The sequence below is a fragment of the Lagopus leucura genome, unplaced genomic scaffold (genome assembly GCF_019238085.1).
Source record: "Lagopus leucura isolate 7727_CA_CO unplaced genomic scaffold, USGS_WTPT01 Super-Scaffold_100002, whole genome shotgun sequence".
In the NCBI taxonomy this organism is placed as follows: domain Eukaryota; kingdom Metazoa; phylum Chordata; class Aves; order Galliformes; family Phasianidae; genus Lagopus; species Lagopus leucura.
Genome location: NW_024962263.1, coordinates 33047766 through 33118756, shown reverse-complemented (window position 1 = coordinate 33118756; position 70991 = coordinate 33047766). Strand labels below are relative to the sequence as shown.

Genomic DNA, 70991 nt, shown 5'->3' with positions numbered 1-70991 from the left:
CTGAGCACTGGTGAGGCTGCACCTCAGTACTGCATTCAGTGTTGGGCCCCTCACTGCAAGAAAGACATTGAGGCACTGAAGCGTGATCAGAGCAGGGCAACAAAGCTGTAAGGGGTCTGGAGCATGTCTTATGGGGAGTGGCTGAAAGAACTGGGACTGTATAGTTTGAAGGAGAGGAGGTTTAGGGGTCAACTTATCGCTCTCTACGACTACAGGAAGGGTGGTTGTGGTGAGGTGGGGGTCTAGAGGCTAGATGGCTAGCCTCTTCTCCCATGTAGCTAGTGACAGGACAAGAGGGAATGGCCTCAAATTGTGCCAGAGGAGATTCAGGTTGGACATTAGGAAATAATCCTTCTCTGAGAGAGTGGTCAGCCACTGAAACAGGCTGCTCAGGGAGGTAGTGGAGTCACCAACCCTGGAGGTGTTCAAGGAGCATTTAGATGTTGTACTGAGGGACAAGGTTTAGTGGGAAATATTGATGATATATGGATGGTTGGGCTGGATGATCTTAAGTCTTTTTCAACCTTGAAGATTTTATGACTCTGTGATAGAATCATAGAATATCCTGAGTTGGAAGGGAACTGTCAGGATCATTGAATCCAACTCCAGCTTTCTGGATGAATGAAACACTGAAAGCCAAAAGGAGGCTGAGAACATCACACAGTGCCTGGGTTTGGCTTCTCCTCTCCGTCTTTGTGGAGAATGTGGAACGGGCTGCCCAGAGAGGCTGTGGATGCCCTGTCCCTAGAGTGTTCAAGGCCAGATTGGATGGGGTCATGGGCAGCCTGGTCTAGCATTAAATGGGGAGGTTGGTGGTCCTGCATGTGGCAGGGGGGTTGGAGCTTCATGAACCTTCAGGTCCCTTCCAATTCTGGACATTCTGTGATTCTGTGATGTGACAGTGGGTGTCTGACAGAGCCCAAAGAGTGGCCTGGAAGCTGAGAAACGTCCCCTCTTCCAGCTTAACATATGGGGAACATAAAACCACAAAACTCTTACAGGGTTCCTCTTATGAGCTGTTTACCTTTACCTACCACATTCTCTAAATCTTAAGTTCCCTTTTGCTTAAAAATTACCACCTTAGGATTACAGCCCCATTCCCTGCCACAGGCAGGGCTGCCCTCCAGCAGCTCAGCTTCTCAAGGCCCCTCCAGCCTGGCCTTGAGCCACCTCCAGGGATAAGGCACCACAGCTGCTCTGGGCAGCTGTGCCAGTGCCTCACTGTTCTCTCAGTAAAGAATTTCTTCTTAACATCTCACATAAATCCCCCTTATTTTTTACAGACTTTGGCCCTTCTCACACGAATGGGACAGGCTGCCTTCTCCGGATGGTGCAGTTTTGCCCTCTGGAAGAATTTGCTCCAAATCCGGGCAGAGAGTGATGCTTGCGGGCTGTTAGCCAGGCAGGCGTGCGGCAGGGGGCGGCGTTGCTCCTTGATTCGCAGCTCTCTGCTCCTGGATGCGTGCTGAGGAGCGCAGGCAGCAACAGAGCACCTTTCTGGGGCTGGGCTGCGGGGTGATGTGATTTATGCGGCACAAGCATTCCCTCTAAGCATAATTTTTAATATTCTAAAGCCCATGGCTCCATTACTGAGTATATTAAAAATACCTCATCGAATGGAATAAAGATGGGCTTTTTTTTTTTTTTTTTTTTTTTTTTTTTTTTTTTTTTTTTTTTTTTTAAATTGCATGACTTTGACTGAAAATGTAATTTGGAAGGGATTTAACTGAGCCTGTACAACTTTTAATATAGAGTGGGGTAAAGGCTTCTATTCTGTGCTGCCTTTTCTCAGTGGTCCCAGAATTTACACCTGATGTTCCTCAAACGAAGCAGCTCTGGGGCTGCTGTTTTAACCATACCTGCACCCAAAGTCACTAAATGCTCACTCAGGAAAACCAAATAGTAACCAGCAATACTACCAGTGCAGGTTTCTGTAGTGTAGTGGTTATCACATTCGCCTAACACGCGAAAGGTCCCTGGTTCAAAACCAGGCAGAAACAGCTGCTCTTTTGGAGCTTAGACTACCTCCGCTCCAATTCACCTTTACAGCCCCTGCCATTCTCTGCAATGAAAACACATGAAAATCTGACCTTCACTCAACTCCATCGCTTGCTGCACTTCTCAAGCTACCATCTCACCACGTACGTACCCTGCTGGGCATAAGGATGGGAGGAATGGGAGAAGGGAGAGGAAGAGCCCCATGCCTACAGCTCCAAGAAGCTGGTTGCAGGGCCTCGGCAATGTGTGCTTGGGATCTGTCATGTCTGTGCTGTCCTACCTGGCTGCACCATGCGGCATGGAGATGGTTTCCTGGCTCTTTCTGATTCCATTTTTCTCCACTCCCCAGCACATACTTTGGCTTTGGGCAAAGCTTAGATATGGTTAGATATAGCCAAGAAGGGGTTCATGCCTGTGGCTAATCACTGCATAGGGCAATCCGTCACATATATTTCTTCTGTATGGAATTATAGAATATCCCAAAAAAGAAGGAACCTATCAGGATTATCGAGTCCAACTCCTAGTTCTACACAGTACCACACAAAAATCTGATCCTATGTCAGAGAGCAGTATCCAAACGCTCCTTGAACTCTGGCACTTGGAGCTAGACACCAGGCAGGACAGCCTGCTGCTTTCTCCAGAGGTCCAGCTCACACAAGGAGTAGGAACTGAGGGCTGACTATCTTTCTGCCTATCCTAAATAAGTTAGTTCATCAAATTCTCACTTTTTCTTGAGTGGCACACATAATCTCCCACAAGATCTGCTCTGAAGGCTGCTTATCTAATGAAGTCTATTCTCCTTCTGACTCCATTTTTCTCCACTCCCCAGCACATACTTTGGCTTTGGGCAAAGTAGAGAGGGAAAAAATGCCCTGCACGAGTGAGCTGGCTGTGGTGGGATAAGGCCAAGAAGGGGTTCATGCCTATGGCAAGTCACTGCATAGGGCAATCTGTCACAAATATTTCCCCTGTATAGAATCATAGATTATCCCTAGTTGGAAGGGACTCCCTGGGATCATCAAGTCCAGCTTGTGGCTCCATGCAGGAACACCCAAATTCAAACCCTGTTTCTGAGAGCAGTATCCAAACTCTCCTTGAACTGCAGCATTCGGGGCCATGCCCACCGCCCTGTGGTGCAGCCCCTTTCCCTGACTCCCAGCTGCCCTCCCCTAACACAGCTCCATGCCATCCCTGTCGCTGTCACACAGAGCAGAGCTCAGTGCTGCCCCTCCGCTCTCTATGAGGAGCTGCAGCTGCCATCAGCCTCCCCTCAGCTCCTCTGCTCTGCACTGAGCCAACACAGGGACCTCAGCTGCTCCTCATATATCTTTCCCTCTAGCTCCTTCACCATCTTTGTAGCCCTATAAAAAAAAAAAAATTCACAGTACCTTGCATTCTTTGTGTCCTGTTGTGTACTTGCTGATTCTCGAAAGTGTCAGCAGAAAAGGCACGCAAGTGCAAGAAGCATAGAGAGGATTTTCCCTTTCTTCCATCCTAAGTGCATTACCAAGTGCCTCACTCTGGTCAGTTACAGTGTGAACATGTATTTTTGCCAAACAGTGTCCATGTCAGCAGTACCTACTCTAGAAAGTACAGGCAAAGCTTTTCATGTAATGTTTAACCAACAAGAAAGCTATTTCTCTTCTATATTTGATAATTAGTGCCATATCACATCCCTTTGGCTGCTTGCCCACATCCCTTGGAAAGTGCAGAGCTTACATATAAAGCTCAAAGAGTTTTATTCAATTATTTTGGTTTGTCCTCCATCTCCCTTTCTTGGTTGCAAATTGCCAGTGAACAAAGTGCCTTCAGGCTGTAATTTCCTGTTGCATATTTTCTGAAACAGTGTGAGGGGTTGTTCTTGATGAGCTTTCCAGGAGCCTGCTGCAAGTGAATTTGTCTCATTATCAGCCAGATATCCCCTTCAGCTTCTTGCTACCTTTTTTTCTTTCACTGTCCAGGATTATTTTATTTCCCCTTCTTGGGATTCAAATATTAGGGTGGACCTGGACCAACTCTGTGTGGCTGAAGGGCTGTTTCCAGGAACTTTTGTCTTAGTGAATCTGCTATTCATCCTCTTGCCATCCCAGTGTGGTGCTTCAGACACCTGTGACCTGTTTTTACACAGTGTAAACAGTCTAAAGTGGACTACAGAGTGTTAAATCCTTTCCTCTGACAGCTGAGGGATTCTCCCCCCAAAACTGGAGTAGACACTGTAGTCCTAGCAGGGTCTGAGTCATTCTAGGTATGAAGAAGAACTGTCGTGAATTATCACAAGCACTGGGGTGTCTCAGATGTTCTCAGGGAGACTTTGGTGATTACAGTTGTGGCAGACCAGAGGTGGCCTGAAAACTCATAATTCTTTCCTTCAGCCCTTGGACTGCATGCCTTGTTCTCCTGCAAAACACAGCTTAATATGAAATTTATGAAATTGTGCCTTTATGGAATAAAATACATTCTAGGACGTAATCTCTGTTCCTCTCCTCTTTAAAATAATAGGATTAATGAACAGAAGTATTTGTGTTTACATATAAAATCTCCCATGCATTTGTCAGGGATGTGTCCAGATGCTTTGCAAAAGGTACACCAAAGCAAATCAAGCCAAACAAAACCCTTGCTTTTCTCTGTCTTGTAAACTTCCATATAGTTGAATGCAAGAACAAACCAGTGATTGTTTCTCTCTAACCATGACTTGCATTGCGGTATGCTCTTGTACTCAGTGAAACACATTATAAATGTTAGCAATTGTTTCTCTGTGCCCATCACAATAGCTGAAGAGTTAAAATTGCTAACGATCTGTCCAACAGCCCAGCCATTTTTCAGCTGCTCACTGGGACCATTAATCAATGTAACCAAGATGCTTGAGCAACATTTACTAGCAATTAACCTACGGTTATGGGAATATTTTTCCCTATTAAATTTCTATTCTAGCCTGCACATCAAATGAAAGATATGTCCTAGCACTGCTTTTGCTAATTGAAAAGGCTATGAAACAAAAGTTCTTGGACCTACATGGACCACTTTGAAAGGAGAAAAGGAGGCATCCAACACACTGAAAACATTACACTGAGTCCTTTCTGAGACTGCTGAGTATTAACTGAGCTCTTCCTTTCCACTTGCTCTTCCCGAAGTAATTTGGAACACAGAAAAGACATTGGAGGTGTGTTGCAGTTGATTAATGTTCATTTTAAAGGACGTATTAAAAGGTTCCCTTGTAAAGAACTGTAAACACGCATGTGCTCCCTAATCTTCACATTACCCTACTTTTTCTCTATTCTGACTCTTCAAACACTGAATAATTTTATGACCTCAATTTTCTCTACCAAGATGCAGAACTGAAGTATTTCTGATGTCAGCAATGTTACACCAGGAGTAATCTCTACCTCTGATGTTTTCTCCTGCCTGCAAAGTTGATTTGACTGGTCAGTATTGCTGTGCCCTCTGTGAGAGTTCTCCACGTGTCACGAAGGAAAAGAAACAGGAAAGTTTGTGTTTTTTTGGTATTGGAGATAGGAAGATGTTAACAAACATATTGCTGAAGTATCAACAGTGATATTCTTTCTTTTCTTGTGTCCCCAAAGTTTCATGTTTGTCGTCCACTTTCCTTCATCTCAGAAGGAATGTCGTGAGTGCTTTCGTACTCTCAGATTGGACTGAAATTCAGCACTGCTAATTTTTGAAGCATTCATCATTCAAGTGTATAATTCTAATACACAGGAATGTAAGAGAAGCCTATATATAGCTGTAATCTTGGCCATCACTTTTGTAAGAGACAATGCCAGTTTCCAGCCCACATGCTTGAGGGGGAAGGAGACTTCAGCGTGTGACACAAAAGCAAACAAGAAAGATGTCTCCAAACACACTGAAAAAAACTCTCTTGCTTTCTTCTGGAGTATGACTCACGATTTCTAAGCATTTAGCAGAGCCATAGCATCATTGCTACTCCAGTTCGAATAGTCCTTTTAGCTCTGATGAGAGAGGAGAATCAGGATTACAGAACCAGAAGCTGGCACTGGGCCTGAATGTATTGCAGCCTAATTAAAATTAGGAATGGTTGAAAATGTGCTTGGTTAGATTCTATAGACAATGAAAGGCTGTTTTCCTACAAATGCTATCTTGATGATTTCCTCCACTTATATTCTTGCCTTTTCATTTATTAGTTACCTAAACCTTATAAAACAGAGCTTTCTCCATCCTCATGAGGCAGGTGTGTATACAAATGGCAGGTACTGATGAAATGTTTACTGAAAAGATTAGCTTGTCAATGAGGCAAAGAATGGATATTGATCCCCCTTCTATGTTTGTCAACCCGTAACCTGTTTAAGAAATGGCCTACAGCAATGAAATCCAATCAAGCACTCTCTGCAGCTCCAGTTTTCTTGTAATATAGGGAGGGGATTCAATCACAATAAAGGAAATGAACCACTTATCATATAAATGAGGATAAGGCAATTAGCAGGTTACAGGTTCCAACTCCAGGGGAGTTCAGACTGCAATACAGGATTACAGGATGGATATTCTGGGCAGCTGAACCTTTCTGCAGTCCTTGTTACACAGCACGATACATTGCAGTGCCAGGTTAACAGAGTTAATAGCAGCACGTCTGTAGGTGTGTATCCTAGCCACCCCCAGCCTGATGACTTTGTAACGGAAAGATTCTCAGAGAAGCGGCCAAAACAACTTTCTAAGTGATTAACACCACTGATGTCTGTCCTAGGGCTACCTGAAAAACAATTTTTCAGTTTTATGAGAGAATGCATTATTTTGATTTGAATCACCATTAGAAGAAATTTTAGCCCTTTCTACTGTTAATTCCCCCCACAACAGTAACATGAGGCTCAGGTCTGGTCCTTACATGTTTGAGATGAGTGCTGTAGCTGCCAGGCTGCAGATACAGCCTTTAGTAGTCTGTTCTGAAGCTGGTTGTGCTTGCATGCGTGAGGAAGAGAGACTTGTAGACCAGCTGATGCTCACCCTCTCTTCTCAGAGTGGGCTTGCAGGTTCAGATCCCTGCCCTAGAACAGATGAAACAGCATGGGACACTGAATTATTTGCCATCTGAGGGGAGTGACCTACCCCTTTGTTTTTTTAAGGTACAGGTTTTCTTCTCCAGAAATACAATTCTGGACCCTGATGGAAAAATAAGAAATCAAATATTTTTTCCATTAAAAGTGATATGTCTTGGTATACCAGTACTTTCTGTCTAATTAAAAAAAAAAAGAAAAAAAGAAAAAAAAGAAAAAAAAAGAAAAAAAAAAAGGTAGCATCTGAGCAATGTTTAAGCATCACCAGATTTGCATCTCTGTGCTTTTTTTTCCACCCTTTTCTGAACATTATTCTGCCTAATGGGTGCCTGTATTGCTTCAAATGTGCACTGAAATAGACTTCATTAGATAAGCAGCCTTCAGAGCAGATCTTGTGGGAGATTATGTGTGCCACTCAAGAAAAAGTGAGAATTTGATGAACTAACTTATTTAGGATAGGCAGAAAGATAGTCAGCCCTCAGTTCCTACTCCTTGTGTGAGCTGGACCTCTGGAGAAAGCAGCAGGCTGTCCTGCCTGGTGTCTAGCTCCAAGTGCCAGAGTTCAAGGAGCGTTTGGATACTGCTCTCTGACATAGGATCAGATTTTTGTGTGGTACTGTGTAGAACTAGGAGTTGGACTCGATAATCCTGATAGGTTCCTTCTTTTTTGGGATATTCTATAATTCCATACAGAAGAAATATATGTGACGGATTGCCCTATGCAGTGATTAGCCACAGGCATGAACCCCTTCTTGGCTATATCTAACCATATCTAAGCTTTGCCCAAAGCCAAAGTATGTGCTGGGGAGTGGAGAAAAATGGAATCAGAAGGAGCCAGGAAACCATCTCCATGCCGCATGGTGCAGCCAGGTAGGACAGCACAGACATGACAGATCCCAAGCACACATTGCCGAGGCCCTGCAACCAGCTTCTTGGAGCTGTAGGCACGGGGCTCTTCCTCTCCCTTCTCCCATTCCTCCCATCCTTATGCCCAGCAGGGTACGTACGTGGTGAGATGGTAGCTTGAGAAGTGCAGCAAGCGATGGAGTTGAGTGAAGGTCAGATTTTCATGTGTTTTCATTGCAGAGAATGGCAGGGGCTGTAAAGGTGAATTGGAGCGGAGGTAGTCTAAGCTCCAAAAGAGCAGCTGTTTCTGCCTGGTTTTGAACCAGGGACCTTTCGCGTGTTAGGCGAATGTGATAACCACTACACTACAGAAACCTGCACTGGTAGTATTGCTGGTTACTATTTGGTTTTCCTGAGTGACAAAGAGTCTGATTTTTGGGTGGTGTGGTGTGGAGCTGGGAGTTGGACTCAATGGTCTTTGTGAGATCTTTCCAAGTAGAGATGTTCTATGATCCTTCAAAAGCCATAAGTACAATCATTGTTCACACAAATTATTATAAACATTGCAATACTTGTGATGGAACTGAGCCCTTGGTGCGTGTTTTGTTGATGTATTGCTGTGTAGATACTGGTACCAGTAGCATCTGGTCCAGTGCTCCCAGCTGGGTGTGCCTGCTTCTCATTTATGGAAGAGAAGACAATCCTAAAACCAGTTCCTTCTCTTTTTCTGATACCGTGTCCCCCAGAGGCTTCCTGTCTGCTTAGTTAATGATTAAGAACTAACTACAGAAGGGCACGTATCAAGTATGGACATATTATATTGTGTCAGAATTGAGGAGGAAGCCTCAAGCTTGTGTCCCCTGTGCCTCTCTCCAGTATTAATCTTCTCAGTACATGAAACATTTTTCACCAATACATAACCTCACTTATTACTTCCTGCCATTAAGTGCAGCAAATACTCAGACACTCTTCTGGAACATTTCCAAATGAAATCTCAGAGTCATTACATTAACCTTTTCCATTACAGAGCAGAAGGAAATTAGCTACTGGCATACAGAGAAACACATGGAAAATGGTACAATATTTCACATAATTGTATTTTTGTGCTTTTCATCAATGCAAAGAGTTAAACATAAGTGTTAAAAGTCCTGCATGCTTCATTAAAAACTCTCAATTTCTCAATTTTCAGCAAAATAAGCCATCAGCGTTAGATTCTATAATTGACACCATTGCTTAGGGAACAAACCTATGAATCTTATTAGAGACAAATTCATTACTTTAAGTCCACCCTTAGGATGCAGAGCTCATAAAAGAAACCTCTGGAGGGTTCAGCTTAGGGGATGAGATGATTTCAGGCTGCAAATCTACAGATTTGCTGTAATTAACCTGAACTAATTATTGCCAGGCGATGGGTCAGACATTCTCGATAAAAGCCCCTGACTGGTTTTATTGTCTGCTGGGTTTGCAGCAAGAGAGCTTCTTGTTAAACAAAGAAAAAGTACTGAAAGAACAGTCCTATATATTCTTAAAGTAAAATAAATCTTTCCACTGGGAGAGCACAGCAGAGTCTATTTAAAATGCAGAGTCAATAGGCACAGCTGAACTACATGAATGTTTAATACTTTTTCTAGCTAGCTCACTGCAGGTAACGATCAGCAGCAATGTTCAAAAACAACTCCTGGGTGGGCTAAACATGTCTCCATAGGAAGTGAACGAACTGCTTGCCTGCTTTTGCAAGTATCATAAGAAGGGATCCATTTAAACACATTCATGCTCTGCAGATATGCTATTACAGTCAAAGCACGATGGGCATGCAGTGGATGCTCTCCTATTACCATTCTTCCATTGCTTACAAGGGACAGAACAGGTGCATGCGTGCACCTACAGAAGCTTCCACTGCTCACACCAGAAGAAGGAATATTCTAGCCTGTATGAGATAAGCTTGTACCTCTGTAATAATAATAATAATCTAATTTTAATTTTCATGGACTTGAGAAGCATTGACTTCAGTGAAGGTTTTTGTATGTGTTTAAACTGCCAAATTCCCCTCCTCTTTATCTAGTGAGGATGCATCAAGCTGTAGCCCAATATGTAGTATGAATTGAAATCAATGGCAATGACAAACATTTAAAGATACCCTTTGAGTCTTGAAGATTCACCTGAACAAAGCTGATATCCTTTAGTGGAGGCAATAGTCCCACTTTGAGTGACAGATGCTCTCCAGATGAGGTTCTGGCCAGCAATTTGACCATTTCTGGTTGTTAAGAATTGGTTGCACTGTGGAGGGACCGTGCGTTCTCCTTACTCCCTCAGCTAAAGATGTTTATGGCTGCTCCTTCTTTTCCTTTGATCCAGAGAGTCACCGCTACTGCTTTTCTCTCATAAACTTGAATCCTACCTTCCCTTTCAACTCTTCTCTGCATCATACTGTTGGTGTTTGGTTTTGGCAGGTTAGCACAGGGGAGGTAAGCAAAGTGGGGATGGTCACTGAATTTTGTCATGTGAGTGACTTAAAAGCCATATTTTGAGCTTCTGCAGATCCCAAGGGAGAAACAAGCAAACAAAAAGCCCAACCAGTCTGTACCAGGGCTACCTAGGGACTTCTGGGTTCCTTATCAGCTGTATGATCCTGGGCAGCATCCTTGGTATCCTTCTGAGCTCATTTCCCCCCAGATAATCATTCCTGCCTCACAGGGTTACTGTGAATGTAACCTGTACTCACATATGCTAATCTAAGAGGTCTCACTGCACTAGAAAGGTCTTGAAACTAAGACATTTTTGGCTAGTCCCCAGTCATTATTTTTTATCCTTTATCAGTAGGTTTGCTATAGGTTTTCTCTCTTTGGGTCATTACCTTTTTTCCTCTACTAACCATTTTCCTACTAGCATAAAGACATCCCCTTCCAATACAGAAATAAATAAACAATCAAAATTACTGTGTAAAAATGGCACAAAATTTGTACAGTGCTTGACCCCTCTGGCCACTCTTGCCCGCAACAGTTTCCATAAGGAGTCTGCAACACAGCCAGCCCTATGGTACAGCAAATGTGGGTCTGCAATTCTTCTGTGTGGGTGAAAATCAAACAGAGCTCAGTACGGTGTCCTTGTCTCTCCCTAATGAGCTCAGGGGCAGAGCACTGCAAGCACGCCCCAAGCCAGTTTACGACATGCCACAAATAAAAACTAGTAACCTGCGCGAGGGAAACCCACACTGCGGTGGGAAAGAGCTGCAGTTTTCATGTGTCACCACTGTATGCCACTGCAGCCTAATCACTGCACTGCGTCGCAGCAACGAGGCACTGCTACATACCACCCTCAGGAACCAGTTAGTAGTACACTGTAATCCCATTAGGTTTGGATGTTTTCAGAGCTATTAATCTCCAAGCAAGCCGTTCCAAAGTGAATTATCTGAAAATCATAGCATTAACCTCTTAGTGCATACACCATTTATAAATACTGGAGGCAACAGGAGTCCAGTTCATAATATATGTATAATATACATATATGTAATTCATTCCTTAAGAATGTTCCGTGTGTGGTTTAAAATCCATCAGAAAAGAACCAGTCATCAAACAGTATTTTTGTAACCCACTTACGCTACGGATGAAATAAACATGAATAATCAGAAATGAATGATCTCACCCACTGTCATTTCTAAGTTTTCCACTGGACTGGTGCAAAATTAATGCTAGATTTATCCTTGCAAGATGGGTGGGAGAGTGAGAATGGCCAGGACAGGGATTCATAATGTAATTTCACAATCACTGAAGTTATTACTTTGTCAAAATAATTTATTCATTGAAAATTTTTGGCAATTCTTGAAATTGCAGGGAAAGTATCCTCTAACTCAATGGCAAATGCCAAGTAACCAGGAGTTTTAGTCTCAGAACACTATTGTGATATCTACAGGACAGGTTCAGGTTGAATATTGGGAAACATTTCTTCTCCGAAAGAGCAGTGAGGCGGAGGCACAGGCTGCCTGGGGGGGTGGTGGGATCACCATCTCTGGAGGTGTTCAGAGCTGTTTGGATGTGGTACTGACAGACATGGTTAGTGGGCATGGTGGGGATGGGCTGGGGTTGAACTAGATGATCTTAGAGGACTTTGAAACCTTAATGATTCTGTGGTTCTATGATTCCATGTAAATTTAAACACTGATAGCCATCATTCTCGTACAGGTGCACTATCACCCAGCCCAGAGAAATTACAGACCCCCATGTGTCCCATCCTGTCCATTTCCTGATAAGTGAGGAAGAAGAGGTTACGCAGCATGTGGGGCATGCTTCCTTTCACTGTTTTAGTGCCTCCCCACCTTTGAGAAACGGTAATGATAAGGTAAAAAGAGAGAAAATGAGAGCTATCTTTCCTTCTCTGCAAAAAAAAGCCATATGCCTAGTAATAACCTATTCTCCAAAGGGATAAATAAATAAAGACATACCAAAAAGCTGAAACGACTGAAAATAAATAAAGGGATTCCTAAGATGCTCTCCTTGCCCTTTGGGTTTTCTCTGGGCATCGTGGCCTATGCTTGTTACCAGCACACAGGCTTCAGACATGGCGTTCCAGACATGACTTCATTCATCTGCTGAGTTATGTTTGTCTAATAACTACTAACTACTTGCAAGTTTTACATTGTACTTCACACCTTTGCTTGCTTCTGACTGCAGTGCCTATGGGTTGGTTCGAACTCTGTAAAAGTTCTGTAAAAGTTCAAACTCATCCCAGGCTGGATGGGGCTTTGAGCAAGCTGGTCTGGAGGGAGGTGTCCTGGCCTATAGCAGGGAGGTTGGAGCGAGGTGATCTTAATCGTCCCTTCCAACCCAAACCATTCTGTGATTCTGTGTTTCTATGAAAATAAGGCGTTACTCCTGTCCCACAAACCCTTTCCATAGAAGTTACCTTTTTAAAGCAACTATTGCGAAAAATGGAAATATAATCGTAAATCCAATAATGCCTCTAGTGGAAGGAAACCGAAGAAACTCTGGATCACTGAAATCTTGTATTTGGCAAATGTGGCAATCTTCTTTTCTCTAAAATCCAAAGTCTACAGTAGAACTAAATCAGCACAGGGGTGGGTGTAAACGGGAAATAACTATCAGATGTGAAATGTCTTTGGATTGTTTAGCAACATTACCATTCACAGCCACGGAATACATTACTTTTTATTGTAAACTCTGTTCCTTAGTGTAGTATAAATCTTAAAAATGTGTCAATACATGGCAAAGTAAATAGTCTCTGGAGAGAAAAAATGTTTTAAACCATCTATCAAGTCTAAGAAGTTGATAGCAATTAAAATCAAGGCTGTTTATGTACAAACATAAATTGCAGAGCTAGCCTCAAACTAGCCAGTAAAAATCTTGGCTGGGTGGAAATTCCAATTGCAAAAGACTGCAAAAAGCAACACCTGAATGTTAAGAAATGCTTTTGTAGATGATGCTTTTTGTTTCCATAGGGAAATTATTTTCTATGAAATTTTATGACATCAAGGGAAATCCACTTATTTATTTATTTTTACATTCAAAGACGAGTATTTAGGAAAATTAAAAAAAAAAAAAAAAAAAAAAAAATCCCAGGTAAAAATAAGATACCTGAGAAGAAATATTGCCCATAGTAGATGAGCAATAAAGTATATTATATTTCGATGCTCATTTTTCCCCAGAAGTGTTATGGAGAGAGATGGGGAACTGTTTTAATTTTTGTAATCATTAATCGTGAATATTTTCATAAGGGAATGTAATTACTTTTGAATTTCTGTGTGCTTAAATTGAATTATTAATTGTGACTCTTGAATATGTGAGACCCTAAGGAAATGGTTCACTTGGTGGTGAAGAGGAGTTATGCTCGTGGATTCTGCCTCTTCTTTAGCAGGGTCTGTTGTGGCAGAACAAGGGGAGGTGGTTTCAAATAAAAGAGGGGAGATTTAGACTGGATATAAGAAGGAAGATTTTTATAATTAAGGTGATGAGGCACTGGAACAGGATGCCCAGAGAGGTGGTGGATGCCTCATCCTTGGAGACATTCAAGGTCAGTCTGGACAGGGCTCCAAACAATCTGATCTATCTGTAGGTGTCCCTGTACATGGCAGGGGAGTTGGACTAGCTGACCTTTAAGGGTCCCTTCCAACTCAAAAGATTCTATGGTCCTATGAAGGAAATCTCAACTTGGGATCCAATTGAGGAGCTGGTACTGAGATTTTGATGTTCCTGACATTAAAATCCACCTTGAGTTAATTGTGATTGCACCAGCAAAATGTAAATTATGGGTAATTTGCCACAAGCAGTGGGTAAATTAAACAGGAGAAAAATGACCATGTAGGAGTTTCTTCTCATCTTCCGTACCTCTGGAGGCAGATAAATCCAGCAGGAGTTTCTCCATCTCCTTCAGAACAACAAAAGGCTTTATGAAGTGCTCCCAGCTCTCAGAAGGATATGAGACTTGGGGCTTCCTTCAAGTCTCCATGCTCCTGCTGTGTGCTGTTCCCTGTCTGATCCGTGGGAACATGGATTATATTTATTTTCTTCTAAGAGATGAAGTCATAACACAAGTGAGGTGGTGAGATACCATTTTGCTGAAGGTAGCTGATGTGCCTTGGGTCCCTCCCCACCTGTTTTTGAGGAGTCCTCAGGCAGGGGAACATCATCCCTCAGCTTGCCAAGGACAGGGCTGCTGAAGGGTACCCTGGTAACACAGGAGGTGAAGCGAAGCTGCAGGAAATAACAGAATTAGTCTGGTATTTTTAAACTTAGACTTTGTCATGTGGTCTCTCTGCTAAAGATTTGTGAGAATTTTGCAAAATAAGACATGAACAAATCAATAGAGGAACAGGATCTGAACCACAATGCAGGCATTTGTTGTCTCCTTGTGCATTAAATTACCCAATTAATGTTTCCTGTTGCCTTAGCCCGTTCTAATAAGGCTTGATGTCGCTTATCAGCCCTAATCTTCTAAATGATGAGCAAGAACTGCAGCTGGATTTACAAGAGCCTTTGGGGCACAATACCAAACTCCCAGAGAGCTGAAGATCCATCCCTGGAATGATGCTTATTAGGGGTTCTTATTCATTACCATTTACTTCACACAGATATTCGCTAATAAGATCAGATCAGCTTTATTTTTTAAAGTGCTATTAAAACAGATATGCTGGACAACCAATCTCTGTGTATAAAGCATTGCTCAAAAATTAAGCTTTTTCTTGCTTAAAACCATCATTTCAGATATATTCAGAAATATTCCTTTGAGTCAATTGACTCTGCCTAGTTTGTGGGCTTATTTTTCCCGACAAGGTGACCTGCAGTTTAGGAATTATTTGAGCAAGAAAAATGTTTCCAGAATTAACTGAGAGTGATTTTTATGGACTGCGTGCATAAGTTAACTAATTAGAATAGCAATGTTGGAAAGGAGTTGCTGGTAATGAGTAACTAACAGGTATAAATGATTTTTAATAGACAGTGGTAGTGACTTCAGCATGATAAATGCTTTCCTGTTATATGATAAAAAATAAATAGATCTATTTTACTTAGAGATCCTGTTCCGGCACTACGAGGCCAGTGGGGTGGAGGAATAGATTCATTTAGATAAAATGCTATTAAATTGCCTGCATACTGTCCTGTCAGACAACTATCGACCCTATCCCATGGGAGAAATTGATTTCTGTGCAGAGAGCTATGTTCTTTCTGCAGCATATTGTTTTGCTGCTACTGCTCTGGTAATCACATCCTGCTGCCTCTTTTCCTTTCTCTCCCTTTCTGTCTATTTGTTGTGAAAGATTGATTGAGAGACACAAGGAATTTACATTGCCATATTTTTTCCTATTGGACCATTTCAATTATTTTTTGTTAAAAACATGAATATTTCCTTTCTAATAATGTACATGTGAACTTCCTTAAGTGGTCTGTGAGTGACATGTTCAGGACACGCTGACATGCTCTCCTGTAAGGAACATAGGGAACTGTAGGGCTATCCAAACCCATAATGCCCGAATCATGCAGGTGTGGGAAGGGAGCTGATAGGGGATTAAGGATTGTTGCATAGCTGTGGATCATCTTTCCATCTTTTATGCTTAAACACTGTTTATTCAACTTCACTGATGATAGACATTTTTAACTGGACAAAGCACTTGAGATCAACGCCAAGGCTGAAGTTGAACTTCATTTGAAGTCTTATGTCTGTGCAGGAAAACAAGAATAAAAATAACTGTCGTCAAAAAGGTATGCATTCAGATAATACGGCATTAGTTTTAAAAATGAGTTTTAAAAAGTTAGCTTACAATAGTTTTAGGACAAGAAGGAATTGCCTCAAGGTGTGCCAAGGGAGGTTCGGGTTAGATATTAAGAAAACTTTTCAGAAAGAACGGTGAGGCAGTGGCACAGGCTGCACAGGGAGGTGGGGGAGTCACTGTCCGTGAGGGTGTTCAGGAGCCATTTGGATGTGGCACTGAGGGGTGTAGCTGGTGGGCATGGTGGGGATGGGTTGGAAGTTGGACTAGATGGTCTTAGTGGCCTTTTCAAACCTTGATGATTGTATGATTCTGTGAAAATTGTTTGTCTGATGAGTTATGTGCCTGATCTTTTCTAATTGTCTTTCGTTCTTACATTAGTTTCATCATTGCATCTCACTTCAGTATTATCAGAGTTGAAGCAGGTGCTTGAAGGCTTGTTTGTGAGGATCTAGATCTTTGCTGCTCACTGACAGCATTTGCACATGAGGGAATCTCTGACTGGGAATCAGCTGCAATCAGGTTCCTTGCTCTACTTCAAGCAGAAGGGAATGAGAGCCTGCTGTTTACACACAACTGTAATTTGGTATTCAGAGGTTGCTCTACCAGACCTTTGGATGGAAGCGTGGAGCGGCTTGAACAGAGCCATGTACCAGACCAGGCTTGAAGATGATGTATCACATCAAACTAATGATTCCATCTTTGCACATAAACACTGAGGCTATGCCAAATATCCAGAATTTCAATGCTTTTATGTTTGTTATGCTGAATGGTCAAGGCTGTAAAAGCAGAATTACTGGTGACCTTTAAAAAACAAACAAACAAACAGGATGGAGCTTCTTATTTGCCTTTTCCTTGCCTGCCTTCTTTAGTCTGTAGTAAATAGGAGTTGGACTTGATGATCCTCATGGATTGCTTCCAACACAGGATATTCTATTAATCTATGAAATAGGCATAAAATATTGTTTGACCACATTCACATTGGCCATGCGGCATTGCACAGAAGCCTTGCCAGAGTAAGGTCGGAGCCTCCCTGTCCCTTTCCTCTCCAGGGGCTGGTGGCATCCACTCCAGATGTTTGAGTATGGCCACAGTATGAGTATGGCACACTTACAAGCAAGCACAGAGCTAATCGTGACTGGGACACGAGTGGAAATTCTTGATGCAGAGACATGGCTGGGACATGGAGATTTCCTGGAGGAGAACAGAGAAAGAAGGGCGAATCACAAGAATTCAAGTATCACATCTGGATTATCATATAGGAGAGTCCATCCCACATTTCTCAGTCAGACTCACAGGTGCCTGAGGCTAGTAGGTATCTGTGAGTCCTGAATACGTAATTTTTGTACTCATATTGGCTTATATTTATTTTCGTTTAATCTGGACATAGTGGTCTTCATATTTTCTCTTTGTTTTCTGAATAATACAACATCAATATTACAGTAAAATATCTGCTGCAACGATAGTAATTTAGCAGTAAACAGCCAGCATGCAGACATGGAGCTTCATTCTCCTCACACCAAGTTTTCTTTGATAGTAACTTTTCTATGGTTTTATAACTACCACTCACATCACATCCTACTAGTCCTTTACAGCTCACAGTTACATTTCATTATTTTCCCGAGATAGCTCAGTATCTCGTAAGGTACTCTTTGTTTTGAGGTGTGGAAATGGAATGGGAGGCTGCACTGTCTGGTGTTATTAGAAATACAAAAGGAGGGAAGAGACAGAGGAGAGAGGATGAGGAGCTGGAAAGATGGAAGGTGGAAGAAGCAAGGGGGGGGGGACATGTATTTATGAGCATGACTAGGAAATGGACAGTGTTGTGTGGTCTGGGGAAATGGCATAGTCAGAGCACAGCTGAATGAAAGGAGTCAGGTGGGAACAGCAGAAGGCCCAAATAGTGAGACCTACACCTGAGAAGGTGGGCTCCCTTCCTCACTCTAATCAGATATCAACCACAGATTACAGGGGTAGTTTTTGTCTGTTGGTGACCAAGATGATGATAAACTAACAGGGTCTTGAAATATTAGAGTGAAAAGAATCTTACAAATAGATGGATATAAACATCAGTTGGATTTATGAGGTATGAAATTTCTTGAGACACGTTGTCATCTCATTATGTGTATTTTTAATTAAGTAAAATTTAATTTGATAAGCCATTAGAAGTACCTCCACAAGGAACTGCTAGATTCACTTCATAAAGAGTTTCTAGGCTTCTTTCTCACAACAGGGTGAATTTTGCTCTGTGATCACTTTTTGTAGAGTAAGCAAAGCAAACCAGCTACTAGGAGAGTCTAATGCTGATAAAAGATGTGCTTTTGTAAACTGTATTCTGGAGTACCGTATCTTACATTTATTGTCTTGTGTTTACATTTGTTTGTGCTTCAGAACACACTTAACCAAGGAAGAACCTGGCCCTCGTTCCCATCCCCATCCTTGTTCCAACTGATTTCATGCAAACATCCATGATTTTAACAGTACTTTTATTTTAGAGAGTGAAAAATGCTTTGTCTTTCATGCCAAGTACAGGGAGAGTGAAGAAGGGAAGAAGATGTCAGATGAATCTGTCTGTAAAAGATGAACAGTTTGCAGGACATGCTCCTGGACCATGCTTCTTTCTGTTTAGTGCTTTCCTCCTTTGCCACCCATTGCTGAAGACAAACACAAAGAAACACAAAAGCAATTTAAAGCAATGTTGCAGTACAGGGTAACATATAGAATATCTAAGCATGGCTTACTACAGTTCTCCAGACAGAGGAAGCCAAAGATTTGTGTTACACTTTGAAATACACTTTTCGAACTGAGGAGCTTCAAATCATTTTCCAGTTCTATACCAAGCCTCCTCTGTATTAGGAGAACTCTGACTTACAGATAGACTGGATAGTGGAAGTTGTGCCACCCTTGGGAACTCCGCCGCCATGAGAGGTGGCCTCACTGGACATCATCTGGGAGGCCCTGGAACCACCAGAGATCCCACTGCTGGTAAAGCCTGAGGAGTGTGTTGAGCTTTTGGCACCTGGAGAAGTTACAAGAGAGATGTTGCTGTGCTTTCCTAAGGAGAAGACTTCGCAGGACAATTGTAAACTACCATTCTTTTCTAAAAACAAACAAACAAAAAAACCCCACAAAGCTAGAAAATATGTCAGAAGACAATGACTGCTAATTACTTGACCTCTTCCATCAGTGCACTGCCTTTTAGATGGCATCCTGGTGAGAGAACGTCTACAATATTTTGTTGATGTTGCTGAATATAAAGAATACGTACAACTCAGTCACAAAGACAGTTTTGATTAATTTGGTTGTCCAAAACAGTATGGGGCAAGTTTGTCTCTGCTGGAATTGCAATTTTCTGAGGAGCTGCTGAAGGGACATGGTTAGTGGGAAAATATCGCTGATGGGTGGTCAGTTGGGCTAGATGTCAGGGAGAAGTTCTTCACAGAGAAGTGGTAAGGTGCTGAAACAGGCAGCCCAGAGAGGTTGTGGATGCCCCATCCGTGGAGGTGTTCAAGGTCAGGTTGTATGGGGCCCTGGGCAAAGTATCCCTTCTTCTTCTGGGAGAAGCGTAAAGCATTACCAATGACAAATGATAGTGACAACCCTTAAAACATTCCCTGAGGATGCTCAAATATTTTGGTGATGAGCTTGTTATAATGTCATCTGTAAAGTGATATTGAACAATACTCATGCCCTGCTGCATGTGGGGGAGGGTTTACAGCCTGAATGGAAAGGTTAAGAAGATGCGTTTGAAGAGTGAGAGATTTCAGGAGCACCTGCGGAAATGAAATCAGGCCCTTTTAGCTCTCAATCAGGCAAAGAACGTGTGGCAAGCTCTCCTGCTGCAGGGAGCCAAAGCTCACACCTGTCTTGGCAATGTTACAGAGCAAGTATTTTTCACAGGGATAAAAGCTCTTCTGGAGTGTGTCCTGTAGGCACAGCTAAAGTTTCCTCTAGTCTTGTAGATTTATCTTCACCAAAACTAGTGTTTTTCCTAAAAGCATACAGTTAGTACAGATATTGCAAGAACAAACTAAGGCACTGTTAAAAGTCTTTGTCTCTCTTCTAAATATTCCCAGCACTTGAATTCAACTGCAACTTCGTACTTTCTGTAGGATGCCACTGTTTATGGGCATGCACACTACTGCTGTACCACCATTATGTGTAACAGTAGGCAGGGTTCTGCAGCTGTCTGCTTTATTATGGTATTAGTGATGCTTCTTGTGTAATGGGTTCTGTGCTGATAATGCAGTGGAGTGTGCCTTAGAATAGCTCTTCCTGCTTTTTAATCCCTTGGTCCTCCTGTCAGTCTCTCATGTTCTGTCCTGCTGCTACCATCCCCTAAGCTCTTTGCTGCTTTATTCTGTAACTTAAACTCACTGATCGAATTATTCAAACTAAAATTTAAACAATACCTGTTGAGAGTCCCGCACAGTATCTCTCTAAACTACCCTTATGATACTCTCTCAGAGCCTCACACTATGAAAAGCATTGTCAGCAATGTAAACCACATCTAAAAAAATAACTTACCTCCTTTCAGCGAGGTTTATCACCATTTTACTTATTAAAAAATTGTGCAAATCTAGACCCTGGACAGCTTATCTGGCCATCCACTCATTCTGTGGCTGGATGAGTCAAGCTCAGCTTCATCACTGAGTAGATCTGTAGCTGCTTAACACAAAAGCAGTTGGCCAGCAGTTGACCAGCTGTTGACCAGTTGACTAGGAATTTTCCAGCAGTTGATCAGCAGTTGGCAAGTTGACTGGGAACTGCCAATATAGCAGAAATCCCCACTTGTTGCCACACCACAGACTATTGTTAAATGTGTTCCTGATACATGAGAGTGATGAGTCCAAGATCCCCAAAGCAGGAAGGTGTTTGAAGCCTTCACCCAAGGTCAGCCTGTGAACCACTGTGCAGCTGGGTAAATCAGAATCACATGGGGCTCTCTTCTCTGTGGGGTTATGCATACTCAGAGGGTGTCTGCTGAACCAGGTCCCACGGATAGGATTAGCAGACAGGAAGCCTTGTGTGTGCATCCCATGGGACATGGGGTTAAACAAGAGCCAAGATGCTTCCACTGCCAGATCAGGATTGCTCTGTGTATGCAACAGAAAAGCAAGCACCTACAGGGTTAGCTTGCATAAAGGCCAGTTAGCCTATTTTTAGTACTTGTATACACACTGCAAGGATATGGATGTTCCTTTATATGTTTAACTCTCAAACTGCAGCTAATTCCCCTCTGTTATGGAGTCTGCATAAGATTTCATGCTTTCTCTCTGTATGCGTGATACACACGGGTGTGTAAGAGCAAAGAGCAAGGGGAATCTGAAATTTATATGAAATGTTAGTACACAGATCATGTTCTTGCATGCACGCATGGATGCTTACTGTCAGCGTGACTTTCTGTATTATTGATGATAGGAAAAACAGCACAGACTTTGAATAAACACTGTCCCAAATCTCATGAATACTATATATATATATATATATACTCATGCTATGTACATTCACAGAAAACCTTCTCAACAGCATCCCACTCATAACATGCAGTTTCATATGTGAATCTTCTGTCTTCAGTGCAATACAGGAATGTAGGAAATAAGTGATTATGTGACAAGCTTATGTTCAAGTATATAATTCTGTTTGGCTCTATTCACTAAACAAAACAAAACAAGACCTGCAAAGGAAAAAAAAAGTTTCTCATACCCATTTCTTGTAGAGTAGCAGTAGTCCCTCCAGAAGGAACGCCTCCCCCAAAGGATTTTGCCTCATCAGACATGATTGATGAAGCAAGAGAACCTCTTGCAATTCCAGAGGAAGTGAAACCGGCTTTGTGGACGTTCTTGTCAGACATTTTGCCTGCTGAAGGTGCAGAAAGAAGTTCATAGCCACCCCTTTTATATCCAATCCAGCTAGCAGCAAAGAAACGAAACTGAAGCTGGAAAGTATCTGAAACCTGCAGTCACTCAGGAAAACGAAACTGACCTTTATGAACATGCTAGATAAAAAACAAACACACCTTATCAGAAACATCTAAAAAAAGGGTATTTCCTCATTTTAAGTGTTAATGTGACCCTGATAACAGATAATAGACAAAAAAAGGCAGCAAAGAAGTGCTGATACAGAAACTGCAAGCTGGGTTTGTTACAGTGCCCAGAGCTGAGATGCAGCTATACCCCCCCCCCAGAAAAATTGTTTACAGGGCGTAGTAAATCAGAATACAATTAACATAGGATGATTGAAATTAATTTCATTATGGAAGGATCTGTTAAAGGACTCTGTGTCATGAGAGCAGATTGACACAGCTGTTTAGTTCTTCCTTGTGCAAATCGTGTTAAAGCTCCATCTTTAACGAACAGGACATGGCATATGCTCCTTCTATTGCAGCATTTCTTAGCCTGTAGTTTAGATTAGACAGTTTAAAAATCCATAGGTCTCCTTCCTTAGGTAAAGAGGACTACCTGGTTAGCTCAAAGTACCACAGGAAAGGCTCTCACAGTGTAAATAATACAGAAAGAAGATCAAGAATTTTCACTATTGTGTAATGCCCTTATCTTGTACATGTTGGGTTATGGGACAGATGACAGAAAGTCCATTTCTGTACTACTGCATATGGTATGTATCTGAGCAGGGGGATACTTGCCCCATGCCTGCCTGAGCAATACTGCTCTCTGTATCTTCGAACGCTTTTCTTTTGTTCATTTTTATTCTTCAATTCAAATGTGTTTGTCTCATTTAACTGCAATACAGTTGTTTTTATTAACCAGTCTGCTTGGATTAGGCTTTCTGTCATGATGCATCTTCATCCTCCAAAATCTCTTTTTGTCTCATCTCTCATTTATCATTTTGAATTATTTAATATAATGAAATATCTAAAGTTACAGCTTAAATGCAAGTAAAATTTCATGTAAGAACAGGACAATTAAGTTGTAGGCCCACTTGAGTCACAATATAACAAAAAATGACTGTAAGTATTGCAGCATGTACTTCCTTCAGAACTGCAAAAATCTTTTGATGCTTGGTTAATATCACTTATTTAGTATTCCAAACACTCCAACAAGAAATGATGATAAAATCTAGCAGAGCAATAGGGAATTAAAACTTCATGATGTTGCAGAGATACTGCATATGATAAGTTTTTACCAAATTCTGAAGTACAACAATTCATATGAATACACTTCTGAACTTCACTTTGCAAATAGTTCAGCTTAGCATAATGTGGCAAATCTCTCATGAGTGCGTCAGGGCTAAGCCTCCCATTAGGTCTTAAAGACCCCGAGCAGCCTCCCTGGGGCCCTCCACCCTTGCCTCTGCCTGTGGACTCTGTCCCTGTCTTAGCAATGCTGCAGGTGCACCTGTCTGCAGCTCCATCACAACCATTGCTACCTGACCCAAGCTCTCACCTGCAGCCTGTATTCCTTGGGCCTGCCTGGTTATGATGGGTAGGCTTGCTCAGTGGTCTCTGAGCTGTGACTGATCCTGGTTGTTTTCACCACATCTGAACCTGATCCATTGACTCATGCTTCTGGCTTGACACTGAATCTGCCTCCTCACCATAATCTCATCTGATGATTTGGGCCTTTGCTTCATCTGATTGTCATCTTTGAGTCTGCTCCACTCACCTTCCTTGGGCTGGTGGGGCAGGGCTGCAGATGGTGATGCTCCTGGCTGTTCTATCATATTTAATTCCCTGTCCCTTTGGGAACAGCCAGCCCTTGATGTGCCCTAACAGCGTGTGACATGGCTGACATCACAGCCTCCACTTTAAAGATCCAGTGCTGAAATGGGACTGGGAACAAGAACTCAGCCCCCGAGATTAAGCTTCCAGAGTTCTCCTCCGTCAATGTTCCAGAAGGACACACTTCTTTCACCTGATTACTTTTTTGTGTGTAATGATCTCCTACCTGTTTTACTTCCTTTAGCCAGTATCTGGGTGTGTAATTTTCAAGCTGTTTGTTCAGTATACTTGATGTCCAGCTGAGTTTGCAAGGAGCACAAAAAACCCAGAAGCACAAAGGTCAATGGGCTGTCAGCCAAAAATTCACTGATAATTTAAAACCGAAAATGATACAAGGAAAACGAAAACAGCTCTTATCACTGAATCTGACAAGCAGCCTCACTGGGGTCTGGGAGAGTATATGAGTAACTTCCCTTCTTCAGGAGATGGAAATTGAAGGAGAGAAGGTAGGTGGTGTGAGCTGACCTGAGAAGTGTTTGGCAGCACTTCTGAGCCTCAGAGAACAGAGTCAAAGCCATCAATACCAAGAGTAGGATTACTTCCATTTTCAGCCTCACCATAATTTCAGCAGCTTTATGTGCTGAAACATTTACAGTTTTCAGCTAACACAATTGAATATTTAACTCCCAGAATTTCAGGTTCAAATGAAATCTTTAAGAGCCAGAAATCATGTGCTGTCTGGGACCAGGTGTTCATTAAAAGTAACTGGGAGACCAGAAGCTGGCTCATAAGTAGTCTGACAACTTCAGTCAGGAGGATCCTTCCCTTCTTCAGGGAAAGAAGTGTGCGAAGATGAAAATACCAGACAAACCAATACAGACAAACAGAAGTGCACTCAAATTTTCTATATTTCACCCCAGAGTGAAATGACTCTCTCATGTCTCTGGATACAACTTGCTGTACCACTGCAGTCCCTTTTCCTTGAGGTTCTCACTAGTGTACCACTTAGACACGTTTCCTTCATAGCGAGGCTGGGCAGCTGATAGCAGACATTAATCTCTGCGTAACTTGCTTTTGGTAGTCACCTTTTTCATTCTAATAACATGTTCATTGAAGTCACTTTTTCATAAACATTTTCCCATAAACCTCTGTTTCAAAAGAGATTATTCAAACAGCTTTTAAACAATTACTCTTTTGAAGGGTCTAATTGAAGGAAATAAACCTGTAGAGAATCTGACTGAACCAAAGATCTTCAGCATCCAAGATTATTTATCTGTCACCCTGTGACCTATTTCCTTCACACTACTTTTTAATTTTTGTAGCAATTATAGTGTATATGGATAATACCTATTAGCATATTTATGGTCATTGCTTCATATTTATTGTCTGCACAACTCATTAATCTTCATCTAGTGTGTGAGGCTGACAGCTCAATCTATTTTGCAATCTCTGGGCAGCAGCCATATCCAAAAAGCCTTTGTTTCCCTGTAAATAAACTGTGTTCAGGACCAGAGGACAATGGTACATCACGCGGTGATTGACACAAGCCATGGCTGCTAATCAAAAGTAGATTTTATTACCAGCTGAGTCAAGTGCATTCTGAGGCCATTGTTCTTGTGCTGTCAGGGCAAGAGCATACATAGTCAGTCACCTTCTCAAGATGGGTTGATTGTTCTCCAAGATTAGACAGAGTTGCCTTATTATCTATCCCAGACAACAAGGCATCTCACCCAAACAGACGCCTTTACAGAAACTGCCTGTACATCGAATTGATTTGAATTGCTAATGTATAATCTGTCCAGCACAGATGTGCAATGAATATTTGGATGTTGTTTTGCATGTCAGTTGAGAAGGCTGAATGATGAGGTGATGATCATTCAGTGATGGGTACTGGACATTTGCCAACAATTGAGTTTGAGCACTTTCCCTGACAGTAATCAGATCAGCTTCCAAAACGTCTTTTCTTCAATTCACTGACAATTTATGTTAGAAGATAATGCAACTCTCTCACAGTTAACACAGTTGGCAGCAATTTGCATTTTTTTCATATAATTAAATTTTTCATTTCACCCGAGAAGAAATGCATACAAGTCATATATAACTGATACACATATTCCAAGATACTTCCGAAGTAGTTCCACTTGAATAAGAGACCATCTAGGTAAGTAAAAAAATTGAAATGCTCAACAATGCAGGTGACTGTAATTTTATTAGTTATAAAGCCACTTTTGACACACACAAAAAAAATAGGAACACTACTATAGGATCTGCAATAGGATCATGTGATCATGGTCATGTTGACAGAAGGCCAACCAACATAATGTTCTGATTTTAAAAACTGTGGTTTGTGTCAGGACTGACTTAGTATAAAACAGAAACAAAAAGAAAATTACACAAGGCTGGCATTATGACATCGGGGGATTGATGCAAGTTCACACAGTGACACTGTATGACTCCGGTAAGAGTGCGAGAGGTTTTGATACAGTTGCAATCATAGAACTGCAATAATTTAGGTTGGAAGGAACCTCTGGACATCAACTGTTCCAGCCAGGGACTTACCCTTTTACTCAGAAACTGTTGAGTTCTGAGCATCTCCAAAGGTGAAGATTTCAAATGCAGTCTGGGCAATTTGCTCCAGTATTTGACCACCACCACACTTAGTGTGAGATACTTTTTCTGTATATCAAATTCGAATTTTCCACGTTGTGACTTATGTTTGTTGTTTGTTGCCCTATCTCTGCGCAACCTGGGAGAGATTTGGGGTCCATCTTCTTCAGACCTACATTATTCCAGATCTAAAAAGCATGGCAAAAAAACTCTGATTGTTATACATGTCAGCCTTGTTCAGAGTTTGGCTAAGTCACTCTCATTTCAATTTCTATTACTAGAATCCAGAAACAAAGCATTTGAGTAAATGACCTGAACACACTTTAATCTTAGACCTCAAATACAATTGGATGGCAAAATCTTAATGGATGTTCACTTCTCACATCTGAATTTCACACTATACTCCTCAGAGCTCCCCTGTCTGGACCCTACACCACAGTCTTAACTTCCAGTCTTAACCTTAGTAATATGTTTGTGAGCACAGTCAGCTTCTATGTTGTAGGCTAGCTTATTCCAGGGCTTTGTGCCATAATCCAAATACGTCAGATAAAGCCCTGCTCAAAACAGACTCTGCAAAAGAGGAGGCAGTCTTGCCTTAAAATGCGGTAGTCCAAGTTCAGAGGATTCACCCAGATCAGAATTCAGCTGTTTGAGAGCACACCAGGTCTCAGTCACTATAGGAAATGGGAATAAAGGTACCACTCAGCCATGGAGACATACTCTCTCATTTGTTCTCTCTGTCCAAGGAGTTTTTCATTATTTCCTTATTTTGGCTGGTCCTGTCATGTCTCATGTTGAGCTGTCCCATGCTTTTGAGGCCCTGAAATCAAGGTTCTCAGGGCTGCTGGTTTCTACTGCAAGGAGTGGTGCTTGAAAGCTGGTATGGGATAGCCAGTGCTCAGTCTCTTAGCAAAGCCATTTTCTATCCCCATAACACTTTAACACCAGTCCTACACTGAAGTATCCTGTCCTGAAGGTTAATAGCCTTGTTTTCCAAAGCATGGAAACTTACTTTGGCTGATAAATAAATGTCAGCACCATATCTATTTGTTTATTATTTATCTTTGAGACTGAAAATGAGTGTAAAAGTAAAGAAGAATTCTCACAAGCCAAAAACATATAGAATATCTAAACAGAAAGTCCCCTTGTATATTATTTTGTTAAAGAAATATATAGATATGTGGTAAAACTGTCATCTGCTGAGTAAATGTTCCACTCAGTCTTGAGGTTTCAGTCTTTCTATGAGTGGTTGTATTAAACACGAACACTTATATTAATAAAGATTCAGGAATATGGGAATACAGACAAATCTATGTTGAAAGGAAAAAAGAAAGTCCATACAATTTTCAAGAACAGATGCATAGGCATGGAGGAAACTTGTAATTCTTTCTGAAACCTAGGGGGAAACTAGTGAAGGTGACAGACATGGTGTATAAACCACTAATCAGTTGTATCCCTTCTCTAAGGCAATATAAGGCTTGTTTTGTTTTGCTTGTTTTTTCTTGGAAGAAATGTGGTGAAAACAGAAATAAAAGGCAAACAAATTGAATGAATGGTCAAAGTGTTATTTTAACAGAACTGAACTCTCATTGCTACTCAAATGCAATCACAGTAACTGATATCAAAATACACTGTCTACAAGAATTAAGTAAGTATGTATAAATACAGGAAACTTCTTAATTCACATGTGTCACGTGGATGAGCCCATGGCACAGTGTGTGCCCCAGGGTAGGTGCTGAGCAACGGAATGGCTCAGCAGGGCAGGTCAGCTGCTCCCTCAGCCAGTGGACCCAGCCCAGCCAATGCTCCTGGAGCAGTCCCAGTGGGTCCAGTACCACATGGAGAAGAAAAGGAGGCTGTGATGCCTTCTGTCTACAGCTTAAGGCAAAGAACACGGGTGGGTGGGCTCTGCTTTTTTATCAGCTTTCTTCCTCGTGTCCCTTATGCATGTGTCCAAGGAGTGTTCTCTGATCACGTGTCTGTGATCAGTGCTGCAAGGTCCAAGGCAAAGTCAGTTTTCAGAAACAAAGCGCAAGTCTTTTCTGAAGATGAAAGCTAAGCACGGACAGTTTAAAACATATGGATCTCTTCCTATTTTTCCTCCCTGAGGCAGGTTTCTGAGGCTGCATATATCATGCTACTCAGGCATGTTGATAATAAGCACAGTATAAACATTTAATGTACATAAAGAGGTCTCAAATGCTAATACAAGTGAGTATTTATGAAAGCATAAGTGCTGGAAGTGTTTTTTATGGCCAATTTGAAAAGCTGTTAATAACAAAGTGGCCAATCTGTTCAATGGGTAAAGGATCTGAAGACCAGATGGCCTGATTTACTTTTCAGCTCCAGCTGCAAGACGTGTAGGTAAGCTTCAGGCCAAACTTACAAAGGACTGAGAGTTCTCCTTAGAACCAGAGTAAGAACGGTTGGCTTGTTTTGCCTCTCCTAGGTCATTACAGCCTATTCCAATGAGGAGAAACCTCTTGTTTTATGTTTCTTTGTACAGTTTTGCATCTGAAAGATATTGATGTTTGACATTCATCTTTTCTGATTAGAGAATCCAGGCAATGTGTTTATATGACTTACACTGGAGATTGAGTACAGCGTGATTGAACCTGGTGAGTTGGCTTAGTGTTGTTATTATAAATAACTGCAATCTGGCATCTAGAATATTAGAAAAGGCAAACAGTTATAGCAGCATGAGTTAGGATGCAATACAGTTGTGCCTAGGAAAGAAGTGAGAAACGCCTGCAGTGAAAGCCCTGCCTGGGAAGGTCACAGAGCATGTCCTCTTGGAATCCACTTCTGAGCATGAGAGGGACAAGGAAGCAACCAGGACTCATTGAATCATAGAATCAGAGAGTCACAGAATGGTTTGGGTTGGAAGGGACCCCAGAACCCACCCAGCCCCACCTCGTGCCGTGGGCAGGGCTGCCCCCCACCGGCTCAGCTGCCCAGGGCCCCATCCAGCCTGGCCTTGAGCGCCTCCAGGGATGGGGCACCACAGCTTCTCTGGGCAGCTGTGCCAGCGCCTCACCGCTCCCTGGGTAAAAAATGTTTTTCCTAACATCTTGCCTAAATTTCCCCTCTTAGCTTAAACTGTGCTTGATGTGAATTCGCCAAGGGCACACTATGCCTGGCCTGTGTCTGATTGCACTGTGACAAAACACCCAGTGTTCCAAGCAGAAGTTTTTGTAACGCAGAGAAAATGTTATTTTACTCAAGAAAAGTTCTTGGTAAAGATCTTTGAAATCGTATGCTAAAGAATCTACTTCCTCATCTCTTCAGTACTTTTTGGAAACACACCTGCTTGTAAGGCCTGAACATGAGAGTTGCCCTGAAGCAATAGTTTCTTTGTTGGTTAGATAACTTTCTTCACAACAGAAGTCTCTGTACACTTCTGAATATCGCTTATACACGGCAACATAATGCAAGCCTCAGAAAAATGTTCATCAAAGCAGATCTGAATCCTTGTGGCTAGCTCTTAAATGGGAATTAAAGTAGCTTCCCTATTTATAATGCTGAGGCTGCTGGGCAAGACACAGTAGACGACTTAAATTAAATGTCAAATCATGAGGTACTAACAATAAATAATGGAGAGATTTCTCTTGCCTTCAGTGTCTATGGATAAGCCACTGGAGAAACTATTTAGTGCAAGGAGGTTGTGCAGTCCTAGGTGGATCATTCTGACCACATCTATGCGTTTTTTCACTTGGATGAAGAGAGGGGGCCTGTGTGAGCCTGTGATGCTCCCATCTCAGAGCCTTTGTGGTCCCAGGAACCATAAAGTAGTTGGGAAAGAATCCCTCATCAATCATACCAGCATCATTTTCTCCTCAGGATGGTATTTGCTGTGTGCTTCCCTTGCCGGGAAGCCTTCCTTTGCACTGTCCCTGCTCAGTGCATATTATGTATCTGTCTGCATTGGATCTTGGCCTGACTGCTCAGGGGACTGCTTGCTCTGTTGCACAGCTGGTGGGTGGGAAGGAGTTACCAGGAAAAGCAGAACAAACAATGGAGGTAGAAGGGAACAGTCACTTCTCTTTTGCTGTGTAGGATATGCATTGCTAATGGCCCCTTGGGTGTGGATTTTGAGACCAGCAGTGGAGTGTTCACTCTGTTGAGCAGATGATTCTACCAAGTGTGGGTTTTCTCCCCTTTCCCTTACCCTGGATGTAGCAGCAGAGGCTGCTGATAGTGCTACAGATGCAACTTGCCCATACAGACAGTTCTAAGAAGTCAGGTAACTGGAAGGATGTGAGTGCAGGTTCCCTCCAGTTTATCTTTACTATGTGACTGTCAGGAGGAAGAATCTGATGGGAATTTCCCCATTTGTAACTGAGCACCATGTCCTAGTGACATCTAAATATATCCATTTCTTACCAATATCTTTCCACTGTACCCCTGTCTGCTCCCATTGGTCTCTTCCATTAAAACACTGCTCTACCATGAGAACATTGGAAAAAGGGAACAAGAGCTAATCTGTCCCATTAAAAAAAATCATTCCTTGGTTTGCACAAACACAAAGTAGGTTTTTTGTGTTTGAGCATCTAGTCCTAACAGCAGAAGATCCATTAACTTCATTCCCCACAGCTGAGGGATATTTAGAAAGCTGTCCCACACCTATTGGAAGTTTGGCTTAAATAGTAGCAGCTATTCTAAATGAAGGTGTGATTTAGGAATGCTTTGTGGGGTGCTAGTGAAGCTGCTGAAGGGAGTTAGCTTTATAGGAAAAAGTAAGATGGATGTGCAATGGGATAGGACCTTAGCTTTTATTTCCTCAACAAGATTTTGGTATTAGTTACCTCTGGCTATTGTTATGTCACAGCTCATCTGAAGGTGAGTTTTATGAGCTTAAATAACATATCATCTGAAAAGTCTATTGATAACTTCTGGCTGTGAGCTCACCTCTATTTCTCCCACCCTTCTCTTCTGTAGATGCTGCAGTAATCTTTGCAATTGGCAAAGGAAGCCTGGTATGGGGAGAGTATAAACAGCCTTGTTAAGGGGGAAAGCATTTTTAAATCCTTCCTGTCTTACTCACCAAACTGCGCATAGTGTAATGGTAACCTGAACTGTTGGGGGAGGTGACAGTTTAGTATCTGAACTTAATTACTTTGCTCAGCTTGCAACACCCTGGAGTATGTGTAGTATAGCCTGCCATTCTGCAATCCCCTCAGGTATTAATTATTTTTCCTTTTGTGTCTTAATCATCAACTGTGCAGTTCTGTGGTAGACTTTGAGCCAAGAACTGTGATGGTGGAGGAAACACACAGAGTCACTTATGAAAAGGAAATTCCTGTGCTGAAATCCACTGTGGGAGACTATTGACAAAAAGTAGATGCTGCCTGAGTTTCAGTCATCTGTTCAATGGTCCTAAAGTTTTTTAACTCTCTGAATCTACAGCCTTTATCGTTTGTTCTAATCAACTTTCTATTGCTATTGGAAATAGCCTTGGTCTTTGCCAGAGTAAGAGAATCTGTTATAAGAGGGTTGTAAACAAGGAAGGTGAAACCGAGAAGAGGTCCTGCAGGCAAAAGAAAGGAGGTTTGAATTAAGTTGTGAGAGAAGTCAATCTTCTTCCTTTATTGTTTAATCTAGAGGTGTTTCCATCCAAGCAATAGCAATACTGCATTGACTGCACTGGTACCTGGCAACATAATAGAGCTTATCCTTAAAGCATTTTTTCCTTGTTTCTGGACCACTCCTCAACAGGCATAAAGCACTTATTATGATATTGCCTGCATGTAGAAATTATTTCATGGTTAGCAGCTCGGTGATGTTCTATCAGGTTCTTGGTTAATACATAAACTCATCTGGATACAGTAATATTCTTCATAACATCTTTCAGAAATTATCTTCTTAAATCAAAATGTATTTATCCAGTTGGAATCAAGGTGAAGAGACCATGCCCTCTTTCAATTTGTTTAAAATACTAAGAAGAAAATGGCATGTGAATCATTCTACTCCCTGCTGTAACTTTGAGTTTTTTCTTGAAGAAACAAATGTATTTGGGGGTGTATTTTATATCTGGTTGAGAAAAATGAGGTGCTGTTTCAGGAAGGGAGTTGCCTACTGTCATGTTCTTTAAACACTGCATATATAAGGCATCAGCTCAACTCCAGCAGGGCCACCCAGAGCAGGGTGCCCAGGCCCATGGCCAGGTAGAATCTGGAGATTTCTTAGGAGGAGACTCCACAGCCTCTGGGCAGCCTGTGCTGGTACTTGGTTATCCACACAGTACAGAAGTGCTGCCTGATACCCAGAACCTTTTGGATCTTTCTGTTAAGTTCTCAGCTTTGTCTGAGTATAATAGAAGATGGTTTCTGGGATTTTTTTTTTTTTAATCTCTAGCAAATCTTGCTGTTGTCACGGGATTATCTCTAGATAAGTCTGCGACAGAGGGGCACAGGCCCTGGAAAAAAAGAGCCACCCCATATTCCTTATACAAACAATATGCATTATGTATACACATATCTATATACATGGAATCACTGACTGCACTCCCCCAGTATCAAATTCCCTTGTGGTACACACTGAACATTCCCATTTTTCTCCATTGCTCACCAAGTGCACCCAGGTCTCTGTGCAAAAACAGTTCCACCAAGAGGTTTGCCCTTCCAGAAGCTGCAAGGACCCAAACAGCTTTTCCCAACATGCTCTTTACATGTACTACAGGGACCTTATCTCCCTCTACAGCATGTAGGCAGCTGGATTTTGTAGGACCATCTCGATTGACCAATCCTCTGGTGTTGACCAACCACGTGGCTTCTGCCAAATGCTTCTCCCAGTGCTTAAATGTGCTAAGTCCTCCAGGGATGCTGCCCCTTCCATCAGAATACTCAAAATGCTCATAATAGGCAGTAAATGGAACCAGAACATTAACTCTTTAACTCCCACTGTTTCACATGATGTTTTGATGTGGAATACTGACCCAAAAAAAAAAAAAAACAAAACAAAACCAAAAAACTGCTATTGCAGAAATGTGGTAGGACTAATTGCACGACTGGAACACTAATATAAAGGGGCTATGGGCTTTTAAAAAGAGAGAGGCAGGGCAGGAGGAGAAAGGTAGTTGCCCTCTCTTTTAAGAAGTGGGTATAGAATCATAAGGTTGGAAGGGACCCACAAGATCATCTAGTCCAGCTGTCCTCCCATTACCATTGCTACCCCAATCTTCTAAACTCTATCTTGTAGCTTCTCATTCAGATGCCTCTTGGATGCTGCTGGGAACAGCGACTCCCCACCTCCCTGGGAACTCTGTTAATCTTGTGCTTAAAGTAACTGGCAATGAAGAAATGCACATCCATAAATCAATGGATACTAACCTCTGATTTATTTATTTAATGGGTCACATGTTCTCCATTCACCATAAACACGGACAAAGGCAACTTATTTCCTCCTCTACTCTTTGTATTGGCATTCATGCTGTTGAATACACTCCTTTCATAATACTATATTTTGTCAGTATTCTACAGTTATTATTTCCTTAAAAACACTCCTGTGATATCAACTGTATAATAAACCATAATTCAAAGTAAAATATCAGCCATTTCATCCATGAGAGAGAATAATAAAGCCATAATAAAAAGGAATAAAGTTTAACAATATGATAATGTAGCATGAAGTTTTATAGACTCCATGCAAATGTTAAAATCTATAAATTTTTTTATAGTGTAATATAGTAAAAAAAAAAAAAAAAAGTAAAAAATAGTTAAAAAAGGACAAAAGGGAGTGGAGAAAGGCAACAGTAGCAGGCTAGTTTACTGCTGAAATTCTGATTTCTTTTTATAATATGGAATGTGGAAAAAATTATGCGTATGAAATAATTTGCTTGTGGCTTATTTTAATTATTATAAGTATTACAAGTAAACTGAATAAGGAAATCAAAAGTTCCTACTTCCCAGCCCAGTCTACTTGTAAATTCAGAAACTTTAAAGGCTGATCATCTCTCTCTTTGTCTCTCTTTGCTCACACCTAGTATCCATGAACGCACTTTGCATTTTTCTCATCATACTCCTTCTGTTTGTTGTCTATCTATTTTGGTTCTAACTGAAGGTGAAAGGATGCACAAATATGGAAAAGTGGACAGAAGATCAAATTCTCCTTATAACCATTTCCTCTATGTTGTATCATCCATTCTATAACTTGTGAGATATGAATACCAAACCTTCATTTTCTAGCAGTCTAATGATTATTTCATTGTACTCATCCATTACTTTATCTTCTGGCACTACATCATGCTAGGCATTTGCATTTAAATACAACTTCTAAAAGCCAAAGTAAATACATTTTGTTAAAAAATTCTGCCTTTGGAGACAGCTGAGATTGGCTGTACAGGGCTCTGAACACACGATGCAGCTGCAGGTGTTCCTGTTTGTTGCAGGGGAGTTGTAGATGATCTTTAAGGGTTCTTTCCAACTCAAATGTTTCTATGACTCTATGAAAGGAAGCTGTAGTGAGGTGGTTGTCACTCATTTCTCATGTGACAAGTGATAAAACACAAAGGAATAGAATCAAGCTGTGCCTTGGGTTAGATTTGATGTTAGGAAGTACTTCCTCATGGAAACTCTGGTCAGGGATTGAACAGGGTGCCTGGGCAATTGGTGCAGCGCAGCCCCCATCCCTGGCAGCATTCAAGATGTGGATACAACACTCAGGGATGTGGTTTAGTGGTGGACTTAGTAGTATTAATTAATGGTTGGACTTCATGATTTTAAAGATCTTTTCCAAGCTAAATTATTCCATGATGTAGATGCTTCTGTTGACAGATGGTTCATCACTGACAACAGCAGAGTGCATTTTGCTCACATAATCAAGATTATTGTAGGATTTCCAAAAAGGAAGAAGAGTAAGCATAAAATAAAGATCTGGCTGAGCACTTCTAGAATCATTCACTTCAGAATTGCAAGTTGAGGAACAGGAGTTTTTTCAAGACTCCTTAAGGGCTGTTCCACATCTCCACATGCTCACCTGCAGGATTTTAAGGGTAACCTGCACCTAAGAGGGAGAGGGGCCAGCTTCTGTTCACCATATTCGTCCTGAAAAATTGCACAAAGTTTCAGGAAAACTTCCATATGTTTCAAGAGGATTAAGGGGAAGGAAGGAGCACAAATGCGGTAATAGGCAGTGAAGGTAACACCGAGAAATGTTTGGACTAACACCTGCCATGCCATCTACTAACCAGCCATGATGTATAACTATTACAACAATTCCAGTTTCATATTAAAGACAAGAAAATAATTTCTTCACTGATAGTGAGACCTTAGTTGCAGTCCTAAGCAACAGAAGGCGTGGTCTCTCTACAGTAGAGATTTTCACTAAACGTGGAAATCCTTTAGTTTTTATCATACAGGCAAAACACAGGCTGCAGAAAATGATACTTTAGATAAAATTGGACTTCAATAACCAAGGGAATTATACTTACTCAGTCTACTTTGAGATCCAAAACTCAATTGTATGAATTACATAAAAGTGTGTTATGTGAATCTAACAACCATCCAATAAAGATGTCCTTGAATTGATGTAGATACAAAGATGTTCCTTGCCTAAAATCCGGTACTGCACTTAAAAAAAATAACAACAAACAAAACCAACCATTAAAATTACTGTCATGTGATGGCACTGCCTTGAGAGAAAAGCGTGTGAGAACTGTTCCCCAGGCTAAACTATTCAGAATAACTATATTAAGCAACTAAAGTAGGTAAAGTAAAACCTACTGCTTGTTCCACAGGTGTTTTCTATAACTTAGAATTTAATGAAACATTTAATTAAGAACATTTCTACAACCCACAAACTCTTAAAATTACAACATTAGGCATAGCAGGTATCTACGAAGATGTAGAATTTCAGTACTAACAATTCTAACTGATCACACGCTTGTTTGCTCGTTTATGATGCCCAGCACACCTGGATTATGCAATTCTAGAAGAAAAGCACAGTAAAAGGTCATTTAAAAAAACAAAAACCCATACAATTCATATCCCTAAGGAAGATATTTTCTTTAAACACTTAGTTTGAACCATGTGTTCTCTCTCATACCATAGCTAAATCTTTTGCTTGTTAGTTTTTTTGATTTGAAATTCTCAGGAGAGTAAAGCTATGCTTATCTGCACATATCTGTACCTTGTAAATTGAGTTAATCATAAAGTCGTAAAGCAAAATGTGCAGTAAAGTCTAGTAAGTCACTGCCATTTGAACCATGCATTTATCCAAGGCACTGCATAAAAAACAATCAGTTTAATACATGAAAATCTGAACCTTCTAACAAGGTTGACTTTTTTCCTTTTTTTCACATCAAGTGACCAAAGGCAGCATACAAAGTATTACAAGGAAGTTCACAAGTTCTGGGTCCTTCATCATAGTCATACTGAACATTGGCCCCTTATATAAGTCACAGACACAAAGCTGTAAAACGTAATTAAAAAAATACAATTTTATTGTGTTAGTCTGCATATGTATTGATACAGTTGTTCTGAGAATGCTTCTGAGGAAAATTTTTCCATAAATCTGACTCTCCCAGCTGCTCCCATTGAGTCCTTCAAGAGAGGATCTCTCACGATTTTTTCCATGGCCTCAGAGAATTGTGTTGGCAGAGGATCACACAAAAATCCTGTAACGTTATTCAAAATTGATTCTAAAGGACCACCCGAATTAACTGCTATAACTGGACGTCTCATGTACATTGCCTCCAGAGGAACAATGCCAAAGTGTTCGTTACTTGGTGTGTACAGCACACACACACAGTTACTAAGAAGAGAGATTTTTTGTTCATCTGTGAACGATCTCACAAAAGTGACATGGTCACTAACGTTAAGCTTAGTTGCAATTTTCCTTAGTTCTTCATAATGCTCCACATTTTCCAGAACTCGTTTATCATAGCCACCTGCCATAACCAAGTGAACTTCACTCCACTGATGAGACTCAAGTCTTCCTCGAAGCTCATGCAAAGCTTCAAGAGCCAACGCGAGGTTCTTTTTTCTTTCATACCTATTAATAGATAGAAACAAGAACTTGCTCTTTTTGGGAATCAAGTCAACAATGTCCACAGGAACCATTGTCTCAAAGCTACTGGTGTTGAGTGATGGATAAAGGACATCTGGGTTTATGTGAGACAAGGATTTAAATGTCTCCTTGAACACACTGGCAGTGAATTTGCTGTTCACAACGATGCAGTCTGCCATGCCAGTGGTGTACTCTTCCAGCCAATCCAGTGGCATTCTGTAGAGGCGCTTTAGAAAAGATTCTCTCTTGGTAAGGAGCTGATCAGGAAAGTGACAGTAAAACAAAACCTTCTTCCGTGTTCTGGCCAGCCTGAGTATCGGAATGCAAGCGGACACCTAGCGCAAACCAGAAGAGAGGACAAGGCATTTATTATTTGTGGTAGCACTACTGCTGCAAAGGGTATGACTGAATCATCAAGGTAGGAAAAGATCTCTAAGGCCATCTAATCCAACCGTCAGCCCACTCCCACCATGCCCACTAACCACATCCCTCACTACCACATCTATATGGATCTGAACACTTCCATGGATGGTGACCCCACCGCATCCCTGGGCAGCTCTTCCAGAGAAGAAATTCTCTCTAACATCCAAACTGAACCTCGGAGCTCCCCCTCTCAACCCAAGCACCCACTCCCTACGACCCCCAGCCCGCGTTCTTTCTCAGCGCCCACCACCAAGAGAAAGCTTCAAGAATACGACGGCGCGGCTCACCCTGTCCCCACCAGTCACCCTCAGGACGTTCCCCCCCGCCCCGGCCCTGCCCCTCAAGATGGAGGCCGCCCGCACCTGATCGCAGATAAAGGCATCGGCGTGCTGCCCGCTGAGCAGCAGGACGTAGAGCGCCACGAAGACCATGCGCAGCGCGGCGCACACCGCGTGCCCGCGGCCCCAGAAGCTGCGCGGCAGCCAGGCCCCGGCGCGGTGCACCGCCAGCTGCCGCGTCTCGGCAAAGCAGCGCCCGGGATCGTAGTGCGCCGTCCACACCTGCACCTGGCAGCCCCGTGCCTTCAGCGCCAGCGCCGCGTCCACCACCAGCCGCTCCGCGCCGCCCAGTCCCAGGTCCGGATGCAGGAATAGCACAGACGGGCCGCTCGCCTCCTCTCCCTCCCCCTGCTCCGCCATGGCGCCGAGCGGCAGCACGCATGCGCCGCCAGCGGGCTCTAGGGCCACGTCAGCCCATCCTGCCGGCCGCTCTTCCACCTCCCCTGCCGGGCCGCTCGCACGCTGCCGGGCCGCTCGTCCCTCTCCTTCTTGGAGCTGACACCTCAGCATGGCCGCCTGAGGGGACGAAGACGACGGGTGAAGGCGTCTCGTTAGGAAAGAGGCCCGGCAGCGGGCGGAGAGGAGGGAAAGGAGGTAGGCGCTGCGTCAGGCATCGCTGCGGGCAGCCCCGGGGACCTGAGGGCGGGGCCTCGAGTGGGCGGGGCGGCACTGCGGGTAGGGACGTGGCTGTGGGAAGGGAGCTGCGTCTGCCTGCTGACTGATCGACTGCAGCCAGCGCCGCCGCCATGGTGAGGTTCCACGCTCCTGCGCTGCTGCTTCCAACTCGAGGAGCTTCCCGTCCTGATGTTCTTCCCCTCCTTCTGTTCGTTTCTCCCTAACCCCACTTCTTTCCTCCTCCCGCAGCCCGGGCCGAGCCCTAGCGCCACCAACGTCGGCACGTCCGGCCGCTCCCCCAGCAAGGCCGTGGCTCCCCGCGCCGCCGGTTCCACCGTCCGGCAGAGGTAGGTGCCGCGGCAGTCCCGGGCTCGGCGCTGCGTTGTCCTTCACGGCGTTCCGAGTGAGTGCCGGAGCGGCGCTGAGGGAGGGCTGGGCCGTGCGCTGCATCCCGCTGCGGACGTGTCAGTGAGGTGTGCTTGAGGGGGAGAGCTGCCGTCGGTCCGGCTGGCGTCTGTCCGGCTTCTCGGCCCTCGTGTTACGTGGGCGTCGTGCCCGCAGCGTATTGTACTGCCCAGTTTTAAGTGCTTGTCTCGTTTCTTCGGTTTGTTGGGCACTCCGTTGATGGAGAGATAACGGATTGTGGCCTTTGCTTTGTTCTGTTACTCCCTAAAGGAAGAATGCCAGCTGTGGGACGAGGAGTGCAGGCCGTGCCACGTCCACAGGCACCGGTGGGATGTGGCGGTTCTACACTGAGGACTCCCCAGGGCTCAAAGTGTAAGTTGAGTGTATGAGCGTGGGGTGATGGATTTCAGCTGTTTGGTTGTTTGGTTTTTGAGTTGAGAGATCAGTGCTGTGGTGTGCAGGGAGAGGTGAGGTGAGCTGATGACTGGTTAGGTGTATTCAGTAGGAAATCTGGTATTTAATCTTTAGAGCTGGAGGGAGGTACTGACTTTTACAACTGTGAAATTGGAAAGGTTGCTTGTCACAGTGAATTTAGGCATTAGAAATAGTTGTGTCATTTCTCATAGTTAAACTTTTGTCTTTCCTTACTGTTAGTGTGTTGTGACATTTTACACTTTCTTGAAAACGTAACACTACAGATTGGCTATGTTTACACAGTGTCAGGTGTTCTTATTTAAAAAACAAAACAAAACAACAAAGCTTATTTCAGGAAAGCTTTCCAACTAACTAACTTTCCTGTACCTTGTTTCTCTCTGTTACTGTGAGAGGAACATTCCCAGGTTACGATCAGACATCTGATGGTAGCTTCTGTTGACAGCAAGAGGGGCACTGTGTTTTTTAGTCCTGGGCTAGTCTAAGTCAGATCAGTTTCTCAGACTCACCTAGCAACCTAATGTGTGAGTAGCTGAGGCAGGAGTGTTTCATCTAACAGGTGCAAATGCAAAGTTATACCCTCAGGTATGAGCTAATGATTTTTGTAGAGTTCACAGCCTCTAGTGTTTTGTTACTGGGCTGAAAAGAGCCAGTATACTTAGTGGTGCCTTTGGTTATGCTTATTGTTTATTCTTTTTCCTAGGATCAGTTAATACTTCAGGGTTCCTTAAGTGTGCAACTGTCTGTGTGAACGATTGGAGAAGGGCTCATGATACTCTGGCTTACATTTTGTGTTCTCCTTTTCACATGCACTTAGCAGTTTTTAACAAAGTTCCTGCAGACAGTCAAAGTAGTGGTGTTCTGCTACTGCAGAATCACTGAAGGAAGCAAGGTAGAGAAAATGGAAAGAATATGAGCAACAGTGGTGTTTTAGAGCATGTTTGTGTGTTGATAGCTAAGGCAAGTGTTTTCTGTATTATGTGGCCTAGTGAAAATCAATTAAGAATGGAGAAGAAAATACCTATTCTTCCGTTAGGTACAACTTTTAAAATGTAACAATGATGTAGCTGTCAAAGTAGATTTACCAGCTTCAGCATGATTCACAAGGGAACCTTTAGTTGTTGAGTGGTCAGTTCTAGAAGATGCATTGTTCTAGTCTTCAATGCAGGCAGGTCTGTCGGCAGATTTTCCCATTTACATGTAAACCAGTGGCTCTGAATCTTAAGGTTTTAGAACGATGAAAGTATCTTTTACAAGCTAGCATGGGTAGCTGTATGTCAAGGCTTTTAATGGGTGAGATGTCTGTAAACGTGTGTTGATTTTAGAGTTTGCTTGCAAGTGAGCTGCAAGATTTTCTAAACTGTGGCTTGGGAGTAGCTTCCTTCCTTCCAAGCTTTCTTGCTTTCTGTGTTGATTTCCTATTGCTATAATCTGTCCCATTCAGTATGCTTAAAGATGAAAATGGGTTATATATGGGTTGCAGTTGCCTCAGTTAAATGCTTCAGCAGAATTTGTGATTGCTGTTGCTTAAAGCAGTATAAATCTAAACCTGGGATATCTTCTGTGGGGTGGGGTTGGCAGACCACTCTTACTCATCTAGTCTAAAGTAAGAGCTCTTTGTTATTAGCAAGGATTATTTCATGCTATCTGTGATCAAGATAACTCCGCTATAGATCAAATGTTTTATATGGTGTGTAATGATATCTCTGATGCTTCAGGGTTTTAGCATCTGTTCTCAGGTCAGAAATAATAAACAAGCCAGTTTCTTTTGTCTCAGGAAAGTACTTTTCTTTTCTGAAATGCAAGATGTTCTAAAATATCATTAAAAGCAAAAGGAGCTGAGGGAAATCTGAGAAGGAGATAGGATTATATTTGAATGAGCGTTTTGTGCTTTGAAAGAAAGAGTAAAGTCAACATGCTTTGCTTGCTATGGCACCCGTACCCGTGTTTCCTCTATCTTGTCTTAAACTTGACTGATTATTTGAAGAGCTATAGGCAGTGTTTGTGGTGGAACCATGGTGATAAGAAATTGGACTGAAAGTATGGTATGCAGTCCTGTGAAAGGTGCACCTGAGAATGTACAACTCTAAATTTCTGGAGGTGCTTAAGCCAGATTTAGTATCTATTTTAAGTGTACACGATGAGCTAGGAAGATCCAGGTGTACGAAAGAGTATTAGGGGTTGCTTGCTTCGTTTCTGTGCGTGCAGTCTGTTTTTGTGTTATGTTATTGGTTTATATCCAGTGTGTTTTACATCTTTGTGTGGGATTCTTCGTACTCAGGACTGCTAAATGTGATCAATAATGACTGAGACTTAGAATTCAATGGCAGAGGACAGCTTGGGTCTGTTAGAAAAATGTTAGTGAACTTTCTCATTTTAATCAAATTTGAGGTTGTTTTTTACGCTGTGTTCAAGTAATATTTGCCTGCTTCTAAATGGTAAACAGAAGGGTGATTTGTCAAGTGTGACTGGTTAAGAGAAGTCAGTGTTTATAATGTTACACATCTGACACATAGTTGGGTGAAGTAGGTGGTGCAAAGCAGCATTGAGAGAACAGTAGGTAGCGTGAGAAGGGGAAAAAGCAAACAAATCTGTTAAATTGTATACTTTGGGTAATGATTTGATGATGGACTTAACTGTGACATTCTGTGTATCGTGATTAAAAAACAAACAAAAAAAACAGCAATCTCCATCTCCCTCATTGCTGCCATTGTCTTTGAATGAAATAAAACCTTTGGGGAAAAAAAGACAACCAATGTGAGTTTTACACCAAAATGTGAGTAGCCGCTAGAGGACTCTGTTGTTTCTTGTATCTCACCACATCTCCGCTCAGGCGCCTTAGTAGTAAATACAGATAATAATTTTCTGCAGATTGGTTTCACGGTGATGACTAATAATGAACCATGAATTACTGCTTAAATAAGTGGAAGTTGTTAATGTGATGTGATTTAGAGTTTTACATATCCGAATTGTTATGTAACTGTCTCTTAAAGCAGAGCAGCAGCAGCATTTGTTTAATAAGAGGCGACTGTTTCATTTCTGTATATTTAACGATATTTCTAGGGGAATGGAAAAAGAATTTTCTGTTTTAATTGCATATGAACTGATGAGTTTGCTTGGCTGGTAGTGACTGGCCTTTGGACAAAGCAAACATATTTTGGCTTCGTGTTAATGTATTTTTTTTCTTTATTTTTAGTGGGCCTGTTCCAGTTTTGGTCATGAGTCTCCTTTTTATTGCTTCTGTATTTATGCTGCACATCTGGGGTAAATACACTCGTTCATAGACTCAGCTGCCAACTTAAAGCATACATCTTGGACCAAAAATATGGTGGATCCTGGTTGTTCTTGGAGAGAGACTGGGGAAGCCTCCTGTCACCTATTGAAGTCCTACAAACTTTGACTGTAACACAGAATGAGCTTCTCAGTTGTCTATGCGGGCAGGTTTTAAAGTCTGTAATGGGTCACTGCATCTGTACGTTTAGAATACAGGTATTACAATAAAATTTGTATATGGAAATTGAAATAGTCTTAATGTTTTTCCTCCTATTCCAACCAATAACTAAAGTATTGTACTTGTGGTTTCCGTATATCGCTGTCGCTGATTAAATGTCATTTGACAGTTGAAACCAGGTCGTTATACTGCAAGTAGCCATGTAACTTCTTACCAAAAAATCCTTTATGAATGAGGAAGGCAACATAGGGTGCATAAACATGTGATGCTAATGAATGTGTTGTTAAAACAAAGTTGAGATACGTGAACTTTGGTTGTGTTCTTTTATTAACTCCAGAAAAGCAAATGCTTTTATTTCCAAATTGTAAGTTAAGCCACTCAATACTGATTATACTAAAAGTATAAAGCTTTCTTGTTTTTCAAACTGCACTTAAGGAAAGGCATAAACAGGTATTCTGATTTAAAAAGAGAAACTGCATGGCTGTGACAGACACGTTTCTTCTGTAGGTCTAGGGTCTTTCAAAGAGACTTAAGTTGTAAAATGGAGTGGGAGGGCTGGGAAAGCAATGATTACTGTTTAAATAACGGGACATGGAAACATACTTGAGATATGCTTAAGTGGCTCTTCATGCCCTGCCCATTTTCCTTGCAGGTGTTGTTTTTAGTTTTCCTTGCAGACCATCAGGCAGCTCTTCTTTTTTAACATAAGCAACATATTGGTGTGTTTCTTCTTGTTGGTATGGTCTTGAGATTCAGGTAACTGAATCAGGCCTTTCCATGCAGTTGGATGGAATTATTTTAGCCTATTATCATGTTACGATATCTCTTTGAATATCTGCTCATACTGTACAAGGAATAATCTTGTTTATGCAGCCTTGGTAAGTGTTAACTGTTTACAAGTTGTAGAATCAGTGTCTATTACCCCTACCCATTGTCCTATAAATCAGTTCTTAAAGTAGTACTAATTCTGAAATGAAGAAGTGGCTTAAGAGTAAGGAATGTGGTCTTATGTCTATAAGGATAGCTTTTGGGCTGTGCTTAAGTCAATATGTACTAAAAATGTACAGAGAAAGATAGATGATTTAGAGCAGGAACTGAAACTTTCTTACTAAATGTAGTGGTAGAATTTTGTTTTAGGAGGAGTGGAAGTCAAGAACAGGGAATTCTAATAACTAAAAGAGTGGTATCAGAATACAACAGTGTGATGGAAACTGCCCGATATGTTGTGTGTAAAAGGGGGAAGTTCCACAAATTACCACTGTGCATATGGATGGAAAGTGAAAATGAGATGAAATATGGGAATTGCCTTGCTTCAAAAGACAAAGGTAAACACTTTGCCTAGCAAGAAAATAACATTTGTACAGCTACTGATTTTATTTTAAGGCAAGAAGGAAAATGCTGTCAAAGAAAAAAGCAAATGCAACAATCTCCATCTCCCTCATTGCTGCCATTGTCTCTGAATGAAATAAAAGCTCTGGAGAAAAAGAGAGACAACAAGCCAATGTGAATTTTAAATAAAAATTAAGAGTTTAAAAAAGGGGGAGAGGAGTGGGTCAGGTTATGTTGCTAGCTCAGTTTGTGGTACTTTAAGGGAGAGGAATAATGGACTGACTCTTCAGATACCTGAAGGGAAAGAAATAATGGATAATAGTAGTATCTAAGTAGGTAACCTCTGCTTTACTCTGCTTATTATATCATCAAGATATAATTGTCTTTTAAACAATTGTGGTCCTTAAAGGCTATTCTGCCACATCAGTTCTATTTGAAGCCTTCAGTGTTTTTGCGTATCTGGTATCCTGGTCTTCAAATCAGCTGTGAACTTGGAAGAAGAAAAGGGGTATGGAGCAGAGAGTTTGCTGTATAACTGGCATTTTGTTCAGCTGAGTAAAGAAATGTTGACTGCTACAACAGTGCTGTCCTTAAATGTTCTGTTTCTTAGACTGACTTGTCTTGTAGGTGCTTACATATGCTGTTAAGGAGTGTAGTGTCCTTAGTTCTGCACAAACTACTTCCCTCCCCTTTTGGCATCATATTTTAGAAGTGTAAGCCTTATTATGGTGTTTTTAAAAATGGCAGCTTTAATTCATTAAATAAAATTTATACCTAGTTGGATGCATTTAGCTGGAACGTTAGCACTGCTTGATGTTCCTTGCACATCATAAAGACAGATTTCTCTGTATGTTTTCAATTTATGATCACTTTAATGGTTTGCATGAAAGCATTAGATATGTCATGTCAGGATGCTTAAACATACCATGTGCATGAGCTGTAGTGGATTATTACAATCAGTATTTATCAAGAATTTGACTTCCCAGCAGGGCAGATTGCCAAGACCTACCAGAATACTGGTTAATAACATGAAATTCTGTATAGCCTGCATGATTAAATTATGTCTGTGCTGGTAAACAGCAGCTTATCTGTAATACAGGAAACTAGAGTGTCTTTTAGTAATAAGTTGAGGAAGAAGAAAGAATAATTATTTGCAAAGCTTCTTACCAGACAGCAAGGAATTAATAGGACTGTGAATTTGGTCTCTAATTGTATATGATTGAAATACAAACATGTCTGAGCTGAGTTAGAAGTCATAAATATCCTTGTAGTCTATGTTAGCGCTGCAGGAGGAGCTAGGTTCACAAAGGTCTTTACTTAGCAGTACAGGTAGCTTCAAGAAATCTGTGAGGACTTGCATCTGCAAAGGTAATATGGTGAAGTACTAGAATCTCTTATTCTCGACTTCTAAAAACGTTATTTGCAACCTCAGACTTTGTTATTTCTCAGGTAATAAGAAAGGATTTTATAAGGAAGTGGAGCTTACGTAGCTCTGTCATATATGGATGTGTCTGTGCCACATAAGCCTGCCCTCCCTCCCTGAGCAGTAGTGCTGTATGTGAGACAACTGCAGTGAAATTTAACACGAGTAGAAACCAAAAGATGCTCTTCGTGAGGGCTCTCTGAATGAGGTAGCTAGTGGACAGAGACTGTTGGAGTTTTCCTAAGCTCTCTAGCTTGTTATTTAATGAAGAGCAGAAGAGCTAGGCTTCTTAAATTCATTTATGTTAGGAAAGACTGTAATTTTTGCCCTGGCACCTTTCTGCGCTGAAGTTGAATGCTACAAGCTGTGGATCTCTGGAGATATGGGCTTCATTAGTTCAGATGTTGCAGAAGTAGTCCTTCTTTTTGCGGTCTGTGCAGGAGCCAGCTATACTACACAAAAGCAAATGTTTTTCCTCTAAGCTACACTATTTACTGGTACCCAATCAGTCACATGCAGGCCAGCCTTCTTTGTGGTGTGCACAGAGCTTGTGATCTATCTTCTGCCATCATGTTGGGATAAATACTGTGTCTCTGATGGTCACTTCAAACATTTCTGGTTCTTGAAGGGAACGAAGGGAAGGGCAGGTTTTAAGTACAGGTGTCATCTTGCAAAGACTGTCCCCTGCATACACTGCTTCTTACAGCAGAAAGGTTTTTTTATCACATCAGACTCTGAGTTTACCCTCCAAGAAGAAATGGTTAGCTCTTTTCAATATTTCATTTATCTCCAGCTGTTTCTTAGGATCTCTGAGACTGTCATAACATACTGTAAGCTGTCCTCAGTACTGTTTTGCTGTAAGTTATCGTGCCTTTACTGCAGAGACAGATATACATGCATGTCTCTTTACAGATATGTATATAGTTAGTCTGTCTGCTTAGAAATGCATTAAGATGAGTCTTTGAAAATGTAAGATTTTGTGTCCTTATTAGTCTGCACTGTGGCAGCAGTGTGAGAAGCAAATGGAACAGCTTGTGTTCTTTTTCTCAGCTGTGCTGGCTAGAGATGAGTGGATGTTATATTGAGATCACATGGTGAGGGCTAAATGATTTTATAAATACATTAATGGCTTCCAGGAGGAGTTTTGCAGAAAGTTGTATTTTTTTTTTTTTTTTCTGGAGAAAAGATATAGTGCTTTTTCCTTCAAAGACTAAGCTGTTACACTTCCAACATTGATAGCGTGGCCGTGTTGACAACTTCATATTAGCTGTTTATATAATGTGTTGCATAGAGGGCTATATCTTGTAGCCTTGGTATTGTTAGTAAAATATTAAGACTTATATTTCTAATAATATTAATATTATTTTTAATTTGGAGTGTGCCTTATCAGAAGGGATTGTCTGCCTTTTACCTTTTTTATTGAGGGAAAGTTGTGTCTTGTTGTGAATTCTGCTTTTGATTTCAGAAGCCGCTTGAAAGAAAGGCAAAGCAAGAACAGATATAAAGTTACTGAATATACCTAATTCCTGAACTTGTCTGTGATGTCTTGTTAGTACTGTATTCTAGTAATCTCTTATCGTCTGGAGGCTGCCAATTATAATCCATAGCGCAATTCAGTAGGATAATGCTCTGACAGAGGAGCATGACAGGTACTACTGAACAGAAAAGACTCATTCTCCTTGTGAGAAAATCCCAGTTCAAATGTGGATCACAAGAGATCTGACACGCTTGTTGTATTGGCCTGCAGGTTGCAAGTAATTGTTCGTGCTTCATATTTTGAAGGATTTTTAACAATTCCACCTTGAAGTAACTGACCAACTACAAATGGAAGTACTTGAAATAACACTTTCATTTATGAAACCGAGCTAAGCAAAACTTCTCATGCACAGAGTTTGTCATAATGTTAACCAAATGAGATCACGCTTGTCTTGTTGTTCAAGTCCAATTAAAACAACGTATTTCTTCCAGAAGATTGCTTTTTTTAATGTCATTCTTTTTTAGATATTTGAAGAGATCAGGAAGATACATGGAAGCTACAAAGATCAGGAAGAAGATCATGTTTGGTTGAAGTTGCGTATTCTGGGCAGACTGTAAGGGTTTGTGGTATCTGTGATCACCCCCAGCTTACTATAGGGATGAGATGGTCATTTGTGGAGAGGATGGGCGTTGTAGCCGTGGGTCAGCATGCAGGAGTCCCTCTGGGTGGGAGGGCGAGCAAGTCAAAAGACTGAAGCACTTTATCTCCTGTTCTTCAGCTTGATCAATTGCCCTTCTGTAGCTGTTCCCTTAGCATTCCAAAAGGACAGTTAGAAGGTGTTTGTTTCCCTAGGAAAAAAGTAGTCAACAGCTAATGAACTTCTTTATGAATAATGTTTTCATGTCCAGCAATGTTAGCTTTTCATGTCTCTAGTACACTTTCAGTAAGTAGGCATGAAATGATAAATGCAGTTAGCCACAACTTATAATAAATGATAGATTGAAATGCAGTAAGCCACGTCTTCCTCCTACACAACGGAAAATAAAGCCATCTTTCTTGTAAATAGCAAAGTTAGCATTCAGGAGAATCTGCTACTATTACATTCATGGTATTTTCAGAAGGTAATCCATGAACAAAAAAACATTAAATTGAATATTGAAAGTATGTTTAAAAAATAAGATACTTTCTATAATCATAACAATTTTTAAAATTATTTCAGAAATCTTTGAAAAAAAAAATAAATTGCTTGTGGTTGAAATGAGAGCCAAGTTGATTGCCAAGCATCAACATTTTCCATGAACTGAAGATTCAAATTGTAGTCAGCATTTAACACTAGCTAACTTTGGCAATGTAAAGGAAAATTGGAAATATGAGTAGAGGTCATAAAGTGGACTCGGGGAAGTCACTGGTCCAGCTCCTTACTTACTGTCTGGCAGGCATCAGAGGTTGATCAGATCCTTGGCCAATTGATTTTTGAAAGATTGCAAGTTTGGAGATTCCAGTTTCCCTGGGTACCTGTTCCTGTTTTTAACAGCTTTTGTGGTAACATCTTCTTCTGTCTGATCAGAAGTTTCCTTGTTTGACCTTGCAGTGGTTGCCTATCATCCTTCTGGCGTGTGCTGCTGAGAAGAATCTGGCTCCATCTTCTCTGGTAGGTGAGGAAACCAAGTAGGTTGCCCTCTCGGCCCTCGTGCTCCAGTCCCCTAGCTGTCTGCGCTCTAAATGGTCCCCTCCTGGACTCTCCAGTTTGTTACTGTTTCTTTTGTACTAGGCTCAACGCTGGATGCAGTATTCCAAATGAGTGTCAAATAAAGGGGGTACCTTTTATATTAGTTTTCTTCACACCTTGGGTGCGTATCTTATGGTATGGTATTGCAGGGATGCACTGTTGTTTTTTGTTCCACTTGTCCACTGGAATATCCAGACCCTTTTGTGTAGAGTTGCTCTCTGAACAGTCAGTCTGTGTATTGGAGCAACACAAGGCATATTCAAGGTGCAGGACTTTCAGGAAGGACATTTGTCTTTGCTGAACGTTTCTCCAAATTAAGATCCCTCAGATGGAAGTGCTATTTTCCAGCCTAGCTATCACTTGTTGCAGGTTGATGTCTTCACAAGCTTGCTGAAAATGCAGATATTAAGGCCAACTGTGTTCCTGCCAGGGAGCATGCAGGTTAGTCCGCATCACTGCAGGTTCACATTAGGCTTCTGTCCTGTTTTTGACCATCTTCAAAAACAAAACAACAAACCTGGTCTTGTTTGCAAGGCTAGCATATAGAGACTGAATTTGATGTAAGAACATACTTTAGCCCCATGCTGTATTTTACATGGACAAAAAAGGGAAAACTCAGATATGCTTGAGAGGTTTCCAAGCACCTTCCCAAAATTCACTTGGCACTGTTCCCAAGCCTTCTGCTTGTTCATTTTTCTCTTACCACCTGTGCATTCAGATTCATCTGCTGGCTTATAAAGTTATTTTTATATGAAGTTCTTGCTTCCCAATAGCCTACACCATTTCTTTTATTTGTAGGTTTCTCACAGACCATCATAGAGCATCTCTTTAACGTGTGTGAGGTAGCCAGAGCAACACGTAAAAACTCATTTCTGATACATCTTCAGCAATTAGTGTTTACTTTTCTGTATTTCCTTTCGGCATTCCCAGCAATCCCTATTATAGGAAGAAAACTGTACATTCATACATACTTGCCCTTCATTCCTTTTTTCTGTGAACTATTTCCCTGAAAGAAAAAAGAACTGTAAGTATATAACTGTCACCATTGTGAAAAAGGGTTGAGCTTATGGGTAATAAAATAAAGGCATAGTAAGCTGATATCTCTGTATCCAAGTACCGAGTCTAGTGGGCAGCTCCTCTCTCCTTTGTCTCTGCAGACAGATTTTCTTAGATTTACCAATGCTGCTGCTCCTATCCCTCTTGCTTGCTCTCTGACTGGATGCTCTCTAGGAGGCTTGTTGTTTGTTGCGATGAAAACTCTGTTTCTTTCTCATGTTAGCCTTCACCCGCCTAGAGTCTCAGTGTTGGGTGGCCTTCTCCCCATTCTCAAGCAAACAGGATGCTAAAAGCTTTGAGGTAGAACCCCATTCTGTAATCCCAGGTGAGTGCCTGTGCTGACTTGCACAGCCAGGTGCCATGAGGTGACTGAAGAATGGCTGTTTTCCAGAGAGATAAGGTACAGGCATGTGGGTGTTTACACCCAGCTCACCTTTGCCATATAGACATCAAAGTTTAGAGGCAGTAGCCATGAAATCCGCTCGCTTTGCTCTCATAGGCGTTGCATCATAAAAGCCTTTCCTAAATGGATGTAACTGTACTCTAAGATGCTATGAGCTTCCCATGTCTTGTTTGAGAAATTACCCTGGCATAAGTGCAGCAGCTAGCTATCTGTGTGTGTAAAAAGACACCTTTTATCAGTGAGGTTGTAGGCGTAGTCATGCCAAGCTTAGTAAAATCTGTAGCTGATTCACAGTCTAATACGTCTGTACTTTGGGAATATGGTACTGCTGTGACAGAGTGTACTGCCTTGCCCCTACCATGCATGGGTGTCAGAAAATGAAGTAAATTGATATCTTGAAAGACCATCTAATAATTATATTTTGTTGAGAAGTGCTGTGAAACAATTGTTCTAATGCTTCATAGTCTGTTTCCCCACCATCTGCTGTTACACAGTGGCTCTCAGAATATTGAAAGTTAGGAAAAAAGATTGTTTCTGATACTGATAATTCATGAATAAAATGATTGAGGACCTTTGCTATTAAAAATTGGCATAAATTCCCTTCGCAGCATCCTGTCTTACCCTGTCTTAGTGAAGTAAACAGATGTGAAGAAGCTGCAAGGGCAGAATGCAGTGATGGAGGGATGGTGTTGCAGGGTCAGACATTTCAGGTGGAATAAGCCTTTTAAAAATGTATGTATACAGATACATATATGTATCTGTATGTATGTGTGTGTGTGTATATATATATATATATATATATCTGTATACGTTTAAAGGAAAATCCTGTAAGAACTTTGTGTCAGCATACCGTGACAATAAATTTACGTAGTTACTGTAAAATTGGGAACAATCAGAACTTTGATGGCATATGACCTTCATTAAAATACCAGTTCAGAGTGGACAGTGAGTATTTGCTTTTGTTTGTGGAGTCATACTTGATATTATTTATGTAATAAAAGACCTAGCTCCAGTGGCTGAGGTCAGGGAGTTATCTGAGTCTGTTTATGACAGATAGAGTGTTCAGTCCAGTCCTGATTCTGTTTCCCAGCTGGTCACAAATCACACAACAGAAGAGGCTATAGGAGAGAACTGGGAGGGATTTCTGTGCCTTCATACTGTGGTGGAAGCTGTGAAAAGAGCTGAGCAGGAATGCTCTTGCTTTCTAGGTACGTCTGTTCAAGACTCATGCATGTGTGCAAATATGAACATTCATTACTTAAAAGAATGGTTGAAACATACACACAATTGTTAGTGGTATTCTTGCAGCCCTAATGAGCAATTAGAAGTACATGCAGAAATTAATCTCTCAGACTTGATATGAATGCAAAAATTCCTCCAGTTATGCCCATAAACTTGGTCATATGGAAACTCTGCAAGAGAGGTTTAGTGGGTAACTGCTGTGAACCATTTTTATAGTTCTTTATCTAATCTCCCGTGAAAAAGGAGGAGCTCTGAGATTTCTTCTTTGTGAATCAAGCAGAGATTTAACAAGGGAATATTTGATCCTGCTGATTCCAAGTTTTGGCCAAAGTAGTCCCATGGCTCCTTTTCTACTTCAGACAATCATAAGGCTTCTCCCTACTTTCTGATGTTCTTTCTAGCTGCAATTTCTGGTTAGTGGGTTATGCATAGTTCATGTATAGCTCAGGTTCGTGAATGGGTTATAGTCTGTTAAAAACCTGACTTGGTTTTGACGTGTGGTTGTTTTTGTTACTGCATAGGCATTATCTCCTTTTGCATGTGGAAAGAGGCACTCGGGGATCACAGACGGCCCAGTCCAGGCCCTGATCTTTTTTGCTATGTGAAGTATTGAGCTGCTTACATCTGAGCAATGCCAATGTTTTGCATCAGCTTTTATTTCCACACTGAACCAATGCCACTTCCATTCTCTTCCTGTTTGTGCCTGTCTTTATTGCCAGAAACTATGAACGTTGTGTTAAGGGACATGGTTTGATGAGAACTATTGGTGATGGGTGGATGGTTGGACTGGATGATTTTGTAGGTCTTTTCCAACCTTTGTGTTTCTGTGATTCTGTGAAAGCGCTATTGAGCTCTCTGCTAAGAGGATCTGTAGGGTTCCTGCCTTTTCCAGGAAAAATACAGCTCAAGAAGATGTTGGGTAGGTCTTACACTGTTAAGCTTGCCTGGGACCTTAGGGAATATGTTTCTTTGTAGTATTTATGAAGAAAGAATGGTACTTGTCTCAAGTGAGACTTGCCAAGTTGGGATAAATTTTGTATGTATGTTTCCTCTGAGGTTTGTAATGTCCTGGTGTGGAAGCAGTGTGAAAACTTTCTTAAAGTTACAGCTATTCCTCCACATAATGCACACCTGACGTTGAAGTATAAAATTGATCTAATAAGAGCTGGCTCATGCATGAGCCACCAGTGTGAGGAAATACACGACAGGGACAAAGTGTGTCAGTTTACAGCAGAGGCTTACAGGAAAGACAGTGATAAATGGGAAAATCCAGCAGGGGTGGTCAGGGTCTGGGACACTTGGTTTATGAAGACAAGTTGAGGGAACTGGGCTTGTGTAGTGTGGGGAAAGGTAGGCTTAATGTCGGCCTTCCAGATGTCATGGAGGAATTGAAAGCAGGCTTTTCACAATTGTGCATGGCAGAAGGACAAGTGTCAATGGGCATAAATTGAAACAAGAAAGACTGGATATAAGGTGAAGCCTTTTCACCATGAGGACATCCAACCATTTGGATCAGGTTGCCCAAAAGATTGTGCAGTCTTCTCTTATGTTTTAAAGACCTTGAGGATAATGGCTTGGGAAGCCTGGTCTGATCTTGCAGGTGTCTCACCTTTAAGCTGGAGGCAGCATGAGATTGTACTTAATAACTTTTCAAGACCTCTTCCAGCCTGGATTTATCCTATGAATCTTGTAATAGAATCGTAGAATGACCTGGGTTGAAAAGCACCACAATGATCATCGAGTTTCAGCCCCCCTGCTATGTGCAGGGTCACCAACCACCAGACCAGGCTGCCCAGAGCCACATCCAGCCTGGCCTTGAATGCCTCCAGGGATGGAGCATCCACAGCCTCCTTGGGCAACCTGTTCCAGTGTGTCACCACCCTCTGAGTGAAAAGCTTCCTCCTAATAGCTAACCTAAACCTCCCCTGTCTCAGTTTAAAACCATTCCTCCTTGTCCTACCACTATCCACCCTCGTAAAGAGCCGTTCCCCTTCTGGTTTATATGTTCCCTTCATGTACTGGAAGGTCACAATGAGGTCTCCCTGGAGCCTTCTCTTTTCCAAGCTAAACAAGCCTAGTTCCCTCAACTTCTCCTCATAGGAGAGGTGCTCCAGGCCTCTGATCATCTTCGTGGCCCTCCTCTGGACCCGCTCCAAGAGCTCCATGTCTTTCTTATGCTGGGGCCTTAAGCCTGGATGCAGTACTCAAATGAGTACAGCAATCTGTGGTTGTTGTAGGGCCTTTCTGAAGCTGACTTGAATGCCTACATTCTCTGAAACTTGGGATATATCTGTTGCACAGCAGCTGGGTTAAAAGCTGTGAATAAACAGAACCTCAATAAAAGCCTTCTTGAGATTATCAAAGGACTTCAAGAGTTGTGGAGAGAAAGTAAGTTCTCAGTTTTGTTTGTGATTTTGTTCAGTCTTTGGGGATGAATTTTTGATTTTTAAAAGGAGTAGAAATGGTTCCATAATATTAGCTAAGAATTCAGTAACCACTCCAAATAAATAAATCACGTGTCTGCAGGAATCATCAAAGCTGTATGTGCTACTCCATCTGGTGGGGAAATCAATAACAACTTCCAGTGTTTAAAGGTGCAGATATTCTTTAATCACAAAGGTAGGTTTTTTGGCTTTTTTTTTTCCGAAGCTATTTTGTGTCTGTCAGCAAGTGTCCTTGTTTTTGCAGTACGTTCACAGACAAGAAATCGTAACTTGGGAATTTTGGTTTTTGTACATTTCTGCACCTATTTTCCCCCTTTTTCACAGTGAGTAGCCCAAATCAATATGGATGGTGGGCTACAAACAGAAGATATAGTCCTGAAAAATTGGACCTCTTCTTCTCTATACATTGTGAACTCAGAATGTGAGTATCCTAGATTAGTTAATATTTCGAAAGGACATCTAAGAAGTTAGTCTTTTTGATCCAGAATTGCATTCTATTTGTTCCTGTGTAATGTCTCTCTACACAGTGTCATCAACAGGAAGCTTCTTCACCAGATTGCTGAATTAATTTATATAGAGTAAAATGAGAATGATGGTGCTTAGTGTCTGAAAATAACATGAAATATGTTAAGTTGGAATTTAAATCTTGCGGTTTTTTGAGAAATAGTAAGAATAAAAGACTTGTTCTGTTTTCCATGAGCTATGAAATTCCATGTCTAGTAGTAATTTCTTTTATAAGTAAAGGAACTTCACAGCAAATAAAGGAGTAAAAGCCTAACTAAGAATTATATGGATTTTACAAATGCTTATTTCTTTTGTCAAGCAGTCGAAGCAGTGACTTGATTAGAACGGTTGTTACATTTCAGAAGTGTACTGAGAGAGCTTAGCTTGGTAGCGGATCTGTGAAGTATCTGTGATGGTGTTCAGTGCAGGACAAGCCACACCAGTATTAAAAGGAGATATTATATGCCATTCATAGACTGCTTCCTGTGAGGCCAAAATGCAATTCCTACGATTCAGATTGCGCTTCGTCTGCGTGAAGGACAGATTTAGACCCACCAGGGAAAGAAAAGCTGTGAAGAAGAGGAGGAGGGCTAACAGCTTACTTCTTGGCTGTTAACATTGAATAATTAAACACTAACAGCCAAAAGGAAAGCTGTTGTTTTCCTAGTCCAAATACCCAGCCAGGAATAAAACATTAAGCACCTATACAAATGATTTCTTTTATTTTCCTTTTATAAAACAAACAAGTGAGTTAAACAATATATACTTTGGATACGTGGAATATAAATGCATTTCATATATCCTGAAGCATCATTTCTGCAGTTTGAGCTTTGCGTGTTGCAGGTGAATTAACCTTAGTGTGCTAATTTTTTTTCCCTAAAATTCACTTTGCATTTGTTTTTTTTAAAAAAAAAAAAAAGAAAGAAAGAAAGTAAGGCTTGTAATCAGAATACTAAGGCTTTAAATCATGAATACCTTATGTTAAAGAATGCATTGAAGTACTTGTGCGTACAACTTACTTGTTTCTTTTCTTCCAGTGTATTGTATTTAATTTTAAAATGTTATTATTTGTATTTAGTAACCTTGTCCTCCTTCTGGAAAGTGAGTCATTAACCTGTCCTTCTATTAATGGAGGGTCTCAGTGAAACAGAGGTACCACATTCATGATTTCAGACTACAACCTATTCCCATTCACACGTTATATGCAGTGAGAAAACTCAGAAGAGAAGGAAAAAAAAAAAAGCAAAGAGGAAAAAAAAAAAAGACATGAAATGAGGAAAAGATAGCACTCAGAATTCAGTATGTCTGACAGAAGAAATACCCCCCAGAGCCAGAAAATTGTCATCGAGTAGCAGTGATATCAGTCTCGAACTCCTTCCAGCTTTGGATCACGAGGCCCATCAGCAGAGCTCCCTGTACACAGCAGCCCTTCACAGTCACTCGTCAATCAAGCAACTCTGAAAATAAAGACCACATGTCATCAAGTTTGCGGAGTTCTTCCCTTCCTGTTTATGCTGCTCTTGCAAGAACTGCCAGATCGCTTATGAAGCTGCACCAGCTTTCTATCCTCAGAGAGGCGGGTGATTTTCTTTTCCTGCAAGTCTTTTGATTCTGATGATAAATTAAATGTTGTTTGTTGTTTTATGATAGTTTCTAACTGCACAGGACCCAGGGCTGAAGCTGTGGTAAAAACCCTGCTAACACTTTTGTGGTAAGGCTAATAGCTTGTCAGTACTTGGTCCTATGCCTACACTCCATGTAGTTTACTTGGATAAACATAGAGGTTCCCATGCCCAAGTAATGCTGGAATATCAGATATATGACATAACAGCCCTATTTCAGTGAATTTCACTTGCGTGTAACTCATGCCTATTCAGACTCAACCTACATGTTCAGAGGAGCCATAATTAGTGATCGCTCCTTGTAGTAATCAGCACTCTTTTCTCTAACAGAGCTGCAATAACAAGAAAAAGGTTGAAATTCATATTAAAAACATTCCAAAAAATAGCAGTACTTCTATTGGCAGTTTTCCCAGTACACCATATGTCGACCTTTTCTGGTCAATGTAAAAACTACAAACAGTTGAGGGATTAGTGTTTCACCTCAGATGTATCACCCTGTGCTTTGCATTCTCACTGATGCCACCCTGCCATCTTTTCCAAGTGACTTCAGGCTCCCTTCATGTGACGTTTTGCTCAAGGCTGTTTCCAGTGTGTTTTCACACAGAAGCGAACACAGGCTCACAAAGCGTAGCTTGCTTGCTCCCCCAAACCAGGATTTTATTCATTTGTATGCATGTGAGTTTCACTTGTGTTGCTTGTCTAGTCTTACATTGTCTTTGTATGGCTTTTTTTGGTGGTTTCCAGGTGTTTTTTTTTTGTGTTTGATTATCAGAGGAATAGCCCTTTTTCCTTCCATACCTGTGTTTTCACTCTCTTATCCCAAGTTGCATTTCTGAAGGTTCTTTACCCTCCTGGCCCATGAGAGCAACGTGAAGCCTGCTCTTTGCTCCATACACTGAAGATGGAGGCTGTGTATATTTTTACCATTCTCCCATAACATTAATTCTTTATATCCAATATGAATTATTGGCAGATTAACAGCAATCTGGAAAAGCAGATGGTGCTTTCCAGACCTCCCTCCTCCTTCCCTGTCATGGTTGAAAGGAAGCTAACATTAATACAGCCCCAGCCTTCAATTAGAGCACAGGCCTACTCAGTGTGTCAGGCTGCCAGATCTTTACATACAGCTTTACTCATACACATATTTCCTTTATCTCCTGTATATATAGAGAAATCTTCAACATATATCAGCATTTCTATACCGTACCAATGTTTCTAGCTAGTTACGTAAATGAATGTAAACCTATCATGTAACCACATTCGTATATAATCACATAATTATATGTCAGTTGTGGTCCTAAATACACAGAGATGTGTTCTTAGAAATGTGTGTATGTGCACACATGATACATCAAAGGTATTTATCTATACTTGCTAAATCCATTGGGCATCAATATTGACGTGTGGAAACTCTGAAACTTAGGTCTGATTGAAAGTTGTTAGCATGGCTTGGAATAGCAAACATCTGCCAACTACTAATTAATCACAGACATCTCCCCTGTCTAGAAACAAACCCTTGTATAACTTTCTGTACACAATTGCACACAGTGTCCTGCCTTTATGCTTGCATCATATTTGGCACCTTTTTGGCCTATCTCTTCTGGGGCAACTTTCCTCAAAGATCTCATGTCAATAAAATTCATCAAGCTAGTTGTACGTGTGTACGTGTGCCTTTTCCTGCACTGGCACTACTATTTGGCACCATTTATACTCATAACAAGGGATAAGATCTAGTTTGGATGTGCACCAATACACCTCAAGCTCTTCCATCAGGATTCTTCCAGGAAAATACTTATTTTTTAGCAATTCTTAAATTCCATAGGAGGCGAATTTAGTATGAAATTCAGAAATTGCTAGCAAGTAATATACGTACATGAATGTACATACAGAGGTTTCAATCTGAGACAAACAACCTCTTCTTGGTGGATGCTTTCCCTTTTTCTTCAGTAGTCTACTTTTGACTATCTTTCTGTCCTTCAGTCCACATTTAATCAAGTCAGAGGTAGGGAAATTGTTTACTCTCTATCCTGTCATGCATTACTGAACCGCACCGTTTCTTGTGTTACCTCTAAGAAGGCCTTTGATGCAATAATTTTCAAGACAGATAAGATCCCACTGAACTGGAGGTTAATGAGCCCTTGTTGCCGCCTTAAATTCTGCAATCACCATTTGCTACAGTGATGCTATGAGCTTTTTGAAAGAAGAGTGTTTAGTTGGTCACAGCAACCCCACCTTGAATGGCAAGAAGCCGCCTCTGATGAGGTGAGTGGTTCTGACGTGGCTTACCAGGACACAGAGAAGTCCTGTGGTGATGCAACTGGAGAAATGTCCTCTCGGCCCTCTTTCAGGAGTATTTCAGTGAAGCTGAGTGTTGAACAGGCATCGGTGTATGTACAGAAAGGCTGGTGGCAAGTGCTGCAAGAGAATGTTAACAAAGTTGTGGTGTTTCGTGAGATTTTGTTGCGCTTGCCTTTGGTTTGGTTTCTCTCTTTCCTTTGTAACACGTTGGATATTGGTTAATTAACAAGTGTACTTCTGGCAAATCTTGAAAAATAGCTATTTTCCCCCATCCATGACCAAGTGCCATATCATTTGGCATCAAAAGGATTAAATGTAAAGTTTACCAAGAGAATCTGAAGCCTCACAATGGAAAGCAAAATTTGTTTATTACTACTGGCGTCAAGTCTCTTTTCAGACTGTTTCATGCTCATCATATAAACATCCCGCTGCATTTACCCAGCTATATACTTATACTCCAAAAGGAGTAGCATATGGTGTGAAAACCAGATGCCCCTGCCCACATAAAAACTCTATACATTTGTTTGAATGTAATCAGGAAACAGTCACGATCTTCTTCCCACTCTCAGAGGAGTCAGCTGAAAGCAGCAAGACCTTGTTCAGCTCCCGGAGATGGCTGGTATTGCCTCGGCTCCTGTGGGGGTGGTGGGGGACGAGACATGGGTATGTTTCACCATGCTCCTCTGAGAACTTTCCAGCCTGTCTGCATTAATTTTCTCTGCTGATGACTCTTTGCCCTCAAAGGCTGTGTGGAGGTGCAGCTCCATGTTCTTCTAGGACCTGCCGTGTGGGGGCAGAATAGCTCCACCTAGGGAAGGAGCTGCAACTCCTCTCTCCACTGGAGCAGATAGTCCACCGAGTAAGTCTGTAGGATAATCTTCAGTTCCCTCGAGGCCCCTTGGATTCAGAAGAGTCTCGTCAGGTTTGTATTGTCCTTCTTTGCTGTTGCACGTTTGCAATAGCTGACTCTGCTGCTTGTAGAATCACAGAATCACATAATAGAGCAAACAAATAAAATACGGTTGAGAAAATAATCATAGAATCATAGAATACCCCAAGTTGAAAGGAACCCACAGGGATCATCTAATCCAGTTCCAGGCTCCACACAGCACCACTCACACTTCAAATCTGAGAGTCTGAGAGTGATGTCCAGATACTCCTTGAACTCTGGCAGCTTGGGGCCATGCCCACTGCCCTGAGCTGCCTGTTCCACACCCACTGCCCTCTGATTAAGAGCCTTTTCCTAACACCCAACTTGACCTTCCCCTCCTGCAGCTCCATACAGTTCCCTTGGGTCCTGTTGCTGTCAACAGATACTTGCTGGATCAACAGGGCTATACCCAAGAGATAGGAAGCCCACAAGTATTCAAACAACACTTCCTTCTGCATCTGTATCATTAAACAAGCCAAATTTAGCCCCAAATATTTAGTGAAGATCAGAATAAGCCAACAGTACATGTGACTACTTTGTGTTGGAAGCATCGTTGTACAGACTTGGTCAGCTGTGTGGCCAATGGGAATTCCATACACATGGCATGCAGAAGGGTCTCCACATATGGACCTTGCAGTGTATGGACCTCTGCATCCCGTGTATACTAAAGCTCTAAGAAGTATTATATGCATGGCTTACAAGAAGGATCAATATTATTCTAATATTCTACTTTTTTTCAAGAATTCTGGGCATGGACAGTAAGTCTTTAAAGGCACTTGGGTATTTTTAGTGATGCTATTCTGAAAGACTTCCTGTAGAAATTGCAAATACTATTTTAAAAAGTCTTCTACAGCTCTAAGTTGTATGAGTCACTAAAAAGTGGTTTATGTCTTCTTTTTTAGATTTAAAAAGAGTTTCTTCTTTCAGTAGATTCTCATTTTGTTGTTCCAGAAAAACTGACAGGGTTGTTCTTTCAGTCGAACTGTTGTCCAGGTATGGTTATTGTTTCTCTTAAGGATATCAGATGATACAGGTAATGAGTAGACAGCGCCATTTTGTACTGGGCTTGGACTGTCATTTCTGTCTTGTTGGCAAAGCCATGTTTATTTCATGCCAGGTGTTTTTTTGTTGCGTGAGACATGTCACTAGAAGCCAGATTTCAAGTGAAGAATCGTTGTGATGTTTTATAAAAAAAATGAAGTGAAACAGGGTGAGGGTGAAGACTGCTCCCCCCAACTTTCACCTTTGAATGATCTTTCTTCTTAACTGAGTAGCAGCATATTTCTGGTAACTCTTGAATTTCAGTCCTCTGTATCCTGTTCTGGAAAAACCTCCTACGGAAATCTGTGAAAACTGTTAAAAATATGTTTTTTTCCAAAATCTTCAAGAAATAGTACAGAACCTTTAAAAAATTAAAGTTAAATTCAATTCCTTAAATGTTGATGGAAGAAATATTATTATCTTCAACATCATTATATGGAGGACGAAGCCTTTGGTAAGGCTTTGCTGAGTGATTGAAAAAGGCAAATTAATGACAGCACTTGAAATTACCTGTAATTATCACTGACACAGGGTCAGCATCACTGCAGTGACAGTCTCACAGAGAGGTGACTCTCACTGGTTCAGAATTTGTACAAAAGTGCAAAACAAAACGTGACCTCCACATTCAGTATTAAGGTATCTCTGGAGTATTTAAGCATCTTGAATTCGAAATCTACTGTCTACTGCTTTCATTTTTTGAAAAGCAGTAAAATTCTGAAGGAAGGGGTCCCAAGCGCTTTTCTGGTCAAACTCACCTCTCCTTTCCCATTCATATTTACTCAGAGCTCTCCCTTCACTGTCACCGTCACACAAAGCCTCTTCAGCAGTTATAACAACTGCTTATATGGAAAAGTAATAATAGGAAAGCATTTAATGAATTTTAAGCTGACATTAATGTAATTTAGCAGCTGGAAACAAGGAGAAGAGCCAGCACTGTGAGACCTGCCAGCTCTCTATGGATCATCAGTGGTCAATGGAGCACAGATTTCAGAACTGCTCTCCAGGGTATGTTGGCAGTGTTTCTTTTCTCCAGCTACATTCCTGATTTCAATTAAATCACAGTCTGAAGTACTCTTTCTGACATAGCTAAGACCTTCCAATAAATGCTCTTGGCTTCATTTCTCCCCAGACGCTGTCCTTCCTCACAGTTCTTTGCTAAGTAAGTGAAGAAGATACTACCTGAAAAGCAGAGATGTTCTTTTTTAAAGAGACTGGCACCAAAATTTGTCTTGAGAAAGCAGGGGAGACAAACAACTCCTTTGATTACATAGCAATAATTCCCCCATCCCTGGGCAGCTTCCCCAAATCTTTCTTTTGTTCTTCCACTGTTACCATTTCAATATTAGGTTTTCTGTCTTCAATTCTGGTTGTTTTTTTCCTACTTTTTCTGGAACAATAAAGGAATTTCCAACATAAAGTCACTCATCAAACTTTACAGTTGAAGTTTTTAGTTTGCAGGGAGCAAGAATACCTTGAAGTTCTTTTCTCTCAATTTTCCACCAGTGAACAGATTGGTAACATATTGACCCAAAGCCTTTGAGGCATTATAAAGCCTTTTATAACCGCCTACAATTAAGAATATATGGTTTCTCTTGAAGGAGGCTTGCATCAGGTGTCTTAACTTTATGCTCTTTGCTTCCTTCCTCTCAAGTTCAATGAAAAATAAGCAGTTTAACACCATTTATAAAGATCACCCGTATTTGCAGTTCAGGTGAATCTGTGCTAGGGCACTGAAGGAAACTAGTTATTATACTAAACTTGGCAAGGACTGCTTTTGCTTTCATTTTCACAAAACTTCACTTTGATACAAATTCATTTTTGTGGTTCTTTCAGCTGTTTTGACCTCCTCTGCCCCTCACCCCCCATCCTACTTGTGTGATGAATTTCACCAGCAGCTCTTTACAGTGGTCCCACTGTTGAGATCTAAAAGAGTGAGGAGTTGTGCTGGAGGAAACTGAAGCCATCTGGCTGCTTAGAGCCCAGCAGAAACCATTCCAAAGAGGATGGTGGCCTCTGGACAATTTCCTTCACTTGCTACATAGGAGTTCTGTAAACCACTTCATATTCATCTGGCTGGGTTCCAGCATTGCTCTTCATTGTGCTTTGACATTCTAATTTTGTCTGTTTGGATTGATGGCCAAGTGGGATAACCTTGAGGCTGCTGAGCCATGATAACCAGTATGTCTATGGCTTTGCACAGCAGATAGTGGGATTTGTAGGAACCTGACTGCCAATGACTCAGTCTCCAGGGGTATTCAGGCAATTACTGAGTGTGCAAGGTTTCTTAGCACTGTAAACCAAATTCTCTCCTCCAAACTGAGGTACTGGAGAGAGGAAGAAGGAGACAGAGGAGCTAACTCAGAGAGAGTTAGCTGGGGAATATAATTGATTGCTCTTGTTAAATGGGATGAGAGTGAAGACCCCAACTGAAACCTCTGTCTCCATCCCCTCATTGGTGTCAGCAGCTTCACTGACCTGGCTGTCTGCAACTCTGGCACAGTCAGAGCAGGTATGAGAGCTTTGGGCGTTCATCAGTGTGCCGCCCAAGGCAGGTGCATTTGATGTGCTTAGAATTAGCCCTGCCATGCATGTAGATGGAAAGTAAGCAATGAGAGGTGCCCCAGTCCCAAAAATACAACAAAAAATGTGCAGGCCATTGAACCCAGATCTCTCACTTCATATCTCATTATTGTACTTCCCTAGATAATTTCACAAGCTATCAAGTCTCAGGCTGCAGATAAACAGCATTAAGGTGAGGCCACTGCTGAATATCGCTCCCCAGCTATGCTCTTGTAACGTTGCTGGCACTCCCCTTCAGTGAGCAGATTGGAAGATGAGCCAAGTAACAGAAATGCATGCTTTTGGTTCACTGAGGTCAGTGCTGAGATTATATGAGATCAGGCAGGACTGTCTCAGCAGGCTCAGATCAATGCAACTATTTGATTTACCAACTTCTGTTCAGGTAGCTGTTTTTGGGATCCTTTGTTTTGGAGATTTTGAGCACAATGTGGATTATTTCTGGTGGAACGTTTCTTGTTTCTAAATCAGACAGTTTTTATCACAGAAGAAATGCATTTGCAGTTATTGTCACTGAAACAAAGGCAGCTAACTATGGCTCTTTCTGGAAAAAACAAACAACAACAAAAAAACCCCCAAAAAAACAACAAAAAAGCAATCCAAACCCATAGCATTTCCATTCCATTTGCCCTTTTCAAGTTGACCCTGTCTCCTGTGACATTTCCTTTAAGCATCAGCTTTAGAGATAATTCCAGATTTCAAAATAAATAAATAAATAAAACCAGGCATGTTGGCAATTCTTTGATCAATATAATTAATACCTGGAAAAGAGCTTGATGCATAACAAGATCTTTGTGATTCTGAGGAGTACGTATCCACATCCTATTTCTTTGAGACCGTGAAAACTCCACAGCCAAATTTTGAGACCGTTTGATTTCATAGTCCATAACCATGACTGCACATGTGCTGTACTATTACCACAGTTTTCAAATAGTCAGCTAATAGATGAGTTCTTTTCTTATTTATATAACTGAATTCTGAGCACTGCATTCTAAAAGTAGTTCTTGTTGGTGTGAAATATGAAAACAGAGAATGTTTGAGCTAGCCTGAGGTTTCCCAAGGAATAGAGTCTGTAATTGTCAGAGCTAGAAGAGCCTAAAAGCATCACTCAGAGTCTGGAGCTGAGGTGTGAAACACATTACTGAGTGCTGGGGGATTCATAGTTACTCGCAGACCACAATGTGAGTGGGCAGGCTTCTGAGCCTTTCTGAAGGGAGGCAAGATGCTTTGATGTGCCCAGTAATTACGGTATGAGTTCTAATTGATGTAAGCAGTAAAGAGACAGTGCCTCATTGTGTGGAAAAAAAGACTGGCAGATACCTCTAGTGATTTGCTGTGCCTCACTAAAAGATTGTCCAAGTGAACATTTCTCCATTCAATCACATTTTCCACTGGAAATTCCTTCTTCCTTCACATACCTTTCAACATAAAAGACTCTCTGTGGGCTCATTTGAATTGTTTGCCACACAGGTACCTCAGATGAAACCACAAGCTGTAGCCACAAAGGAGGTGGAAATACTATTTCAGAGATCTAGTCTCTCTGAGAGTCAGGCTGGCACTGCCTGTTGATTTCCTGCACTTGCCAAAAAGAATCTCTACTCCTTAAGGACTGAAGAAAAATCAAAGCCAACCAAATAAATAAAAATCACTCTCAAGGTCTGAAATGCCTCAGAATTAAGTGTGCTGTGGTTGTGCTGCACTTTCAGAAGATCAAACATTGTTTCATTATACCCTGCGTTTAAGAAGATTGGAGCAATATTAAACTACTGAGGTGTGTCATATGTCTAATTACTGTATCTGTCTCTGCTTAACAGTAAGAGCTCTCTGTGAGTAATTGGGGCTGGAGCTGGTGTCTAAAATCCTCTTGCAGACCTCTGATAAGCAGCATCACGCAGGTGAGGAATCAGTGACAGCGTGGGAAACGTGAATCATGTTGGTTGTGATCATAGAGATGAGATCAGAAAATAAACTACCTTCTAGCTAGAGTGCTGGGTGCTGCCAAGGGGTTCTATTTGACTCTATCGTTTGCACCCCAATAAATTGCCATTTGGGGCCTCTGGTTCCCCATCTGGGAAAGCACTGTTTGTCTTAGTAAAAGCAGTAAAGAGCTCTACACAGAAGCTACACACTACCAGAATTGTGTCCTTCATTATTATCCCTCCCTCAGAAAAACTGTGGTGAAGAAGATGCTGCTTTTAGGCAACAAGAGGAAGGATGAGCGCTTGAGACAGACAGATGGGAGTCAGCCGTGGGGGTGACAGTGAATTAAAGCACCAGTTTTGCGTTAATTTTGCTACTTGAAGAACTGTGTTTCAACAGACATTTCACAGTAGGGATACCAGTTGCAACTTGGCATATAATACGATCTGTGCCATACTTACCACTGAGATTTTTCACTAGCGAATGAAAATCTCCATTTTGTTTTACTGCTTATTGGGTTTGAGAAAGGCTTTTTACAGCTACAGTGTCATGGGATGTAGTGGTCCAGATACACAGAAGTGATTTCTTCCTCACCTACTGAACTCAGCACAGCAGCCAGCTGGACAAGTAGCCTTGGCTTCAGGCATGAGCAGGTACTAGTGGATGCAAGATGCAAGCCAGGAGTCACATTCACCATCCTGTAATTCAGGCACTTAGTCACTTAGTCAGGCTATTTCTGGCCCTCCTGGGCTTTCACTGGCTTACTAGAAGCTTCCTCCCAAGCTGGCAAAGGCACTGTTGGTGTGGCTCTCCAGAAACCGGGGAGTGCAGCCTGTTGCTGTCCCCGCATGGTGGTACAACACGAGAAGGCAACCATAGCAGTTTAGTTTGTGATATAATCCACCTGGCTTTTGTATAGTAAGTGCATCCACCCAAGTCCTGCAGCGAAAGAGACACCTCCACTATGTTTTGGGAAGCAGTAAAAAGTCTCAGCTCTGTGGTAGGGAGCCTGCTTTAGTGAAGAAGAGTTGGACTAGATCATCTCCAGAGGTACCTTCCAGCCCTTGCGATCCTGTGATTCTGTGACACAGAAGCGCTTGAAGTGAAAGGTGGAGCTGAGAACGGGAGGATGGGTTCAGGAGGATCTGTCGCTTTGTGAACACTGCAGGCCTTCCATAGGGCGTGCTGATGGGCTGCAGCTTTTTAAAGCTTTTAAAGTACACCTGGCATGTGGCTCTCAGACATGGGATAGGGAGAATTCAGCTGCATCTGCTTTTACACTCACTCCAGAGACTGCTGTGCTGCTAATTCCTTTGAATATTCTCTAGGGGGCATTAATTGCCATTCATCAATAACTACTATGCTATTCTGTTAGAAGATTAGCACAGAAACTTTGGTGTTTTTATGCAGTTTTGTCCTCTTGGATCTCACAGCAAGAATTGTAGAATGTAATCTGTGTATTTTTTTAAATTAATTTTAACTTCAGTGAAACAGTAGTATAATTATTGTGCATAATTTTGCAGTGAATTTTCAAGTAAAAGTGGTGTAATTACAGTCTATTCACTTGATCACCTATGGGTTTATCTCCCATTCAGTTGAACAGGTTCAAAATTAACTGTTTTTCCTCTTCCTAACAATAATAACTGACCATAACCAGATTACAGAATTTTGCTTACATGTGTAAACAGTGCTCAATCATCTTGAGAGGTTTAAAGAGCATTCATCTTTTTTGAGTTTGATGAATTGCAAATGATGAGTACTGGGAGTCTATCTCTTTTCTTTTTTGCCCTTCATCTTAGACATTCACCCCTGTTTTATTATGCTACACTTTTTTAAAGAGGATTGTTACTCTAATGCCAGTTAGGGTAGGGACTTGTGTGTAAAATATGTATGTTGCTCAGACTTACAAAGCTGAAATAGTAGTTAAGCAAATGATAGGAAGATGTAATGTAGGAAAAGAGAGGAGTAAAGACAGAGTGGTACTGGTGGGATGCCTTGCACGTGATGGAGACTTCTGGTGGAAGGCCTTCTATAGCATATAAAGCACTTCTTAACAAAAATTGAGAAAGGTCAAAGCCCAGTTGGAGCTAATATGAGGAGAGTGCTTTAAAGGTAACAAGAAGGAATTCTACAGGTACACTAATTACAAAAAAAAAGAAGTTTAAAAGAGTGTGGGACCACCAGTGAATGAGGGAGAACAACACAGTTGAACAATACAAAAGAATATGCCCAATATGGGGTTCTTTTTTTTTTTTTTTTTTTTTTGCATCAGTTTTCACAGATAAAGCTTACTTCCAACTCTATACCATCACAATTTATTATGGATGACAGCCTGCAGTGAAAGAATGATGAGTTAGGACTACTACCATTGGATGTACTTAGATCCATAGTGCTTGATGAGATTCATCTGTTGGTACCGGAACAGGAACCTGATGTGACTGTGAAGCTTCTGTCTATCATCAGTGAAAGTCAGGATGATATACAGATGTTCATGTAGAATGGGAAAAGATTCTAAAAGGCCTGTCTTTCAAAAGGCAAAGAGAAGAATCCTAATATGCCACCTTCATTGCTGAAAAAGAACATCTTGAAATTCATTTTCAAACGTAGCAAAGATAAGAAGACAGTGGCCTGTATGAAGAGGCAGATGGCACCATTTGCAAATCTGCAGACAGTGTGAAATGGTGGGGAGTGATTGACACACACAGTGACAGAGCTTTAGTCCAGAGGAATCTGCAGGTAGTTGAAGATTGGACCAAGACAAAATTCATGGTATTAAACAAGAAGAAATGCAAGGTCCTACAGCTCAGGCAGAATAAACCCAGCAATAGTATCAGGTGGTAACTGGTTGAACTGCAGCCCAGCTAGAGAAAACTTAGGGGCTTTAGGTAGACTGTCTGAACCATGTATGAATGAGCCAAAACTCAGAGTAAAGTAAACCACACAGTGGTTTACACAGAAGGAGCAGCACAAGCAAAGTTGTTGTTCTCATCAGTCTTTACTTGACACTGATAAGATCAAACATGGAATCATGCATCCCGTACTTTCCCTCCTTCCCAGTTCAAAGAAGGCTGTAAAGAAACTGGAGGAGTCGGACATGGGCTGCCAAGATAGTGAAGGACCAACTGCACATCAGAGGTTGAGGTAGCTGGGCTGGTTTCTTCTGGTGAAGAGGAGGCTATAGGGTGATCTTAGCAACAGCCTACAGTGACTGGAAGAGAAGAACAAAAGCAATGGAACCAAACTCTTCTGTGTAGTAGCAGAAAATATAGCAAAGCCAGGAACTGCAGTTGGGAGGTTCAGGTTGGGTGGTTGGGAAAACCCATGAAGTGGCATCATGTGACCTTTGAACATGTTATTTCAAGAGGCTGTGCAATCTCCATTCTGGGAAAACCCACAGCTGAGCTGTATCAAACAGAAGGATGGACTACACAACGTCCACAGCTCTCTTTCAAGCAACATTTCTGTGATTCTTTAATAAACATTGCCTGCAAGTAATAGCAGAAACCTGTGTGATAGCACAGAAGCTAAAACAAGAGTGATCGAGATGAGGAATGAAAAAAAGCAAAAATCTCTAGGATTTTATTTTTAATAATGTTGCTTTTTTCTTTTACATCTGTCCTGACCAAAGTATGGTCAGGTTTTTCTGCCTCTGGAAAGTGTTCCCTGAAACGTTGTTCCTCCTGTTTCTGAAAGCCACTGAGTAAAGAGCTTTTTCTCTTTTCCATTATTAATCTGTGTGTCTTGTCTGTCAATAGGTTCCTTTTACACTTCTTTAGGAAGTCTGAAGTCACTTCAGCTGAGCTTTGCTCTGCCATGAGTTTGTAAAATCATCTGGTGCCTGAGTCATGACTCCTGAATCTTTCTCTTGATTTTCAGTCTTGGGTGCCTCTATGGGGTTTTGTTCTTGCTGTTACTGGTTTTAAAAATGTTTATACTAGATCATAAAATTGTACTGATCGTAACTTGTGTGAAAGTTTAGTTTATGGTCTTATCATTTACCCTGCTTCAATTTCCATTGCACTGGGGATTGCACGGTTCCTGTCATTCACAAAAATGAGAAGAAAGCCAAGCAAGATATGCCGACTAAAGCAGTGAAAGCAGTACACTCCTATAGTACCCTCCTCACATTGCATCCCCGAAGAAAGCATTGGATGTATACAACACCTGCAGAAGCTTGGAGGATTTTGTGAGATGGTAGAGGCTGAAGAGCTAATGGAAATTAGCTACTTCTTTGAGAGTTCCATGATTTTTAAGCAAAAACCAATGTGCTTCAGCCAACCTTGCTCCTCTGAACTCTCTGAGGAGAGCAGTGTGTAGTGAAGACTCTAAAAGTCAATATTTCAAGGGCTGTGGGAGTGAAAGAGCATGGAGATAGGTGCAGAGTAGCCCATCAAACTCAGACTTCATAAATCTCTCTACATTTTGACCTAAACCTGAGACAGTTCAGTGCTAGTGAACTGCAAGTGCCTGCTCTGCTGAAACTAGGTTGTGGCCTCCTTACTCTCCAGACAATACCTTTTGCAAGGGAGTGTGTGTGGGACTTTCTCATGCTTTCCTGTTGCGTCTGTTTCTGTCTTGTATTAATAATCACTGAACCACAGAAAGACTGATGAGGCTTCATGTTGTGAATCAGGCAGAGTTGGAACTGACATCTGATTCTCTCACTTGCTGCATGAATTTGCCTCACAAGCAGAATATTGACTATCCTGGGTTCCTTTCTTTTGAACAAAATTTGTAGCTCTCCTTGTTGATATTGCCTTATTTTCACCAGAAGTTTGCATTTTACTAACTAGCATTTTCTGACAATAGCAAAAATATTCTACAGGTCATCACCCATCATACTCTGAAGATAACAAAGAAACTTCAGTATAGGGCATCCCCTCCAAGGGATTCAAAGATTTGTGCCTTTCAGCTGTTAATACCATATTAAACCTTTGAGATGCAGAGTTTGCTCAAATGTAGTATAGAATCTGCTGGGTTTTGCTTCTAACTAGGCCTTTATAAATACATTACATAGCCACAAAACTAGAAATCCTACCAGTTTCATCGGGCTTTTACTAGTAGATAAAAGGAAAAAGGTCTGTAGACTCCAGACAGCTGGTGAGCAACAGGATCCAGTAGGGTGAAGGAGGGAAAGAAATGGAGGAGGTGTGTGGGTGTGAGAGAGAAGGGGAAGATGTTGATGCAGCGGTGAAGTAAATGTAATACTGGAAGTTTTCACTTGTCTATCTTTCCACTTGTCCCACTTTCCCCAACATACTTTCCCCAGCACATCTTTGTTAGTAAAATATATTATTTTGTTAAATTCAGCTTCCAAAGGTTATATACAGTTTCCTGGGACTGACTTAGAACTTTGCTAGGATTACGGATCTTATTATCTATTTCTTTTCAGTTATATTTGGTGGTTTCCATTTCTTTATGTTATTTCTACATTATTATTTCCCTTGTTTTTTATTTTGATATGTGCTGATTGATATTTGAATGCCTACTTCTCTGGGCGTTGCCAACTGATTCTGTCCTTGATATTTTTATGTTCAAGTTCTTCTCCAGTTTCACGAACTTTTGATTGGGTGTTGGCTGAATTATGGCTGTTATGAATTAGTTTCTGTTAGTGACTGGAGATTTCACTACCACGTTCAGCCTTTTCATCTGCATGTTTTGCTCTCACTGTGCTACTGGTTCCCATTTCTATCCCTAAACAATATGACTCTACAGTCTTCCATCATTCAGATATAGAACACATATTGCTGTAGTTGAAACTAGAAGTGATCTTTGGTGTTGTATTAGGAGGAAAATGAGCTGTTCTCTGAGTTTCTGTCTCGTGTGTCCTTGTAGGATTCTAAGTGGTGGAAGGAAAAGAGGCTTTTAGACAGCAGTTACACAGTAGAAACTTCCTTCACTGTGTGAGATGGAGCCCAAGTATGATTGACTGTAAGATCTTACCTATTCAAGCAGTCTC

The 70991-nt window shown here is 41.4% G+C and overlaps 3 protein-coding genes and 2 non-coding genes across 6 annotated transcripts; 2 read left to right on the top strand and 3 right to left on the bottom strand.

The window, feature by feature from the left end:
• Positions 1–1927: 1927 nt before the first annotated feature.
• Positions 1928–2000, top strand: TRNAV-AAC. The gene has a single exon. It is a non-coding gene; the product is annotated as a tRNA-Val (tRNA).
• Positions 2001–8170: 6170 nt separating this feature from the next.
• TRNAV-AAC lies at positions 8171–8243 on the bottom strand. Its single transcript has one exon. It is a non-coding gene; the product is annotated as a tRNA-Val (tRNA).
• A 10309-nt stretch (positions 8244–18552) lies between these two features.
• LOC122179068 (interferon alpha-inducible protein 6-like) lies at positions 18553–21962 on the bottom strand. Its single transcript, XM_042869706.1, has 3 exons — positions 21790–21962; positions 18956–19102; positions 18553–18737 (listed from the first exon to the last, which is right to left on the bottom strand). Exons 1-3 carry the CDS (start codon positions 21935–21937, stop codon positions 18709–18711), a joined length of 324 nt encoding a protein of 107 aa, XP_042725640.1. The 5' UTR covers positions 21938–21962; the 3' UTR covers positions 18553–18708.
• Positions 21963–36785: 14823 nt separating this feature from the next.
• Positions 36786–38517, bottom strand: ALG2 (ALG2 alpha-1,3/1,6-mannosyltransferase). 2 transcript variants are annotated; one of them, XM_042869312.1, is made up of 2 exons: positions 38158–38517; positions 36786–37707 (listed from the first exon to the last, which is right to left on the bottom strand). In XM_042869312.1, the coding sequence occupies exons 1-2, from the start codon at positions 38491–38493 to the stop codon at positions 36805–36807; spliced, it is 1239 nt and encodes a 412-aa protein (XP_042725246.1). In that variant the 5' UTR covers positions 38494–38517; the 3' UTR covers positions 36786–36804. The 2 variants fall into 2 exon arrangements, with proteins under 2 accessions (XP_042725246.1, XP_042725247.1); XM_042869313.1 differs by having other exon boundaries at positions 38356–38517.
• Positions 38518–38793: 276 nt separating this feature from the next.
• On the top strand, positions 38794–43108 carry SEC61B (SEC61 translocon subunit beta). The gene is made up of 4 exons (XM_042870050.1): positions 38794–38882; positions 38998–39095; positions 39424–39525; positions 42782–43108. Exons 1-4 carry the CDS (start codon positions 38880–38882, stop codon positions 42867–42869), a joined length of 291 nt encoding a protein of 96 aa, XP_042725984.1. The 5' UTR covers positions 38794–38879; the 3' UTR covers positions 42870–43108.
• Positions 43109–70991: the final 27883 nt, after the last annotated feature.

What these genes read in the sequence shown, in the direction of transcription:
- LOC122179068 (XM_042869706.1), bottom strand. Translation starts at nt 21,937, where the DNA reads ATGTCTGACAAGAACGTCCACAAAGCCGGTTTCACTTCCTCTGGAATT. An exon ending in TGCTACTCTACAAGAAATGG is followed by an intron (nt 19,103 to 21,789) that starts GTATGAGAAACT and finishes TAACTTCTCCAG; the next exon opens with GTGCCAAAAGCTCAACACAC. An exon ending in TTCCACTATCCAGTCTATCT is followed by an intron (nt 18,738 to 18,955) that starts GTAAGTCAGAGT and finishes GTTTGTCTTCAG; the next exon opens with CAATGGGTGGCAAAGGAGGA.
- ALG2 (XM_042869312.1), bottom strand. Translation starts at nt 38,493, where the DNA reads ATGGCGGAGCAGGGGGAGGGAGAGGAGGCGAGCGGCCCGTCTGTGCTA. An exon ending in ATGCCTTTATCTGCGATCAG is followed by an intron (nt 37,708 to 38,157) that starts GTGCGGGCGGCC and finishes GGTTTGCGCTAG; the next exon opens with GTGTCCGCTTGCATTCCGAT.
- SEC61B (XM_042870050.1), top strand. An exon ending in GGTTCCACCGTCCGGCAGAG is followed by an intron (nt 39,096 to 39,423) that starts GTAGGTGCCGCG and finishes TACTCCCTAAAG; the next exon opens with GAAGAATGCCAGCTGTGGGA. An exon ending in GACTCCCCAGGGCTCAAAGT is followed by an intron (nt 39,526 to 42,781) that starts GTAAGTTGAGTG and finishes CTTTATTTTTAG; the next exon opens with TGGGCCTGTTCCAGTTTTGG.